The sequence below is a fragment of the Geotrypetes seraphini genome, chromosome 1, assembly GCF_902459505.1.
Source record: "Geotrypetes seraphini chromosome 1, aGeoSer1.1, whole genome shotgun sequence".
Classification (NCBI taxonomy): Eukaryota; Metazoa; Chordata; class Amphibia; order Gymnophiona; family Dermophiidae; genus Geotrypetes; species Geotrypetes seraphini.
This window is the reverse complement of record NC_047084.1, coordinates 270,853,021-270,915,877: the sequence shown is the minus strand read 5'-3', so window position 1 is coordinate 270,915,877 and position 62,857 is coordinate 270,853,021. Positions and strand designations below refer to the sequence as shown.

At 41.8% G+C, this 62,857-nt stretch overlaps 1 protein-coding gene across 1 annotated transcript; it reads right to left on the bottom strand.

The window, feature by feature from the left end:
- Nucleotides 1–16,751: 16,751 nt before the first annotated feature.
- NKX1-1 (NK1 homeobox 1) lies at nt 16,752–26,743 on the bottom strand. The gene is made up of 2 exons (XM_033932172.1): nt 26,311–26,743; nt 16,752–18,636 (listed from the first exon to the last, which is right to left on the bottom strand). Exons 1-2 carry the CDS (start codon nt 26,741–26,743, stop codon nt 17,858–17,860), a joined length of 1,212 nt encoding a protein of 403 aa, XP_033788063.1. The 3' UTR covers nt 16,752–17,857.
- Nucleotides 26,744–62,857: the final 36,114 nt, after the last annotated feature.

Genomic DNA, 62,857 nt, shown 5'->3' with positions numbered 1-62,857 from the left:
ACAAATCATAACAATAATAGTAATAAAAGGGGTTGCACAAATAGACTTTAGAGATTTTAAATTGAAGCCTAGGAAATAGCAATTGGAGTCATTTTTCATTTGTTCTCTACTTTAACAGTATTGTTAACATAGAATTTTACCCCCTCTTCTATTAAACTAGCAGTTTGTAGCGCAGAGAGCCGCGCTGCTCCCGACGCTCATAGGAACTCTATGAGCGTCGGGAGCAGCACGGGCTATTCAGCGCAGCTCAGTGCTAAAAACTGCTAGTGCACTTTAATAGAAGAGGGCCTTAATCTTGCATTGGTTTTTTTTGCTTATGTATTACGGTTGCTAAGTTGTGGTGGATGGGGCTGGACAGATTCGATATCTGAACCTTGTGCTGAATATATTTCAGTACAAATTACTTTCAACCAACATGCAAAGTCAAAAATTAGTGGCGCTTTGAGCAGCCACAGTTTGCACACCTAATTCAGAGCTCTATAAGATGGAGGACACACACAATCGTTCAAGAGGAAGAAATTTTTAAGCCTGCACTAAAAAGGAGAAACTTGATAGAGGTGTAATGCTCATATAATAGTTTGGAATCTTATACCTCAATTCCTAGTTATTATAGTAATGCTAGGTTTTGAAGAGATCTTCTGGAAGATAATCAATTAGATTTCCTGTTTGTAACGAAAACCTGGTTGTCGATATTAGAAGACCTAAAGGTGAGGGAATTATGCTCACAGGATATAGGGCTCCTTTTATGAAGGTGCGCTAAGTGTTTTAGCGCATGCACTGGATTAGCACGCGCTAGCTGAAAATCTACCGCCTGCTCTAAAAGAGGTGGTAGCGGCTAGCGCGAGAGGCAATATAGGGTGCGCTATTCCGCGCGTTAAGGCCCTAGCGCAGCTTTGTAAAAAGAACCCATAAAGTCCTACATTGATATTTATTTAATGTTTATGTTTATTTAAGATTTGATATACCGCTCCTGCATTTTACTGACCTAAATGGTTTACAATGTATCCAACTAAAATGAAATTAGATACTTGAGAAAAGCTACCCTATCTGTCCCTAAGGCTCACAATCTAGCTAAAGTACCTGATAGACTAAAAATATGTAATAACAACATATAATACATTTCCAAGATCAAAAATAAAAGAGATAGAAAATAGATATAATGAAAGACGATAAACAATTAAAAATAAAATAAAACAAATTTAAGAGATAGAAAAGTCTCTGAAGCAGTCTGATAGCAAACAGTCATATTTTAGTGCAGGTCTTAATACAACTCCTGGCATAGCACACTTCACAGATCAGTCACTGGCAGAGCTTGAGAGCATCAAAGAAATTAAAACATATCCGCTAAAACTGTTATATGAAATAAATAAACCCAAATCAACACAAATCAGTACAAATTAAGGCAGATTGCAGTCCCCATTCCATTATTCAGATTGGGAGAGCCATTTGGAAAAAATGTGCTTCTAAATGTCTTAAAATTTTGAAATGATTCTTAAAAGAACATAAGAATTGCCGCTGCTGGGTCAGACCAGTGGTCCATCGTGCCCAGCAGTCCGCTCACGTGGCGGCCCCCAGGTCAAAGACCAGTGCTCTAAATGAGTCCAGCCTCACCTGCGTACGTTCCAATTTAGCAGGAACTTGTCCAACTTTGTCTTGAATCCCTGGAGGGTGTTTTCCCCTATAACAGACTCCGAAAGAGCGTTCCAGTTTTCTACCACTCTCTGGGTGAAGAAGAACTTCCTTACGTTTGTATGGAATCTATCCCCTTTCAACTTTAGAGAGTGCTCTCTCGTTCTCCCTACCTTGGAGAGTATGAACAGTCTTTTATCTACTAAGTCTATTCCCTTCAGTATTTTGAATGTTTCGATCATGTCTCCTCTCAGTTTTCTCTTTTCAAGGGAGAAGAGGCCTAGTTTCTCCAATCTCTCACTGTACGGCAAGTCCTCCAGCCCCTTAACCATTTTAGTTGCTCTTCTTTGGACCCTTTCGAGTAATACCGTGTCCTTCTTCATGTATGGTGACCAGTGCTGGACACAGTACTTCAGGTGAAAGCGCACCATGGCCCAGTACAGTGGCATGATAACCTTCTCCGATCTGTTCGTGATCCCCTTCTTAATCATTCCTAGAATTCTGTTCGCCCTTTTTGCCGCCACCGCACATTGTGCGTATGGCTTCATCAGCTTGTCGATCAGAACTCCCAAGTCTGGGAGGTCTTTCCTGTATTCATGCATGAGATTTTTGTTACCGACATGCATCCTTAATTCTTCCTTAACTCTACTATATTGGAACCAAGTAGAAAAATGCACCATTTCTGGTTGAGGCAAGGTGAGCCTTTGAGATATGGGGAATAGCTACTCTATTGTCATTTAAAGATCTCGAGCAATTAGGTGTATGCATTTACCATGCATAAACAAAATGAGGTGGAAAATTTAGTAGTGGTACTACAAAGAATTTGGTAATGTCAGACTACTGGATTCAATTAGTCTTCCAAGCCTAAGGGCTCCTTTTACTAAGCTGCGATAGCGGTTTTAGCGCACGCTTATCATGCGCTGAATTGCTGCACATGCTAGACGCTAATGCCAGCTGTATAGTGCTGGTTTAGCACGCGCTAAAATTCTACGTGTGCTAAAAACGCTATCGCAGCTTAGTAAAAGGAGGCCTAAAAGTCATAGTTTGTGAGAACATTAAAACAATCTTTCAGAAAGAGAAACGAATGGCGTAAATACCCTGATTCGTATTGTATGTCTGAGTACAAAACATGCCTGCAGACTTATCAACAGGAAACGTTGAATGCTAAGAAACTTTATTTTGTGCATAAAATTTCTAAAGCTGCTGCTTCTCATGAATTGTTTTTTTATTTTTTAAGTTGTGATAAGCAGACTATGCCTGCTAGGAGTGTCCCTAGTACAGGTCCCAGTGCAAATCCAGACACTGCCCATAATCTGTCTTATTCCCCATTTTTTGCCTCTCAGACCGAATTTCCTTCTAGGGCCTGTAGAGGGAGTAAGAGAGCAGCAGTGCTAGGTTCCAATCCCCTCTGGATCACAAGGTGAATCACCGGAAATCCTTTTCACCTGAGGGTTGGGGGGCGGGGCTGCAAGCTGCTCTCCCTGAAGACTAGGCTCCTAGAAAATTAGAACAGGGAGGAACAGCAGCAGGGAAGGTCACAATGCTCAGGGATGAGAGCTCCTGATAGCAGTCAAGCTCCAGAGGACATGGAGTTTACAGAAGCTGGAGAAGAATCACCTTCCAGTCTGAATGAGGAACCATGTGACATGGAGTTGGAAACAAGCCTTGAAGCTAGGGTTGGGCTGACTCCTGAGAATGCTCCTATGGAGGTTTGCCTCATAAAAGCAAGTATTTGAATGTTGCTGAAGTTTATGGCAAGTTTGTTTTGGACTAACTTTTCTCAGACTGAATAATTCTAACTCATGTTAAAGAGTGGATTTTCACTATGCTGAATTAAGCAAGGACTTTTATTTTGAAGTTTGTTTTTCCATTTTTGAAAGCTTAATTGCGCTTTCCCTTTTGAATCAAGTGTACTATGGTATGCTAAGACAGTGGGGTTAGCCCCGTGTTACATGGTGGGATAGCGGGCCTAATTTCTGGCGATTCAAGACCACACGGTGCACACTGTCTTTCCAGCCTGCAGTCGCTGAAGAAGCCAGTGTTATTGCACTGACTTGTAGCTTTGTTTTGGTGGAAAAGTTTTCCTTTCCTTTGGTAATAAACTCCACCTGGACTATGATTTAAATGAGAACTCATCTCTAAGGAAGAGAGTTTTGTTGGAGTTTGGACTCTTTTTGGTTTCTCAACCAGAGACTGTTTATTGAACTTTGTGCTTACCTGGTATAGGAAGCCCGTTGGCTTTGCTATTTCAATCCTGACAAGCAAGTTATTGTTTTCTTCTGTTTGAACAATAAAAAAATTTTCTTTATTTTGACTCTGAACTTATTGTTTTGGAGGCTGTCCCTTTCACTAAGTACTGAAAGAACTTATCCTTGTGAGGCACGCAGCGACTCACAAGAGTTTAATTGTGGCCAGTATTCCCAGGCCCTCTGCCTGGAGCGTGCCGGCTACAAAGTTCAATAAATTTTATTAGAATTTTCAAATAACAATAGATGATGAATAAAATAAATACAATAGCAATTCTTAAAACAATATCATTTACAATAAAAACTTATGCTTATATTGTTGACTCTAAAACCAACCTATATTAACACAAGAAACTAACAGTATGGATGTACATTACCACTTAGAGAAATAATAATATTAATTTTAAATGGGATATGTCGCTATATTTTATGACAGGATACCAAATTTTTAAAAAAATATGCAAGCAACCCTTTTTTTTCTGCAAACACTCTTTCATATTTGGCAGTTAGACTTACTAGATTCCACCATTCTATGTATTCAATATTTGAAATGTCCTTCCAGTGAAAGAGAATTATTTTAATAGATAAGTTAAGTAGAATTCGTAATAATTTAGACTGTTCTTCTATAATTGACGCTTTGATGGAAAGACCACCCACGATGATGATATTTATGTTCAATGGCTTATGAATATTAATCAAAGAGCAAATGGAAAACCATACTTTTTGCCAATATAGTTGTAATAGATCACATTGATAAAGTAAGTGAACCAGCGTACCTGTCTCCTTATTGCAAGACCAGCATTTATCTGACTCATTAGATCTCAGTTTGTAAGGAGTCCATACTGCTTTATGTAGAATGAAATACTGTATATAGATTGAATTATGGTGGAAGATTTCAGAGTTTTATGTACAGACAACCAAACTTGTTCCCATTGTTTATCGGATATTTCCATCTTAAGTTCTCATGAATTGTTTAACTTCACTGCACTCTATGATATTGCCTTTTGGCATATCTTGTCAAGAATTTGCTAAATTTTTTGTAAGAAAGGTTGATGGCATTGTGAGATCTTTTGGTAATCTTGCTTTACCTTCTGAACAACGCAATCATTCTGAAATTACTTGGATGAATTTCTCAGAGGTACTGTACCTTAAGAGCAAGTGAAGCTTATAATGTCTAAAGTAAATGCTTCCCATTTCCCATTTAGACAACTGAACTCCTGAAATTATCAAGGGTATGAAGCATGATTTAGTTATAAATCTTTGACTGAGGGCAAAGTTCCTGATATCTTGAAAAAAGCAGCTATTCACCTTTTATTGAAGGGAGAGAATCTTGATCCTATGCAAGGGACAAATTAATTATCGACCCATTTCATCTTTGAAATTAGCAGCAAAGATCCTGAAAAAATAGTGTTAAATCAGTTACAAGTTTATCTTGAATTAAATGAACTAATTGATGTTTGTCGATTTGGTTATGGAACAAAACATTCCACTGAAATGTTGCTGATCTCTCTTATGGACTCTATTCATGCTGTCTTTTATCATGGTGAAGAATACCTGATTGTATCCATAGATGTAACATAGTAACATAGTAAATGACGGCAGATAAAGACCTGAACGGTTCATCCAGACTGCATATTAATTATACCCATTAAAAATAGATGATTAAATTAACTTGCCTCTTTGATATTTCTGGGTCATAGAATGTAAAGTCCACCTGGTATTGCCCTAGGTTCCAAATGCTGAAGTTGCCGTCCAAGCTCACTCCATCCTATCCAACCATCCTGGCCAGTAACATCATTATGTTCCAAGTTAGTTGAATTCCCATTGATGCCCTCCCCAGCCCAATCCTACACATAAATGTTTGACCCACCCATGTGACTCTCCCTGATCATGTCTCCTTACATTTACACGCTATGGCCCAGATTCCAGAAATGATACCATTAGAAAGGTATCTACACACAAATTATATTCATTCACATTCTTAATATCAGAGGTTATAAGCCACGTTTCTTAAAAAGTTTTTTAACCCGAGAAAAAGACCTCAGTATTTCTCAGCCTGAGGAACTTTCTATAGCAAATACTTCGTTGCCATAGAGAAATACATCCTTGGTCTTAAAAAACTCCGTTATATCTTATATCAATCACTATTGTATTACTTTGAAGTGATCACTGTTAAATCATTTATCATAGGTATTCAATATATTTCAAACAAATAAGAAAACGAGCACTTATCTCTTAGTCTTCTATTACAAAATCACTGCAGCTGAAGCCAAGTGCAAATCTACCGCACTCAAGAGGCTAGATTTCACGTATAGATTTCTTTTAGATATCCCGACAGGCCCTGTTTCATGCATCCGCTGCATCAGGGGATTATTCTAAAGTAAGAGCTACCGCTTCAATGATTCTCTTCTGAGGTCTTTTTCTCCAGTTACAAAACTTTTTAAGAAACGTGGCTTATAACCTCTGATATTAAGAATGTGGATGAATATCATTTGTGTGTAGATATATTTTTTGAAGATATTCAGCTTGTACTGAAATAATTTTACCATTAGAAAGGTGCCAGTAGGCGCTCTACTGGCACCTAAGTTAATTGCTTTAATTGGCAATTAATGGTGTGGTAATTGACCATACTAATAAAAAAAACTATTAAAAACAAATTAAAAGAAAAAAAAAAGTAGGTGCCATGAGATGCCTACAAAACACAGCACCGGAATTGCATCTATGCAGATGCCTAGTGCGCCAAATGTCAAAAGAGGCATGGTTATGGGCGGGGTTGACGTTCAGTGCCACTAAGCGTGATTCTACATTGAAGGTAAGTGCTGGAAATGTAGGCCTTTAAAACCCTGGCCTACATTTCTGACACTTACCTTTGACGCAGGCCATGATTTTGAAAATGGCGCTGTAATCTGAGTGACATGCAACTGGTGCCATTTTTCAAGTGCCTGCTGATTACAGCGCTGCATTTAGAAACCGGGCCTATGTGACTTGTGCACTCGTATACATTATAGAATACCACTGAGCACATCCAGCTAGCACTTATGCGAATGTTACATTCATGCATGTAAGCACTAGATGCTATAATCTTAGCTTCTAAATGGCACTTACCTTTAGGCACCAAGGATATAGAATGGTGAACATTTTGCATATTGTTTCTGCATACTGCATATATGTATGTGCATGCACGATGGGCAGTATTGGAAAAAAAAGTGTGAATTACAGTATGTGAAAATAGAGCACATTCTTTAAGAAAATTGCTCACTACATGACTATTCTAGAAAGGTTTGTCACAGTCACAAGAGCTCACCATATTCATGAATTGTCTCACACCCTTGCCACTTGTTTTGACACAAGTACCATATGGATACTGAACAGCCACCATAGACTCTTTACATAGGCAGGATTGCTAAAACACTGCCAGTGTCAAGTCCACTTGTTGATATCATGCTGTTCCTCAATAAAGTACGCTTTGGAATAACCCATCGCTGAGTGATTGACATCTTTTGCCTCGCGACTCCTCTTTTTTGGATTGCCGTCTTCATCCCCGAGACCTGTTCCAGTTCTTGTCCAAGCACCTATACTAGGGAATTCTACATAAGCTGCTTAGCATTATGCGCTATTTCTCAGTACAAAAAAGTGTTATAATAGAAGCAAGGTGCTGAAATGGCCCGTAAAAACATAAGAGTTGCAATATATGGACAAAATACATGTTCATCAAGCCCAGTATCTTGTTTCTAACAATGGCCAACCAATGTCACCAATACCTGGTAAAAACCCAAATAATAAAATAGATTTTATGCTGCTTATTCTAGGAATAAGCAGTGGATTTTCCCACACTTATCTTAATAATGGCTTATGGACTTTTCTTTTAGGAAATTATCTAAACCTTTTTAAAACTCTGCTAAGCTAACTACTTTCACTACATTCTCCAGCAACAAATTCCAGAATTTAATTACACATTACAGAGAAGAAAAATTTTACCAGTTTGTTTTAAAATTTACTTAGGGCTCCTTTTACTAAGGTGCGCTAAGCATTTTAGCGTGTGCTATATATTAGCAAGCGCTAACCATGCGCTAAATGCTAATGCGTGCATGTTAGTCTATGGACATGTTAGCTTTTAGCGCACATGTAGATTTAGCACGCGCTAAACACATGCTAAAATGCATAGCGCACCTTAGTAAAACAGGGGCTTAGTATCTTCATTGCATGTCCCCAAGTCCTAGTAATTTTGGAAAGAGTAAACAAGCGATTCATATCTAAATGGCATATTGGCATAGAACTACACTTACATGCCCTGTTATAAAATTGTGGCTAAGGGGCTCATAATTGAAATGGAAATACGTCTAAAAACCAGCTAAATCGATGATCAGTCGTCCAAGTGCCGATAATCAAACCGGGTTTTAGACATATCTAAAAATGACTTAGGCCTTTTCGTGCTGCTGTATGACCAGAGCTAAAAGGGGCAATTTAGGAGGAGTGGTGAGGGTGGGATTTGGGCGGGATGTGTGCTGATCTAAACTTAGTTGTACTGCAAGTATGACCAAAAGTTTAATGAGGCTGCCTGGACGGAACTTGTACATTGTGACTTAGGCCATGTAAAACCAGGTCTAAGTGCCAAAAAGTTATCCACAGTGACCAGATAAGCACTGCAGACCCCCACACATTGCACACACACAGTACAGACCCACACACATTGCCCCCCCCCCCCACAACAGCATAAAAATCGGAATAAAAACGTACATACCTGCCTCCAAAACATCAGAACCTGGCATAGCAAAGCCTAGTAGAACAGCACAGAGGTGGCTTAAGTAGTGTGGGGAGTGGGCTAGTTAACCATAGAGAGGAGGAGCCAGGCCCATAAGCCACTCTAACCACTGCATTTATGGTAGAATATGTACACTCCTCACCCCCCCATCCAAAAAAAACAAAAAACCACTACTGTACTGTCATAAAGGTGCCACCTGCAGCCGTGAGGACTATTGGGGTGGTAGACAGGTGGGTCTAGTAGGTTTTAGGGGGCTCACCATAATCTATAAGGGAGTTATGCTGAGATGTTTATGTGGCACCCTTTTTGTGAAGTTCGCAGCAGTGCCCTGTAAGGTGCCCCACTACTCTGTTGCCATGTCTAGGTGTCCAGTCCATTACTTTGCTGGCCCCTCCCATTCCCAAAAGGTCCTTTTCTAGGCGTTTTTGACTTGGACAAATTTTTGGACAAGAATAGGGTATAAAGATAGACGACATAGCGGTCTGGGCGATCAAAGAGCTGGACGTACAGTTAGACGACTCTCGAAAAACAAAATATTTTGGACGTATTTTTTGAGAATGTACTTTACACATTGCCGACTTTGGGCAACTAGCGACTTAGACCTAAAATGGACTTTGACATTTCTTTTGATTATGCCTCTATAAGGGCTCCTTTTACTAAGGCGCGCTAGTGGTTTTAGCACACACTTAGCACATGCTACAATATCGTATACGCTAAACGCTAATGCCTCCATAGAGCTTGCATTAGTGTTTTTCATTTAGCGCTAAAAATGCTAGCGCACCTTAGAAAAAGGAGCCCTAAGTGTTTCTGTGTGGATCTCAAAAGGGGGTGTAACAATGAGAAGAACATGAGCCCTTAAAATGTGCACATATTTATTTGGTTGGGGGATCTGCACTCAACTTGTGCACCAGGATTTTCACCTGGTTTCAGCTGATGTAAGTGTTTGTGCCCAAAATTGGGCATGGATTCTGGTTTTATGGACTATTCTATATAGGACACATATATCAGACTATACTTTTATAGAATACTGTTTAGTGTCAATGTGACATCATATACTGAATTCAGCCCCTAGTGTGCACTGTTCATGACATTCATTTTGAAATAAAAATTTTAAAAACCCAGAAAAAAACCACAAAAATGTTCTATGTTCTCTCAGGGTTTTTGCAGCTGGCATCATGCTTGTTGTAGGTTTCTGGGTCTCTGGCATCTTGTCAGGTAGAAACTGATGTTTCAGCCATCATGCTGTGGCTTTCTTCAAGGTATGCTGTGAGGTCTGCAGTTTGTCTTTATATAGTAGATCCTCAAACCTGATTGGTTGGAGCTTGAGGTGAATGAGGCAGGAAAGTCCATTGGTCACAAATTTGAATTTTGGTGTGAAAATCAGTTGGTCTCTTTCTTCCACAGAATGGAATCTGGTGGATTTAAAGATGTTCTTCCAATGAAGCTGGGTTATATGTTCTCTTAAGGTTTCCACAGCTGGCATTATGCTTGTTGCAGGTTTCCGGGTCTCACTGTGTCTTGTCAGGTAGAAACTGATATATAACCCAGCTTTAAGGGGAGAACATCTTTAAATCCACCAGAGACTTTTCCATTCTGTGGGAAAAAGAGACCAACTGATTTTCACACCAACATTCAAATTTGTGACCAATGGACTTTCCTGCTTCATTACTAATACTACTACTATTTAAGATTTCTATAGCACCGATAGGCATATGCAGAGCTGTACAACATAATATATAAGAGATGGGCCCTTCTCAGTAGAGCTTACATTCTAAATACCTCATGCCCCAATCAGATTTGAGGACCTGCTATCTAAAGACAAACTACCGACCTCATAGCATACCCTGAAGAAAGCCACAGCATGATGACTGAAATGTAATTTTCTACCTGACAAACCACAGTGAGACCTGGAAACCTGCAATAAAACGGTGCCGGCTGTGGAAATCCTGAGAGAACATATAACCCAGCTTCAAAAGGAGAATATCTTTAAACCCACATAAGACTTTTCCATTCTTTAGGAAAAAGAGAGCAACAGACTTTCCCGCCAAAATTCTAATTGGTGACCAACGGACTTTCCTGCCTCATTTGCCTCAAGCCCCAATCAATAGGGTTTGAGGACCTACTATATAAAACCAAACTTCAGACCTCATAGCCAAAGTATGATGGCTTAAATGTTGGCTTCTACCTGACAAGATGCAGCGAGTCCTGGATACCTGTAATAAGCCCATTCCTAATTAGTAGCTTATTAATATAGAATGTAATTTTATAATAGGGAAAAACCCCCATATAACCATAACTTACCCCCTTTATCAAGCTGTGCTGCCAAGCAGCACAAGCTAAATACTGAGCTTCCCATTCTAATCCTATGGGCAGCTTGGCAGTGCAGCTTGATAAAAGGGTAAGGTTAATTAATAAAGAGAATATCATTGGGATCTTAGACTAAGGGGCTTTCTTTCTTTCTGAGACATTTGGTGAGCACAGAATAATGAGAAAGCCAAGACTAACTGTTTACTGGTGGTTTGGTTTTCAGCTTTCAGGTCCTTCAGGATGGACCTTTACCCCGTTTTACAATTTAATTCTGTTAACCTCCTCATTGCTTCCGAATATGTGCACAGACTATCAAAGGAGGCTCTGTTAACTTACCCGCCTCAGAAATCAAGCTTGCTTGCCAGCAGTTAGTATCTGCCTCCTTTCTCCCACTTTATTGAAGGATTTCGTCTGCCTAACCCCATGCCTCTGACACTACTTTCTCCAAAGAATGACTGAAAAGAGCTATCAGAGAAACTGCCAGAATCTCTTTCGTCACCTTTGATATCCTAATATTGTCCAATCTGATTCTAAACTTGTCCGTTCAGTGTTGCTAGTTCTACAAGAGCACTCGCTCCTTCTACCATCTCTTTTCTTTGAATACTTGATATTTATCTGTGGTTCTTCTCAAATTCTTCTTTAGAAAAGACTGGGCAAAACTATTACCGTAGTAGCTCTGCTTTTTCCATGTCACCCTCCATACCTTCCTTTTTTCCCCCAGCTCTACGGGCCCTTATTAGTACATGGTGTTATCTCATATCTGTGGTAACATGACAGTACAGTTTGATAACTCACTTGCTAATTGCGTAATATAAAATGGGATGATTACGGGTGATCCAATCTTATTGCAGTTATTGCATGGTACTTTACTGCATGCTTTCACTGCTGCACATAGCTCAGCTGCAGTGCTGCCTCCTACACAGGAGTCGGAAAGTGCATCCACACTGTCTTTAAATACACTGACCATATGGTAAAGTATTTTGCTGGATGGTAACGGTTTAAGACTGTGTCTTGCAATCTCTCTTGAACCGAGGCACACTAAACCTAATATCCGAGGCTTGAGACTCCCGGAAGTGTGCAACATCACCGTGATGATGTCACACGCATGTGCAAAGGCTCTTCTAATGGGCCCTGCGCCGGCAGTGGGACATGCCAATAAGGAAAAGGGCCGAAGAGAAGGAGAGGCACTGCTGCCAGCTGATTGCTACGAGAGGCATGTCCTGTAGGCAGTCAGCCAGCACTGGCGCCTCTCCTCCTCCCCAGTGTGTCGTGGCACACCTGAAATCTCAAGAGGCACAAGGGTGTGCCATGGCACTCAGTTTGGGATACACTTGTCTAAGGTCATGCTGGGCACACTCGGCAGTTGTTATATAGGCTTATGGGGCTGATTACATAAGCAGCTCCTAACTCCTAGGCACCAATCGGCACAGTTGTCAATCAACCACTAAGCATCAAGGGGCAAATGTGGCAACCAAAAACAAAAACGCTGTGGAGAAGATGTCCAAGATGCAGGCTTTATTGAAGATACAGTCATAAAATCCACATAATAAAATGTTTAGGACCCATAAGATGGGAACTATGGACCCAACACGGTCCGTGTTTCGATGACCCTGTCTTCCTCAGGGGTCCCTAAGAGTCCTAAGTCAAACAATGTGGATCAAAGGATTGTTCTGATTCCCTAGGGCAGGGGTAGGCAATTCAGGTCCTCGAGAGCCAGAGAGTCAGATTTTCAGGATCTCCACCATGAATATGTATGAGATGGATTTTCATGCACTGCCTCCTTGAGATGCAAATCTATCTCATGCATATTTATTGTGGATATCTTGAAAACCTGACCTGGCTCCGGCTCTTGAGGACCGGAATTGCCTACCCCTGCCCTAGGGTACCATATGACTGGTTATGTGCACAGGAGACAGACCAGAAGAACACTATCAGGTAAACAGAGTAAATTGTACTGTAACTAAGGCAAATTGTAACCTGTATATTTTGAATTCTTATGCCCTACACTCCGTCTAGGACATTAAGATCAAATGAACATCGTCTTTTCTCCATTCCCTCCTTGAAAATCAGTAGTACAAGCGCACTTCCATTTTCTCAGTTACAACCCCCCCCAGCTCTGGAACGCCCTAACAGTCTACCTGAGAAAAAAACCCAGCACTGGATAGATTCAAAGGTTCCCTCAAAAGTTTCCTTTGTAGGGATGCCTTTGAAACCTAGACTCAAGGATCAAGCTATAATTTGCATTATTTAAATTTTTGGACAGCCTTTATTCACACTTCTATTTTTATTCTTTCCTCTCCTTGTTCTAACTCTATATGTTTTTCTTGCGCTATTACTATTATAGTTCTTCCCCTTTCCCATCTTGTACCAGTCCAGTATTGTATGTCTGTTTGTACCTGTCCATGGATGTGATTGTCTCCCCCCCCATTTTAGAATTGTAATTGCTTAGAAACACAGTAAACCCTCGCGAATTTGCGGTTTGCGAATCGCGGACTCAGTTTTTCGCAGTATTTTCTGACTGCCTCTTCCGGAAACTAAAGTCAGGTTACACCAATCAGGAGCTGCTTTGATGCGCCAGAAAGCGTGTCAAAGTAGCTCCTGATTGGTGTAGCCCAGTAGTCTCAAACTCGCAGCCTGGGGGCTACATGCGGCCCGCCAGGTACTATTTTGAGGCCCTCGGTATGTTTATCATAATCACAAAAGTAAAATAAAATGGTTTCTTGATCATATGTCTCTTTAGCTATAAATTACAATATTATTATTAAGACTTAGCCAAAAGGAAAGATTTATAAACTATAAAGAGTTTTACCTCATGCAAAATTGTCATTTCTTTAATAAGACATTAACTATTTTTTTCTGAAGCCCTCCAAGTACCTACAAATCCAAAATGTGGCCCTGCAAAGGGTTTGAGTCTGAGACCACTGGTGTAGCCTGACTTTAGTTCCCGGAAGAGGCGGCCGGAAAATATTATGATCCCACACCCCCAATTTTCATCACCCACTGCCGCCCCAGCAGCCCTCTCCTGCCTCTGATCCACTCCTACACCTTTTGTGGTTTTTCAAAATTTGCAGGTGCTCCTGGAACGTAACCCCCGTGAATTTCAGGGGAGTACTGTATTTGATAAGCGTGTGTATCAAATTTTAAATAAAACTTGAAACTTGAAAACTGCATAGAACTTAATGGCATTGCAGTATAGAAATAAACTGTTATGTTATGTTTAACCCGTTATGAGCTCTTTGTGGAGAATGGGATAGAAAATGAATTAAATAAATAAATAGGCATCAGAAAACCCTGGCCTAATTTACCAGCACCTAACACAGATGCCTAACGACACCTATGTTATACCATGCCTACCCTCCGTCCTTAACCATGCCTACTTTTCAGGTAGGTGTCGATAGATGTAGGTAGGCACCTTGACTTAGGTGGCGATAGGCGCCATGAGGAATTGCGCACCAAATCTTAATTTTTAAAAATTGGTTTTTAATGGTGTGGTCGATTACCATAACAATTAAACCAATTAAGAAAATTTAGATTGCATGAGGAAGTCAATTAGGTGTCGCTAGTCATCGACGATAAAGGTGTCTTGCAGCGTCTAATGTAGGTGCCATTTATAGGTTTCCTCCCACTGTGCATTCATTTTCCTCCTAAATATGCAGAAGGAATAAAGCACTATCATATTTTAATAAAAGGGCCCTTAAGTTTTTCTCCACCATTCCTACATTTCACCTTCAGGAAACTTTATTGGAATGATAATTTGTATGTGTTTACCAAAATACATAATGTGGTTCCATCTTTCAATAATACAGCTATAAAAAGTGGTCACCTTGCTTTATTAATCTGTGTAAAGGTGGACAATATATTTAATACAGGGCCTGATTTATTTTTTTAATGGTAATAATGTAAGTTCAGGCCTTTTTCATAAGCCTGTACTTACGTTCACAGTGTTCAACTCCCATGGATTACTGGCCGACTTCTTGGTCTTCTAGGATGCCCTCTGCTGGTTCTGTATAAATAGTAACTGAGGGTAGTGCAGAGGAGAAATAGCAGCACATCTCAGGCTTTCAAGCACAATATCCTCCCTCTCCTCCCCCCACATCCCCACCCATTTACATTTCAAGCCATCAGTGCCTGTGGAAAGATGTAATTCCTCTGTCAGAAATTATAATTTGCTCACGCTTCAAGTGTCAGCAGTCGCAGTAAAGGTTGTCAAAAATGTTCACTCAAGGAAGCAAACAAGAGGAAGGAGCTAATAGGATTAGAAAGATATCATTTAATACTGTCACACAGCGGCTTGAGGATGTTGAAGTATATGGCAAATTGTGCTCATAATATAGTCAGCTGAGCGCTACATCCAGGCAATCAAAACCCATTTTCTGGGAGCAGCATGTGATGTGGATTGCTTTATCTCAACTCAACCCTCCCCCCCAAAACCCCCCCCCCAAACAAACAACAAACAAAAGCCCTGAAATTAAAGCACTCCATCTTCTAATCAATATTAGGAGGGTGCAAATAAGACCCTAGGTCCCTCATTCCATAAGAAGCCACAAGCCTGCCACAATTGAAGGCTGAACAACCTGCTGACAAGCTTTGTAGTCCCCTTGCAAATTTCTGCCCCGGGTACCACCAACATGTATAACACCATCCCTAGGTGGGGGAGTTATAATATATATGCTTTAAATGAAAGCTATAGTACAGTTTGGGGTGGGATTTTGGGGGATTTTAATTTTTAAATTTTTTTTTTGACATTTGGTAGTATTTGTCATCCTTTTAAATGTTCTCCATCCACAAACAGATAAAAAAACCCCAGGTTGACAAGGTTCATACACGTTTCGCAGTGTTAGCAATGCACATTATTCAGTGTGAATAAGCAAAGCTTGATCTGACTAGGAATGTGTTTTTCTAACTAGTAATATGTCATGGAAGAAAAATATATATAAATGACAAAAAATGATATGGACAGAAAAATATATATAATCTTGAAAACATGAAGTTAGTGCACCTTGCAAAAAAATAAGCATAGAAAAATTTTAGAATTAGGAAAACTCACTTGGCATTTAAAATATACTAGAACCCATGGAAAGAGGCTTCAAATGCTGTGAGACATTTTTCAACATTTTATTGTGTGGACTTTAGGATAAACTGCAGATGCTTTTTTAATTACAAAAAAACATTCAGAGTTCTCCTCTTTTCCAGACATGCAAACTTGTTCCCTCAACCAAGGATTGCTGCAAGGCACCCACCAAAAACCTGAAACTTAGGGCTCCTTTTACGAAGCCGCGTTAGCGGTTTTAGCGCACGCTAAACCCACTCTACGCGGCTAGAACTAATGCCAGCTCAATGCTGGCATTAGCATCTAGCGCGGCCGGAAGTTTAGCGTGCGCTATTAGGCGCGTTAAACCACTAACGGGTTGTTGTAAAAAGAGCCCTTAATTGCACCAAATAAAAATGGAACCCATTAGCTGTTGTAAACAAGTTAGGAAAAGGGAAAAAAAAAAAGAGTGAAACCACTAGCTATACAGCCTCTGAAATCCGCAAGATAAAAATCACCCGTATCCATCCACTTGTAAAGAAACAAAAAACATTACAGACACTAAAAAGAGAAAATAAAAGCCAATAACAGACCTACCTTAGGGAGCCACAGTTTGCTTAAAGTTTATTCACTGTTTTTAAAGTGTTTAGCAAAGTGCTTTCATATCATTTGAACCAACACTTTCTGCTACCTGATGCAATAATTATAAATTTTAAACCTTATAACAACCAGAAATATACATAAATGATTTGATGTAAAAAAAAAAATAAAATATGGCAACTTAACATTTTGTCTTGGTGCGTCTTCGCCATGAAGGCGAGATTTGTGTCCCTCCATTCTACATTACTTTAATATTGTTATTAAGACTGAAATTTTAAATCGTGATATCACGAAATCAAATGCTCATTGTTTTCTAAACAATGTACAAGAAGTTGACAGTATAGAGTTTTCTGTTTCACCCTGAGAGTCAAATGGGTATATAATTATTAAACACATTATAGTTAGGGTTTTCTTTTAAATAAGTCAGTTTCAGACAAACAAGAACAGTGAAAAAATATGTGCAAGGATGATTTACATATAATTATTTACAATGGGAAATATTATTACAAGCCTTTCTAGAGTTATCTTAAGTTTTAAAAAAAGTCACATTGAAAAGTCACATTCTGCTGATCAGAGAAAGAAATGTGTTTGACTGTATTGCATTCATTGAAAGACAACTGCCTTTTCCTCCCTTCCATCTGACATAGTAAACTTCATGAAATACCACCTCTAGACATGTTTCTGATTTTTCTGATTTGGTATTAACTTTTTTTTTTTTGCATATAGTAACAGGAGTTACTTTGGCTGGATTTTTCCCTGTGAAGTGAAATTACACATCTGTAACTTTACAAGAAAGAATGCCCTTTGGAAGAAATCAGTTTGAAATGGGCAAACTTTTTTCTCTAGTTAGTACCAAGTAGAAATGAAAGGTTTTCCTCTTTCTGTAAGGACTACACAATTTTGGGAATACACAGTGTCTTTCACGTTATAGCCTCAATTTTACAAAGCAGCTCAAATCTCCCTGAATGCATAATCCAGCACTAGTCCTTAAAAACAGACTATAGACCAGTCTATAGTCTGCAGAGTCCAGCCTGATGGCTCACACCAGTTCAATCCTTATGAAGGATGTGCAGAAGGTCTGGTATATGCAAGTCAATGTGCTCCAGTGCTGGATCCTGCTCCAGGCCATCCTGGAAAGAGGGAAGGGTGCTTTGAGGGGTATTTGAGAGCTTTGGAGGATGGGGGAGGAGGTGTCACATGATCCCAGTCAACTCTGAGATGGGAAGATGGATGCGTCCAGTGCATGGGGGACAAGGAGGCAAGGAAGTGAGGGCTAGATGTCTTTCATAAGTGAGTGGTGTAAAAAGCTGGGGCCCCATAAGTCTGTGAGCCCAGCACAAAAGGTGAGAGGACGGCAGCAGGATTGGGAAGGAAGGGCAGCTGGGTGGCGCATACTAATCCCCCGGGACCATGGCCAGGGTAAGCAGGATGGCCATGCATTGTGAGTGGGGTGCCCATGGGTGGTGAGTGACTGAGTGGGCTGAGGCCTCCACCAGGCAGGTGGCCACCCCCGGGGCCCCCACCTCCCCCACCTCCTGTGGGGGCACTGGTGTCAGCTCCTGGGTTTTGCTTCTTCCATTTGGTGCGACGATTCTGGAACCAGATTTTGACTTGAGTCTCAGTGAGGCTGAGGGACAGCGCCAGGTTCAAGCGCTCACACACTGATAGGTACCGTGTGGACTTGAACTTGTTCTCCAGTGCTACTAGCTGCTCGTAAGTGAAGGCAGTGCGGGCTCGCCGGGGCTTGCCTGACTTGGAGTCGGAGCCAGTGCGCTTCCGCTTGGGTTTAGGTTGCTGGCTCTGCCCAGGGGAGGTGGCAGCTGCTGCCACTGCTACTGCCTGCTGCTGTTGCAGAACTGGGGTACTGCCTCCAATTGAATTCCCCGTCTCACCGCCCTCCTGCTCCTTCCCTCGAGCTCCTCCACCTGGCTGCTCCTCTCCACCATCCTCCTCCTCTTCCTCCTCCTCCTCCTCGCTTCCTCCAGTTGGGCTGGGGCTCCTCTGGCTCAGCTCTTCCTCCTCCTCATGCTCATCCTCTCCAGTCTTGTATAGCTGTCTTTCCCCTACAAAGATACAGAACAGAGAATTATAGAATCAAATATTGCTGATCAATGGCTTTTTGCTTCCTTGCTGAAAAGCAGGAGGACTCCCAACCCAAAGATCTTAATTTGGGAACAGGCATAGCCAGGGTCAGCCAAAGGGTATCTATAACACCCTAGACCAGTGGTCCGAACCCTGTCCTGGAAGACCACCAGCCATTTGGTTTTTTGGGATAGATCTAATAAATATGTATGCGAGAGATTTGCATATAATGGAGATGATAGGCATGCAAATCTGCCCATGCATATTCATCACAGCTATCCTGAAAACCTGACTGGTTGGTGGTCCTCCAGGCAGGGTTAGGAACCTACTGCCCTAGACAAACCTTCAGCCATGCACTCCTCATACCCCAAAAGTGGCTCAAGCTCCTACCCCCTTGTCCAGCACCTCCTCTTCTGCTCCCTACCATTGTTTCCTCTAAGCCAGGGGTTCTCAGCCTAGTCCTCTGGACATGCCACGCCAGCAGATTTTCAGGACACCCGCGATGAATATACTGTACATGAGATAAATTTGCATGCACTTTCTCCATTACTGGACACTAATACAGTATATCATGCATATTCATTGGGGATATCTTAAAAACCAGGCTTGGTGTGTCTCGAGGACTGCTCTACGTCAAGCAGGAGTCCTCCACCTAAAGTCCTGCCAATGTGTGTCGATGGTGGGGGGATGCCTTTTCATTATCATATTTTCAATAGTGAAAGACAGGCAAAAATACAGGAGTCCAGGGAACCTGCCTGTCCTTAGCGATTGAAAACACAGCATTGAAGCACCACCCTCTCATTGGAAGCAATGCAGTTGGAGGGCACCTGCTCAGCTTAAAGGGAAACAGTGCTCTGTACTCTCCCCTCCCCCATAGCCAGGATCTCACCTGGCCCTATCTTCTGTCAGGTCCAGCATCTCTCTTTCTTCTCCTCCAGTTAGGCGTTTATTTCCTCATTCCCTCTCTACTCCCTTTAAACACTGCTACTTATTTCTATAGCACTATTAGATGTACGCAGTGCTATACATGTAACATTTAAGAAACAATCCCTGCTCGGTAGAGCTTGCAGTCTAATCAGGTAGCTAGAATCTCCCCTCCATATCTTTTTTTTTTTTTTTCAGTTATAGCAGGGGTGTCAAACTCAGGCCCACAGGCCAAAAATGGCCTGCAGGGTAATTAGATTTGGCCCGCGATTTGGCAGGAGATTTGGCCCTCTGTTCCTTCCCTCCCTCCATCCCGGCTTTCCGGTCTCATCTTCTAAGCAGCCTGCAGAAGATCGCCGGTCGGCTGTAGCGAACCTAACAGGCTGCCGTCAACCTCTGCAGCACATTCCCTCTGCCATGGACCTGTACATCAGAGGAGGGACAGGACCGCAGCAGAGGGAATGTGCTGTGGAGGCCGACAGCATCCTGCTAGGTTTTCTACAGCACCGGTAATCCTCTGCAGGCTGCTTTGAAGGTGAGATCGGGAAGCCAGAGGACACTAGAAAGAAGGCGGGCCCTGGTGTAAAGAAAGGGGAAAACATGCAGGCCATCGGGGGAAGGGGTGGCGGCAGCAGGCCCTGGTGTAGAAGTACACAGAGGGAGGTAAGGACTGAGGGGGGGGGGAAGAGAAGAAATAATGGGTCTAAAAATAGAGGAGAGGGCAAGAGATGGTGGACAATGGGATGGAGGGAGAGAAGTTGGACACAAGGGATGGTGTGGAGGGGAGGATAGAGATACTGGAAAGGAGGATAGTTAGGAAGAGAAAGGGAGAGATGGTGGACCAGGGGTGGCGGGAAAGGAGGGAGAGATGCTGGATGAAAGGGTAGTTGAGAAAAGGAGAGATGGTGGATCTGTGGATGGCGGGGTCCATCGCTGCAACTACGAGGATGGAGATGAAAAAAGGAAAAAATGCCAGACTTCCGGGGGAGGGAAGGGAAATGGAAGGGGAGGACTGAGATGGAAGATGGATGGCTAGCACAGAGAAAGAAGAAAATGACAAATGGGCAGTAGACCCTGGCAAGCGAGTTATCAGAAGACAACCAGAGCCTGGGATCAACAAAAGGTAGAAAAAATAATTTTATTTTCTGTTTTGTGATTACAATATGTCAGATTTGAAATGTGTATCCTGTCAGAGCTGGTGTTAGATAGCAAGTGTGAACTAGGACCTAAAAGAGAGAGGAAAAGTCTTTTTTTAATTTATTTTGTTTACATCAGAGAGCCGGCGTGGGGTTGGAGAGGTTGTAACCCTATACTTCTACTAAGGGGTCCTTTTATTAAGGTGCGCTAAATTGGTTAGTGTACCTTAATAAAAGGACCCCTAAGTATCTTTAAAAATTCAGCCTGCGACCTAGCCTATGTTTTAGATTTTGGCCACTTATGCAATTGATTTTGACACCCCTGAGTTATAGCATCTTCTCTTCCTTATCACCTCAGCTCCTTTTCTGATCCCTACCCTTTCAATATTTCCTCTCCAGGTTTTTTCCTACCCCACCCCCTCATAGCCAGCATCTTCCCTTCCAATCCTCCTTTAGGTTTAGCATTTCATCCCTGCCCCTCCGTCTAGCCTTTCCCTCTCTATCCTCCAGCAGGTCCAGCATCTTCCCTCACCCGATACTGCATCTCATTTCTACTTCCTCTTCCAACATTTCCTCCTATCCTAGCTCTCCTCCTCCACTTCTCCTACCTATCTTCCCTCAGGTCCAACATCTCCTCTCCTCTTCCTTCCTTTGGTCCGTTGTCTGGCATGCTACTCCTGCTTTCACCTTTTCACCTTTTCCCTGCGTAGGGCCTCCATGTAGAGGCCATCCTCAAGCGTTGTCACCTCCTATCATACACCAGATTAAAGATTTCCAGTCAGAGGCAGGAGGCACAGCCTCTACAGCACGACCCCCTGCCAGGATGAGAGGCAAGAGCGGGCTGAGTGTAGCAACGCTGGATACAGGACCGGGGAAATGCAGGGGAGAATAGATACTGCTCCCTTACCACCCTAGGTGGATTCTGGCCCTGGGCATAGGTAGGGTGTGGAGTTGTGAAATTAGTTGAAAATAGGTTCAGTTCCACTGTGCAACACTAGCACTAAAGGCTATCCTTGTGGCAAATGAGGGTGAATGAGGCGAAATGAGCTTCACTCTTTGAGCGCAAGACAGTTGGACAGCATGATCAGTTTGTATTGAAGCTTTGATGATCGTTTGGGAACGATTTTTGTATGGAAAGTCCAGCTCTTACCCAGAGCAAAAACAAGTTTCTGGAAATACTTGAGAGACTCATTTTGAGAAAAGTGGCTTCTGTCGTGAGCCTGTTGAAAACGTGGATCCCCCTCCCTCCCAAAGAAAATAGATTATTATCTACCCCGTTACCCTTTAATTCTCATATATTTGGAAAGGACTTCGGGAGCTTGTGCTCTAGCAGTACAAGAAATACAGGCCCTCGGCTCCATTATATCCCCCCTCACTTTTGGTGCTGAATTCAATGAAATACGGAAAATTGGCGATTAGAATGGCATCTGCTAAAGTGGTCACCCCCATTAAAACAAACATTTTATTTTAGGGCCAGCAACCATGAGACGGCTTCAGATTACTTTCACGAATGGAAGGATCAGGGTTTTCATATGGATGATAATTGAGCCTACATAGGAAGCATTTCCCCTGTAGAGACAAAATGGAAGGGAGGGGGGAGGTTTAGTTAGTACATCTGGCCCAATAGGTTTCACTCTTCAGCTAGGTTAAGAACATAATAATAGCCTTACTGGGTCAAACCGATGGTCCACCTAGCCCGGTATTCCGTCTTCACGGAGGCCAATCCAAGTCACAAGTGCCCGACAAAAGACCTAAATAGTAGCAGGTTCACACAGTTTCAGCAAGCAGTCCTGTTTTATCCTGATGAGTCCTAAAACTGCAAGCTTGTCTTTCTAGGGATTTTACAGGTAGCTAGGAATTTACTTTTACCTGTAGCCCTTACTTTTCTAGGTAAAATATAGCACTTCCTTTAAAATAGTTCCCCTACTTTTACTTGTGAAAGAACTGGTACCTTTCCACACTGCAAAGTAAAACTAATTTCTGGACAACTGTACCCTAACACCCTGAAGTTTGGCCACATGAATGGACTAACAAACTTTAAGAGTTAAAACCTGTATACAGAGTTGTTATTATATGGATTGCTAAGCACTGATGTATTTTAGATAGGAATAAGAAAAGAATGAAATATGCATGTCAGAAACAACATGGGTTTTTAAAAAGAGATTTACATGCTATTAGTACATGTTTGTATTTTTTTTTTTTTACCTACTCCAAAAATGGAACAGATAGAAAGTATTTTCTATAAATACACATATAGATATAAATATATATCTTTTTTTTTGCATAAATTGGTTCGTTAGATTACTTTTTAATAGTAACTTTATTTAATGTAGTTCTTTTAATTTTTTTCCTATTAGTAGTTTAAAAATATTTTATTACATGCAATCAAATAATTCTTTGGATTGGGCAGATACTAACTTAGACTTGTTTAATAATGTTTAATAATAATCAGCTAGTTAATTGAAGCTATAGGTTCCAATTAACTAACAAGGCAATGTTCCCATATTTAAAACCTTTTGGAAACTTTACACGATCATAATTGTATTATAAAACTTTTTCAGATTAGAAAGCTCACTAGATGTAGTGGGATTTTTATAACACTGTGTACTTTATATTGTCGCAAATGTATTCTTTCCTTACCAAGTGTTTATTTTTTATTTCATACAGTTTGGAGCTTATAGGATCAGAAAAAAAATAATTCTAAAAGAGTGAATTAACATATACAATTATATATCCGGAGCATGAATTTATAGAATTGTAGCAGTAGAAGAATGAGGACTGATTTTAGTGTGTGTGAGCACCTGTGTGTTTAAATATGTGCATACATACATATGTGTGTTATTTTAGTTTATCAATGTCGATGCAAAATATGGTTTTGACGGGAAAATAAAAAATAAAGCCACGCGTGTTTATAAACACTGGAGCTGTACTTTTCTGATTACAGGATTATTTACATGTGTATGGCAGGTAAACACAGATTTATTTTATGAGCTAGATTAGAATTTGACAACAGGTGTCTCTTTTTCCCTGTTTGGTAACATTTTTAAAACGCCCAGGGAGGGCGTAATTTGTTTTCTTGACGGTTTGCAATGACTTTTTAAATTATTATACTTTAAAAAAAAAAGTTTGTTACTAAATTGAGTCAACCCGATACCCTTCTTCTGTTCTTACAAGAGCCAGAATAACTGCGATTTCAATTATTACAAATATGTTTCCCCTGTTTTTAACCGTAATGAAATCTAAGTAAATGATTAGATTGAGGGAAGGATCAATGCATGAGATACATAATCTAATACAGTGTACTGGAAAAGCGAATTTGACACGCGTCCTAATTTGCATGAATGCCACAGAAATATTAAAAAGCAGATTATCTGTTTGGAGGTTTTGTGTAGTGTAGAACTATGGAAGACGGACTCTTTTCTCTTCCCTATATGTCTGCCGTCTTTTTCGATGACAGAAGTTAACTGTGACAGAAGTGGCTGTAGTTTAGAAATAATATGGCTTTAGAGTCCCGCCACAAATTCTATGTGGTGTTCTGTTAATGTTAAATGTTGCTTTGGAGCTAGTGATTAGGTTAACAGACACATACTTTTCCTTAGGCTAAATAGATAAAAACTAAGGGGTCCTCTCTTAAATTGTCTGTGTCCCCCATCAACATGATTTGTTGATCTATTGCCTGTTTTGTTTTTCAGGACTTAATCCCTAATAAGGAAATACCATTTTATTAAAGAGACTGCCAACATTTTCGGAGTACTGTACTGTAGTTATTGTCTCAAAACTCGGAAGCCCCTTCATCTTTTAGATATTTTAAAGCGGTATTTCAACTCCTTTCCTGGAAGTGGCAAAAATCCTCCAGGCCCATAGGATTAGTAGCTAGAAAGTTGGAATATTTTGGATCAAATGAAAAAGCAATCTCCAGCTTTGGGTCGAATGCAATTCACGATCAATAGCGAGCCCTAATAAGTGTAATAGGTTTTAATCGAGTAATTATCCGAATTTTGACCCTATAATTTAGATGTTAGAAGAGAGTTTGCAAGCTGCCTGAAAGAGATATGCACAACTCGATAATAGGATATCGACCCGGTCAGTCCTACATGCCACTCTGGGGCGATTTTCCCCATTATCCAGCCTCTTTACGCTGCTAAGCACATTTTGCCTTAAATGTAATCGAAGGAATTTAATTGTTTTTGCAGAGATAACCAGCATTTTGTCACAATTAGTCTGATTTGTCCTAAAAAAGCCAAGGGGAGAGAGAAAATTGAATCTGTCGCCCAGAGCAACCTGCGGCTGCCAGGAGAGATGTCTTTGAGGACTGTCTTTTTTTTTTTTTTTTTTTTTTAAGAACATGCATAAAGTCATAAAACAGGCTTAAATCCGGGAAGATTCTCTCCAAGAGGAGGTTTATGGCTTAAGGGTGTCCTGGAAATCAGTGCTAATAAATGGGCCTCTTCTTTCACTGCTTCCGAATGGCCTGTGGCAATTTCTGCTTGCTACAGCTCCAATCCATTCATCACATTTGTTGGAAGACTGAGTATTATATAATCATACTGCTCGCTCTTTATAAAACAAACACCCCATGACGTTGAAAATACGCAATATTATTTATAACCTATAAAAATACTGTTCAACCAATGGTGTGTGTGCCTATGCGTACATTCTGTGGGCAATTCACTGAAAAATGCAGAAAAGTAAATTAATGATGTCAAAATATCATATTTCCAACTTTCAAGCTTCTCCTCTGTGTCTGATTGTAAACATGAAATGAACGTGTATGTTTTGCATCTATCTGTCTATAGGATGTGTGTGTATATGTATGTATACGTGCAATTTTAATGTCATAGTAATGTTTGCTTATTGTCAAAAATAATATCACTTGACATGTTTACTACTGATCTTGGCCTTGCGTGCAGAATGTTTTTTTAAACATTTTTTCCCCCCAGTAAAATGCATGGAATGGTTTAGTGTCGGGCCTAACTTCTAATAAGCAAGCAAGAAGTTAGGGAATGACGGTTTACTATTTCCAGACTAAAGAGCAGATCATTTGGGAATCTCTTATAAATGTTGCTCCCTTGCACAATAACTCTTTTAATTGTAATTATACAGCACTTATCCACATGCATATTAGTTCATGATTAAACTGACTTCGAATTAGTGAATCTACAAGGGAAATCTTTAATTAGGCCAGAAGTACCAAAGGGAATCTCCCCTCCCCACCTAATGTCAATGGGAAAATGCTCCAGTGCATTTGTCTATAAACAGCCAAACACAACTACACGCTCACACGGGGCAACCTCGTTCACTACATGTAGGAGAGAATTTTTTGTTGTTGTTTTTTTTTTTTTTTAAGATTATGTTCTCGATCACATTCGTATTCTTAGTGGCTGATGAAGCAGATGGTCAAATGCTGTGGCATCCAATATTTTCGTTAATGATTATTTGGGAAGAGAAGTTCTTCCATAGCTTGTTTTGCATTACAAAGATAGCTGACGGGAATCGCTCATGGTCTGTACAAGGTTAAGCGACTTCCTTTTCGAATGCCAATGCCCATCCGCCGGGCTATTCTCCGCCAACATCCCACCCCCAAAGCATACTTACTGATCACATCCGTGGACTTTTTGCACGCATCCAAATCTTCGATGATAGCCTTGGGATGCGCCAGCTCCGTCCTCGAGTCCTCGGGCTTCCCCTCGCTCCCTAGAAGGAAGTCGCCGGCCGCTTTGTACGCCATCGACGAGCGCCTCTTTCTGCTGTTGAATTTGTTGGGGTCCAGAATGTCCAGCACGGAGAACGAGGTGGTCCTGTGCACGGGCGCCGCCGCCGCCGCCCCCCCCTCCGGCCCGGGAGTGTTGCTCCGCTGGCTGTCCCCCGGCCGCTCTCGGTTGGCGGGGCAGGGGTAGGCGGGCAGCTCCCCGCGGCTCTCCATGCCCTCCCTGGGCATGGCGCACGACATCGGCTCCAGCAGGATCCCGGGCTGCGCTGCCGGGACCGAGCCGTCTCCCACCTGCACCTTGTCTCTGCTCGCGTTCATGACTCTTTAAATAGCCCTTTCCGATGACAGCTCCCCCCCTCCCCCCCCCCTCTTTCGCTCCCGCCAAACTTCCTTTTCTCCTCTCTTTTAACTTCAACTCCCGCGCCGCCGCATAGGGTCGCGTTCGGCGGCTCCGAGAGCTTTTACGTCCCCTCGCGCCAAAACGCCCAGGCGCTCCGAGCACGCGCCAGGAAGAAGAAGTCCCGCCGCGGTGCCGCTTCTCAGCGCGGAAGAAGCCGGCGCTTTTCCGACCCCTTTTCCTCCTCGCCGGGACTCCCTAGACGCCGATGTCCCCCCCCCCACTCGCATCCGCCCGCTCGGGTCTTATTTATGCATTCCTACTTAGCGGCGGATCGTAATTGGCTACAAATTAATTCCTCGGCCCCCTAATGGTTTGTAGTCTCCACAAGCGACGAGAGAGGGAGATGCTGCCGCCTGCGTGATATACTCGGCTGTCAGCTCTGTCTCAGCACACCTCCACTCATCTGGAAAGCATCTAAATAGCCTTATTTGGAGAAAGTGGGAGGTGATCACGGGCTCTTTTAAATAATTGCGGGATCGATAGGAAGAAGATAACGCAGCACAAGGGGAACTTTTGGAGGTGTCCTTTCCCCGAGGTGGAGAGAGGACGGGAAAGATGAAGAACTCGGTGGTTTTGCGGGTTTGGGAGGGGGGCTAGAGGTGGACGACTGCTGCTCTCAGCTGAGCCCACCGCAGCCCTATTTCGGCTGTTCCCCCTAAATTAATCATTAAGGGAAAGATTGAATGAAGAGGGGGGGGGGGGGCACCGAAACATCCCTAAAGAAAGGCCGATAATGCAAAGGGCAACTGCTTAATGGAGATATTGACAATGATCTGCAAATTCCACAAACTATCTCTTTCCCCCCCCCCCCCCGAAATAATGCCACAGACTCACTTCTTGCCATTAGAAATAACGATTAAAGACCGGTTTTCCGGCCTGAAGCCGTAGGGGGGGGGGGGGGGAGCAAGAATTGCATTTCTATTCCACCGAATCTCTTTAGTGACTTGGTCGAATTGCAAGTTCACGATGTGGAGATCCAGGCTTCTACTTAGAATTAGATGCCAAAAATGTCAGGAAATAAAGACACACCACCGAAGGAAAATTAGATTATTATTTTTTTTTTTTTTGTCGTCTTTGAGACTGGTGACACATACAAGGACGGGTCCTTTGCAATTACTGCGGGCAATGATCCTTTGGAAAGCAGAAATTAAAAGTTGAGGGGGAATAATGGGTCGAACAATCAGCTGTAATTTTGGTAGGGGTTGGACATGATTACCCATCAGAGGGCTGAGCCCAGGGGAGTTCCTTCCAGTCCAGCCCCGCCGGGAGCCCAGAGCAGCCGCTTTCTCGCATCTATTAGAGAGCAGCTCTTAGATTTTAATCACACAACAGTGTCCTTTTCCTTTATGACTTCAATATGCTTTATCTTTATATTATAAATCACTTCTGGGGGTGGGTGAATACATATTATCTCTGATAATGTGCAGATAATTACCTTTCTCCCTGAACTCTCCAAACAGGATTTTTCTCTCCTATGCGCACCCACTTCGCCCATATCACACACACTTTGATCTTCTTAATGACAGATTGCTTTTATTGCCTTTAACTCCCATATAAGAGCACTAAAATACCAAGTAAGGAAAATGCCAATGATTTCGATTTATCCGATTTCTTTTTTCTAGTCCAGGAGTCATCGTTTGTTTAGAAATAATTTGATCAGATTAAAAAAAATAATAATAAAGAGGAAAGTTTTGGGAGTGTGCTTCTCTCGCTCATACACAGTAGGACAGAGATGGAGAGATCACATACAGACAGACAGTGTCAGGCATCCAGAGCTTTGAAGCTCAGTCCCCAAAGCGGATCATTTTTTATAAGTAGTTACCCAAAAACCTTACGATCCTCTCTTTATTTCTGGTTAAAGAAATTAAAAAATACCGCGCGTTCATTCCCCAAATAATAAAGAGGCAGAGCTCGTTGGGTTACTTTGCCTGATTTTACTTGACTCTCTACACTGGGAAAGTTTCCTGAGCTCTGGAAGCGAACGATGTGGGAGAACATACAGCGATAACGCGTTTCATAAGACGCGGAAAGAAGGAACGTCGAGCAATCCCGAGGTTCTTTTTTCGCGGCCGAAAGGGGGGGGGGGGGAGGGAATGGTAATGGAGCCGGCACAGCAAATTTTTACAAGACAAATAAGCGAAAGGGTTACTTTTTGAAGCGAAGTGATATAAAGATGTTCCATTGCACCTAATCACAATTGATTGTCAATTAAATACTCATTTGTGTAATCTCAATCCATCTGCCATCTCTGGTTATCTGTTGCCTAGAAAGTTCGCGCTGATTATCTGCCCCTAGATGAGTTCTGACATGTAATATCTCTCTTAGCCCCGGCAGATGACCACTTCTCTTCGCGTAGATACCCATTTCCATTTACTCTGTACCTGCTAAATATACATTTTATTAGGGAGATATTGATTTGGTAGAACAGTTTTTTTTTTTTAAAGGATTTTTTTAGGCTGCTTGAAAAACATGCCCTTATAAAATATTTCCCTAAAGACAGTGATTGCCAATAATGCTGCTAGTTTGAGCGCTCCAATGTAAATTATTCGCCTCTCCTTGAAAATAAACCCACGGTTGGTACAAGTATTAGGATTGTAAGGCAATGGAGAGATGGTTATCTCTGTAGTAAGTCTGAAGAATAACTCCGGCAGGTGATAAGTCTCAGGGTTCTGTTCTTGTGCTCCCAGCACTGACAGAAATACGTTTCCTGCAAAACTGCATTTCCTTCATAATATTTTGTGTGCGTTGCTTTCTACATCCTTATATTTATTTCCCAGGCTTTATTTCCGCGCATTGAGCTGCGCACACAGCGCTGACTTTTGTTTGCTGTTCAGTTTAGTACGACTGTAATTACCTATTATAAAATCAAAGGGGAGCTTGGTCTCCTTACTGAGGTTCAAGCAAGCAAGAAATTCAGTCTGGTCTTTAGGTTTATTTATCCAAAGGAGAAGGGGGTGCTTATTAGCCTGGAAATGGGGGTGGTCCAGCAGAGCAAGTTTATTGACGTTTTAAGCTTTTGGGAAGTCGGGGCAGAATTGAGTCCTGCAGAATTTGCCTAAGTGTCTGATTTCCAGACTGATTCCTCACGTTTAATCTCTTCCAGTCAGCCATTCAGCGAGTCTCATTACATCAGATCATTAGGGACTTTTTGTTTTCGAAATTGTTTAGGTGATTGGGGGGAGGGGGAGGGGAGAGAGAGTTAGTATTGGTTAAGGAATTAATAATCTCTTTCAGCCTCCAAGTTTATTTTCAGTTACTAATTTCATATGCCCGCAAACCTCACTTGCTTTTAGATGCAGGGCTTTGATTTAGAGATGGAATTTTAATTTGGCATATTTCAAAAATATTTTTTTTCCAAGCACTATGGCACAACATGCAAAATCTGATTCTGTAAAACTATTTTGGGAAAACAACCAACCCAACCTGAAACAAAAGCAGATTAAAATGGGCATGGTAGAACTGTAGCACAAATCTGGTTACCCCTGTGCATTAAACCCGATCTTTCTCGAATTAAGAGCAAGGAAATTCTAGGAATGAGATGTTTCCAGGAACTCTAATGCATCCAATAATGGGGATTCGGAGTTCTGACGGGTACCTCGGTGGATCAAAATTTCCAGTAAAGAACAAAGATAAGTAGAATCGAAAAGGCCCCCTTGTTTAACGCACAGGGAAATGTTAGGCTCTGGTCTTTATAATCATCAGAGTTCTTCTAGAGAGCCAACCCCAAGTAGATTCACGGAGCGCCGCCACGACTTTTTATTTCCGGACGCAGTTTTTGGAAAATCGTTAGCTGCTGAAGCCGCCAAAATGCCTGACAGAGAACGGAAAAGATTTCATTTTTCACCTTAGCACTTTTGAATTTAGAGCTGCGGGCGTAACTTTTCCACTTTGGGCCCTGGCTCACACTATCTACGCCGTTGACAATAATCACATTGATATCGCCTAGTAGGGAATAGAGAGAGCGCAAACTGGGCGCATAACGTGCAGACAGGGACCCAGCTGCAGTGTAAGAGGAGGGCAGACTTTGACTACAGAGATATAAAAAGGGTACAGTGGAACGGGGTGGGGGAGGGGAATAGCAAAATTACAATCCTGAAATCAGAGTTTAGTACTTCTTGCTCCTACAACATAGACGCGCAATCTTGTTCGATTTCGATCAGTCTCTTCGCTACTTGGTGAAAAACACAAGTTGGTCATCATTCTAGCTTGTCTATCCTCTGAACCAAATTCAGAACATTTTAATTACTGCAGAACCCCTGGAATAAAGTGCACACAGTATCTGACTAATCTCAGAGCAACTCCTGACTTTTACAGTTGGGTATGTTTTCCTACCTGGCTCAATACCTTTCTCTCTGTTGAAGAATTAATTGGCAACTAAAAATGCATGTTTCAGTACTGGTCTGATAGCCGAGGAAATCAGATTCAAATCCCTTACTGCTCCTTGTTATTTTGGGCAAGTCACTTAACCCTTCATTGTCCCAGGTACAAATTTAAAGTGTAAATACGGACTGTGAACCCTCTGGGGACAGGAAAATACCTGAATTAAACTCCCTTCTAATTTCAACTGAAAAAGGTGTGAGATATTTATAAGTTCAATTAATTAACCAGGTAGCAAGAAGGATGAGAAGACTATATATCAGGGGTCCCCCAAAGTCCCTCCTTGAGGGCCGAATCCAGTCGGGTTTTCAGGATTTCCCCAATGAATATGCATTGAAAGCAGTGCATGCACATAGATCTCATGCATATTCATTGGGGAAATCCTGAAAACCCGACTGGATTCGGTCCTCAAGGAGGGACTTTGGGGACCCCTGCTATATATAGTACAGGTCCTGATCACATCCCTAGACCTTTTGATATTTTAGAGGCCTGGTAATCAGCCTTAAGGTATGACACAGTTGCCAGGTCAGGATAAAACCCCTTTTTTCTGTAATAAGCAGTTATGGCTGCCCAGGAGTTTAGCAAGCCATCCAATGCAGAGATTAAAAATCAATATTCTTATTAATCATATTTTGCAAACCAGTTTAAAATTGTTGTGTCGACGTATTTTATGATTTTTATTTTTATAACTATAAGAATTCACTTTGTTAAAAAAAAAAAAAAATTGAATTCACTGACCTTGGAAACAATCAGACGACATTACAGGTTGTTTGTTTTTTTTAAATATTTTCTCTTCCACCCACTCACCCATCAAGTTTTGCTCTCAATGATTTTATGTTGCTATTGATTTTTTCTTTTTAACGAAGTGGGTGGGGGAAGAGGGGGGCTGTCAAAACCTGTTTCCTACATTTTTTTTTTAAGTTTTAACGTGCAATGTCAAAAGTTCAGAAACATTTTCTCAAAAGTTTAATTCTCCATATAATACTAACATCTCATATATAAAATATGTTTCTGATATTAATTTTAGTAAACAGTATTGTTTGTAATGAGCAATCTAGTTAAACGTCATTGCTTTTGTAGTAGGGAAGTCGGTAATTACTTCAACTGCTGTACCGCAAAAGCCGAGGTTTTCTTAAGCTTGACCTAGATGAACTCAAACTCAAATAATTAATTACCGCTGCGAAAAGAGAAAAATCATAAGATTATGAAACCGATCTTGCCCCCTATCAATAGAATGTCAGACTATCATAGTGGAAGATTTAAAAGCCCCGGGGATCCCAGGTTAGGCTGGTAATGAGCTTAATTGAGGTTAATGCTTCCTGCACAACCCCTTGATTATTAAATTAATATTATCACACACATGAATCATAATTAGAAGTTTAAATAATGCTCCAGGGGAATTCTCGGAGGATCTATTAAAACTGCAAAATTACTCCTCTCTGATTCTCTGGAATTGTAAACCAGAACTTTGAACCGCATCCTTTAAGACACATATATTCTCATACACATGCATGTATATGTAGTCTTACGAAAGAGTAATTAGTGTGTGTGTAGTTTTAATTTATAACATTTTATTGAAGGAAATAATTAAATATAATATAATACAAATAGATTTCATTTCAAATAGATTCACAATTATGATGTTTTCATACATATTTCTATCATTCCTCCTAAATATATTTCCACAAGACTCATATCAGCCCCCCTACCACCCCCTACCTCCCTTCCCCCACTTCCCCCTCCCCTTCCCCACTTCCCCCCTCCTAGTCACATTGTATTGAAGTAATTAATGAAATTATAATAAAATATGAAATTTATCATTCCTTCAATATGTGTGTAGTTTTAAAATAGAGCAATCCTTAGGTGAACTTGCGTGGCTATCTTTTACAAAATGCATATATTCCATTTTGAAAATATCACAAAAACAGGCTGCTTTCATCAAGCTCTAGCCTAGATTTTAATGCAAAATGGCGAGATTTTGGTATTATTTCACTGGTAGTTTTGATTCATATTCTCTGTGAATAAAATCATTTTTCAAAAGAGGATTTGACACAAATACATATCTATATCTATCTAGCTATATGATATGAGAGAGAGACACGCATACTGTTCTTTTTATTTTTAAACAAACAAATTGCAGCTGCATGTGCTTTTCTGGCGAGTGGAAATCCTGAATGGTTTGGGGGAACTTTTCTATATGTCTGAACCTGCTTCCTATAGATCCCACCCTCGTCAGCTTGGCTCGCACCTTTTCGCAAGGAGAGCTCGGCCGGCTCCCCCCCGGCCCCGAGAGCAGCCGGCTCCGGGATGCAGGCTCGGAAAGGCGAGCTTGAAACATCCCCCGGCGCAGCTACACCAGCAAATCCCACACCGCCCATCTCCAACCCCGCCGCCGACATCGAACAGGGAGACCTATGCAGATGTAAAGCCCACAAACCCCTAAACGAAGAGCAAGAATTTTAATCAACAAAGCCATTTCGTTCCGGATGAATCTTGAATCCATTAAAAAAAAAAAAGATCCTTAATCCGTGTACACTGCAAAATCTGCAATTGAAAGAAAGAAAGACAAAAAAAAAAAAAAAATCAGACACCTTTCTGCTCAGACTGTTTTTTCTCTTTCCTTTTCTCCTATATATATATTTTTTTCTGTTGCTGAAACATATTGAGGGGGCAGAAAAAAAAGGAAACATTAAGAACGACTGTGAGCTCTGCCGACGGTTTAACGATTTCAAATGAGCCTCTGACTCTGGCGAAAATCTGACAATTACCCATCAGGATGGCAGCTGATGGCTAAAATTACCAGAAATCAATATTCTCACCGGGTGTCCCGGCCTGATAAGACCGACCAAGACAATGTTGACTATTAAAGTCGACAGGTTGAGATATTACACTATTAGTTATGCTATTTTTAATAATCTATAATATTTGGGCTATAATTAATTAATTATACGGGTCAGATAATATCTGGGACTGGAATGAGGTCTGAAGGGTCTATTAAGGTTGGTAATGAGAAAGGAGAAATCTAATCTAAGGACGAGGAGCCGTGAAGGAACAAATATACAAGTCACTTCAGATAGAGAGAGCCAGGCAGCAGCCCCAGTGTAGGGACCGCCGCAGCCCTTCTTGCTTGCACAACCACGTTTTCCCCCAGTCCACGATTCCTCTTTCCCGCTTCCTCTATTTTCTGCAAGTTCTGGGAGCCTTCAGAAGATGATTTCACCTGTAAAGCACCTCTTTAATTCGTTCACCAAATGTTACCTCGTCTGGGAGTTAGTTTGCTGTGACAGAAATTATTGTATGTTAAACCTCCTCCTTCTCACTCATATTCCATCCACTCATAAGGACGAACATCCCTTTCTTTACAAAACCTCTTTTGAGGGAGCCTCTGGATGTTGATTGGAGACACATTTCAGGTTAGGGTGATGGTTCTCGATTTGGCAAACGGGATTGATCCAGTTCTTGGTTTTACTTACAGCAACTGTACCAAGGCCCTAGGGATATGTCATGTAGAGCCATGTTCAAATACAACTTTACTGATTATTAGACAAAATGTTTTTTGCATACAGTAACCATTTACATTTTAAAATTCTTTTCAGTAAATGGTAATGGGAGTAGGCAAAGGCCTCAGAAAAATTCCTTGGTCTGAAAACCTCCTACAATATTCTTAAATTGATCTCCATCAATATCTCAACATATTCCTACACATAAGCACACTCAAAGCAATTAATATTCTCAAACACATGCATGCAGGAATCTCTCTGATCTCCACCATAGTGCAGAAATATGTCTATGGATTCAAACTGGTATGCTTTTCTCACAAGTCAGGAATACTGATACACTTCTTGTTCTTATCTGTGCATTAGTGATAAGGCACTTGGATTATTGGAATGCAGTTGATCAAAAACTGAAAAGTACACAGGGGTGTTTACAAGTGCTACAAGATTCTAGTCAGATGACTCACAGGCGCTAAGACAACCGAGGGTGGTTTAAAAAGTTTGGCAAAAAAAGCAAATCTTCATGGTCCAGCAAATTTCCACTTTTTAGGTGTTATAGGAAAATAGCTTACGAAAAACCTGGAAACTCGTTTAACTTGCTTTTTTTTTTAACCAAACTTTTCAAACCATCCTTGTGCAATTACACTGCCTTCTTCTTCATTAACTGTGTGTATCTTTTTGGATTCATTAAAAAAATGTCCTCAGGATTCACCAGATTTTTTTTTTTTTTAAATTCCAGTTTGCCTCTCTTTTTTGGCTAACCTCCTTTTCCCCCTACGTGCCATTGTGCTCCCTTCTTAACAAAACTTTCTATTTGTCCCTTCCCATCTTAAATGCCCCTTTTATCACAACAGCCCCCTCTTTATGGAATGAGCTGCCCTTGGACTTAAACCTGCTTTTTTCAAATGGGTGTTCAATGCATTATCACTATCATTATGTTAACAGCTGTTAGACTGGGGACCCAGCGCCCAGGGAAGAATAATGGATCTCCAGCCTTTTGTTACCCGTGTTTGTCGTCTCCTTAGACTCTACGAGTGATTCACGGGTTGTTAACCTGTCCTTTATTCTATTTCTTTTTCCCATTGTTTGTTAGGTATACAATATGATGTCCATCTACTGATTGCTTGTTTTAATGCTGTAATTTGCTTTTACAATTGAAGCCTCACTGTTGGATTGCTGTTTGATTGGCAATATGTTGGACAAATTTGGCTGGCTCTAGGTTCCCAGGACATTTTTGGGAAGCCTAGCACTAAAATGTTTGTAAAGGGTTTGAAATTGTTTCGATTAGAGCAATGCTTCTTAATCCTCTTCTGGAGGTATACCTAGCCATTTGGGTTTTGAAGTTAGCCCAAGAGCGAGTCTCGATGGGCGCCTAGTAACACGGGGCTAGAAGGCTCTCGTGGCGGCCCATCGGGATTGGCTCTGGGAGGGCAAGTAGGAGGGACAGGCGAGTGTTAGCTGTGAGGATTGGGGTAGGTGCCGTCCCTCCAGGTTTGGGAGTCGGGGATTGGTGGGGAATAGGATGCGGGGCGGAGTTAGTTAATTGTAATATAGCAGCAGCTGCGGAGGTCGGAGTTTGTCGGGTTTGCGGCGGCGGTTTTTCCCGCCCTCCCTCCCTTTGTTGGGTTTTGGTTGGTTCCCGGGTTGGGAGCTCACGAGTTGCAGGCGGAGTTTGAGCTACAAAAAACCGGGGCTCATCTGGAGATGAGTGGCAGAAGGGCAGCTGGTTCGGAAGCGGGTCCCAGGTGGGCTGGTGACCCGGCCGAAGGGACAGGGCGGCACCTTCCACCCCCATGACCCTTGCTGACAGGGGCGGGGTCATGGGGCCAAAAAGCTGTTTTTTTTGGTTACTGTGTGGTAGCTTGATGGTTGTATAATTGGTTATTTATTATTCTAATAAACAGAGCTGCGACTCGTTTTTTCCAAACTGTTGTTGTGTGATTTATTTGAGGGATATATGTGTGTGTGGTGGGGGTCTGGGGAGGGGTGTGCAGAGTGGGGGTGGGGGGAGATCGATGGGCCTTTCCAGATCCAGCTGTTAAGATAGATTTACATTCAATAGGTGCCCAAAATATGCAGATTTATCTGCATAATCCAGGGTTTGTATGCCCCTTTATTTGACAAATTCCATGCGGTGTTTTGGTATGGATCTAAATGACTACCATTGAGCAGGACTGAAAGTCAAGTTAAAATATTTAGCAGACTGCTTTTTTAATTTAGGAAGAATTGAACATTTATTGAAATTGATCATATTTTAAATAGTACATATACTGAGTAACATTTTTTCACTTGGCACTGAAACCAGGAGACTTATACTGCCAGATCCTGCATAGATTCGTCAAAGTTGGGCATGCAGTTTTTGGTGCAGATCACAGCTTTGTCCATGAACTAATTAGGCATGAACATTCGACATTAACAAGCACTTATTTAGCAATAATTAGGAGTTAGGCACAGATAACTTGTGTGCCTAAATTTCATAGCGTGCAACTCCAAAAAGGGGGGGGGGGGCGTGTTTATGGGAGAGCATGCACGGGTCAGGGGAATTCCCAGAAATTAGGTGCAATGTCGTAGAATACCTGCTTTTGCTGTACAGATTTCATATTTGGTTACTGCCTTCTTTTATTTGTAACTTCTCACTGAAAATAATAAGAAAAAAAGAACTAATAATTTGTAAGGAAGCACGGCTATTCATATGCAGAGTGGATGTGGATGCATGAGCTCAAGCACTGGGAGAGGATAAAATAGAGGAGACAAGAGAAAAGTCACTCATCTCCCCTCTCTGACAACCAGTCTGCTACAGCTGTATAGACACATGCCATAGTTTCTATAAGATAATATATTTATAGCTGTTTCCTGGGTTGGAACATCCACATATATTCCCGATGGCCACTTCTGTCATTCTACTTCTATCCAGTGCTGGCTGTCAATATGTCTGCTCTTTTGGGACAGTGTACATTTTGAAAGTTTCCATCTTCTATCCTTTCTCCTCCATTCAAGATGTTTTAAGCACATTTCGATCCTTTAAAATTTCATATAAAATCTATCACTATTTTATAGTCCAGAAAAATCATGGGTATATGCAAAGGCAACATGGTGAAGAGGTATAAAACTCTACGGGCTCAATATTAAACTGCGGTCATCGTCGATCCTGGATATTCAATGCTGGGGTCGCCAGCATTGAATATCCAGGGCAAAGGTTGGTGGCATGCACTTTGCTGGCCAAGCCGATTCTCATCATCTGGCTGACTAAGGCTAATGACCAAAGAAAGACTTACCTTTTAGGCGGGTCTGTATGTCCGCGTACCTTAGTTGGCCAGCCAATGAAAATCAGCGCTGACTGGCTATGTCATGCAACGTAGCAAGTCACTGGGCTGGCCGCCAAGCCAGATATTAAGCGAGAGGTAGCTGGCTATCTCCCACTGAATACCAAACGGCTATCCATTGATATTCCGTTGAATAGCGGGGGGTATGAGCCTTGTTTATTATACACATTAGAAGGAGTTAAAAATTCTGTGGCTAAACAAATCGGAGCTAAGTGTGATTCTATAAAGGTTGCACACAGTGACGAAGCACGGGTAGGAGGCGTCCGGGGTGGAGGCACTCCCCTGTGCCCTCCTCTCTGCCACCCACACCTTCCCTGCCCCCTCACTCCTTTCCCGCTCTCCACACCACACTTGCACCCTCCGTACCTCTTTAAATCTTCGCCAGTGCGAGCAGCTTCTCCAGCCTGCTGCTCATGCCAACATTGGCTTTCCCTCTGACGTTACTTCTGGCCCTGCAACCTGTAAGTGATTTCAGAGGGAAGCCAGGCTGGAAAAGTTGCTTGTGCTGGCGAAGATTTAAAGAGGTGGGGGTGGAGAAGGTAGGGCCCGAGTGTGGCGGGGGTGGAGAAATGCCGGCGCCCCCACCAAGATGGCACCCAGGGCGGTCTGACCCCACCCCACCCCCTTACTACGCCACTGGGTGCGCATACTTTATAGGATCACACTTAGGTGTGGCTTTGGGCCTAACTGTTGGGCTTGGGACTTATGCCTGCTACAAGCAAGTGTAAATGCTGTTGCTTAATGTAGGTCAAAATCCAAACTGACAAAACAGATTTATAACTCTACGATAATTCTGATAACATATATCTCTGTGCTCCCAGTTATCTCAACCGACTGGCAAGCACTCCTCTGTAGATCTTAAATGTTTAGATCCAGATCCTCAGAAAACACCACCAGAGGCTCAAAAATTCATTGCCTCAGGCCTTATGTGTTGTCTCGTCACCGGATCGATTGTCTTCAAAATACTTAAATGTGATATTTTAAATACTTAAATAAGTGCAATGGCACTATAAAGTGAAATCAAGACTATTACTTAGCTTTTAGTGATGTGGTCCTGCCACTAGGGTGTCTCACTGACATGTTTCGCTAGATAGCTTTATCAAGGTGTAACCCTACAAAAAGTTAAAAGGAATATCATTACACTCTGTTTGTATTAACCATACTATATTCAAATTAGAACATAAGAACATAAGAAATGCCTCTGCTGGGTCAGACCCGAGGTCCACCGTGCCCATCAGTCCGCTCACGCGGTGGCCCAACAGGTCCAGGACCTGTGCAGTAATCCTCTATCTATACCCCTCTATCCCCTTTTCCAGTAGGAAATTGTCCAATCCCTTCTTAAACCCCAGTACCGTACTCCACATTGTTCATTTCACTTCTCGACATGTTAAAAAATATCATACACCTTACCTAGTTCATTTTTGTTCGCCCCTCTCCTGACCACTTTTCATTCAAGATGGTGAACACGCTTAAACTTAGAATATTTAAAGCGGAGTCCAAACAGCTGGGAACTACGTGATGGCTTCACCCCAGCGTGAAAAGGCCCCGCCCCCTATCTCTCTATTCGTCTGATAATCACAAAACTCCTCCCTCCCATCACAGTAAGGACGCCCATTCCAACTCCTCATTTAAACCGTGAGGAGACACTGTATTTAAGTTGTGTATCCAACTCCTCCCCTTTCAAATACATTCTATATAAGTTGCTCAAGGTACAGAGCTTAGATCAGGGGTGGGCATCTCCAGTCCTCGAGGGCCGGAATCCAGTTGGGTTTTCAGGATTTCTCCAATGACTATGCATTGAAAGCAGTGCATGCAAATAGATCTCATGCATAGTCATTGGGGAAATCCTGTAAACCCGACTGGATTCCTGCCCTCGAGGACTAGAGTTGCCCATCCCTGGCTTAGATTGTGAGCCCATTAGGGATAGAAAGAAAGTGCATATAGAATATACAAGCGTATACCGCTTCGGTTATCCCCCACAGAAAGATGGTATATGAAATCCCTTACCCTGATAGAATAGCAGGCAGCAGGATGTGTGTGCAATTGCCAATCAAAGCAAATTGAGTTCAATAATTGGTTGCTAATTAAAGGTATATGAGCTTATCGTGCCACTGGTGCTTGCGTGCATCTGAGAAGCTGAATGCTATGCCATCCGTAGTTTTACGACCAGCAGGGCCTTCCCAGGGCGGACAGGTTTCAGCAGAGACGTCTGACTAAGGATGTACCACCCATCTGGGCAGCAGCAGATGGGCAGTGTTGGAGGAGGAGGATCACGTTTGATGCGACAACAGAGACAGCATTGAATTTATACTGCGCAGAAGAAAGGTCCAGCAATCTACTTTTGTATTCTGTCACGAAAACTTGATGATGTTCATCCAGTTGCTAGGACTTGAGGAATGATTCAATGGCACCTAACAGTTTAGGGCATATTAATCAATTCAGTTACATGCACATCATGGGCACATGCTCAAAATTTGCTGTGGAAGTTTCAATGTGATATTTAGAATACAGCGGACAGTGTATCTTCTCCCAGTCTTTTTTAGAGATGTCTAGGAGGTAATTCTCAAAAGGTTGCGTAAAGTTAGTTGCCGAGATGATGCATGTTGAGCATGAATTCCATATTGGCAACTATGATAGCTCAATGGCTGGTTTAAATTCTTGCGCTTAACAGCTGGTATTCTATAACACGTATGTATAAATGTTTGGCATGCTCTTGTTCCACCCATGCCCATCCCAGGTCAACATCTCCTTGCAGTTACACGCAATGGATTTTGCGCCACTGAACTTCTAGAATCTCCTCTAAGAACGATTACTCGTGTAGTGCTATTTAATGCCAAGTAGCACTAATTAACACCAATTATAGCCAGTAATTGGTTGTTAATTCCAATTAGCATCTAATTAGTAAAGTTATATGCATAATTGACACTATTTTATAACTTGTGCATGCAACTTTGTGAGCTATGCTTACAATGTCACATACAAGTTTATAGAATTAGGACATTAGAGAGTAATTCTATAGGTGCTGGTTATGGTGATTGTTTTAAGCCTATTTTCTAAAGAGAAGCAGGCACCTTTTTTTTTTAAATATATAATCCTAGTACACATGGCTGATAATTTGTATACATTAAAGCCCTATAGCTTGTGTAAATGCCTTCACCTAGATGTCAGCAGTTCAAATCAACATAGTATCATATCCTTTAAGTATAGCAAGAACCTCAGAAGTGCCAGTACCAGCCAAGTGTTTTCAATGGCTATGGTACTTTCGGCACTGGCCTCTTCATTGGACCTGCTGTAAACTCTTTTTATCATTTTTAAAGTGCTTTTCTATAAAGTGCTTAATGCCACAAAGTGCTTATTGAATTAAAGTGCTTAGTCAATAATTTAATCAATTGTTGAGCAATTTTTAAGCTCAATAAGTTACAAACTTATCTTTTTTGTTTCATTGTTCATATCGGGAAGGGACCTGTCATTCGACATGTTTCACCGATAGGCTGTATCAAGAACCGCCCTCCCTTCCCCCATACCTCTTTAAATCTTTGCCAGCACGAGCAGCTTCTTCAGCCTGCTGCTTGTGCCGGCATTAGCTTTCACTCTGACTTCACTTCCTGGCCCCGTGACCTGGAAGTGATTTCAGAAGGGAGCCAGACTAGTGAGAGCAGCAGGGCAGATAAGTTGCTCACATTGACGAAGATTTAAAGAGGTGGGGGTGGAGAAGGGAGGGTGCAAGCGTGGCATGGAATATGGAGAGATGCCAGTGCCTCTACCAAGATGGTGCCCAGGGTGGTCCACTCCCCAGCCCCCTTACTACACCACAGCTCACTATTTTGGGCTCATTTTGGTGTCTAAATGGTGGTGACTTATACTGAATTGCCCCCATAGTGCCAGCGCTGATGCCCAGATTCTCTAACCGTGTCTGAAGTTGGCAGCCACCTTAAAAGTGGGCACTGATTGCACGTCAATCACATGGTGGTGCCTGTTAGAGAATCACACCTCAAAAATCTAAATAGTCCAGGTCTTGCTATGGCTTCGGGGAGTCCTGCTGGCTGAGCTGATTGGGGATTCCCCTGCTGCAATCAGCTGAACCAGCAGGGAGATCTCCATTTCCTTGCCCGCTTTCTCCCACAAACCTATCCCCCCAGCCCCCTGCCAATGAGAGCCCCTTCCTGCTGTGGCAGACACTCCAGACACCCCGAGCATCCTTTTGACATCCCCAAGGCAGATTTTGGACATAGATACCAGTAGGTGCCTATCGTAGGTGAGCCAAGAAAACCTTCGCCTAAATCAGCGTGTCACAAACTTTTAAAGCTGCGGCACACTAATCTCGGGGCTGTGGCTGGAGGGCACCCGGAAATGCACGGATGCTGACAAGATGACGCCATGCGCATGCATGATGTTACCATATTGATATTTGTGCATGCGCAGATGTCCTCCACCCCCAGCCCTGAGCCTCCTATTACCGCAGGTGGGGGTGCTGCAGAAGGAGAGGTGAGGAGAAGGAGCAGAGGAGCTAGCGAGAAGGAGCGGCACAGGCACCGGCTGACTACACAACATGACTCTTGCCATGAGAGGCACGTCCTGTAAGCAGTCAGCCAGTGCTGGCGCCTCTCCTCCTTGCCGGCATCTCAAGGTACACCTGGAATCTGCTGCAGCACACAGCTTGCAATACACTGACCTATATGATAGTGCATCAAAGGATTCAACACCTACCAGAGCTTAAAACCACTTAGGTATAGCTAGGTGCAATTCTATAAATGGTGCCTCGATGAACGGTGCCTATGAGTTAGATGTCATTTATAGAATCAGGGCCATCATTCCTTATATAACAGCACTATATAACACAATTATATAGTAAGGTCTTTTTTGTTCTTAGGCAGTAATTCCCTAATTGTTCATTCTTAAAAATATAGAAAATGTCTGTTATTTCTGTAAAAACTGCTTTTGTGACCAGGATAGTCAATTTTTGCAATTTACCTATTTAAAACGTGAAAAAGCCAAATTTTCATTTTTATTTTTTTATTGCTTATAAACCCCCCTCCCCCCCCTTTTACAAAAGTGCGGAAGAGGTTTTTAGCGCCATCTGGTGTGCTGAATGTTCTGTGCTGCTCTGACGGTTGTAGAGTTCCAATGAGCGTTAGAGCAGTGCAGAGAATTCAACACGCAGACTGGTGCTACAAACTTTTGTAAAAGGGGTGGATGGGGGGGGGAGGAGTCATAAAAAGAAACCTATGAATTACAATGAACATGTATTTATATCGAAGTTATACAAAGGTGACCACGGAAGATTTAGATGTGGGTAGTTTTTCGAGATTTGTGATTAACACGGCCCTCAGACTGATCTACTCACTAAGCAAATATGATCCCATCACTCCAGCATACCTAGACACGCACTGGCTTCCAATGCAAGCACGGATATTATTCAAATTCTACTGCCCCCATCTACCTGAATGATCGCCTTATCTGGAACAGCTCAACCAGACCAAGGAGAACACAGACTCCATTTATCCAGCCCCCAATCAAAGGCACGCAGCGCAAGAGGTTCTACGATGGATTACTAGTGACTCAGGCAGCGAAACTAGACCACCATCTCACCTAACATCGCCCGACTACAAAACTCTCCGAAAGGAAATAAAGACCCCGCTGTTTAAGAACTTTGTAAAGACAAGTTAATGCCGTACCAAGTATCTCATATCTCGGACAATGTCATTGTCGTGTAACAAGTACCTGAACCTGTAACTCTCATGGAACAGCTCACCTCTTTTGTAATCCGCATAGATCTGCAAGGTTAAGGCGGAATAAAAGTCACTAATGTAATGTAATTATATTGTAAGTCACTTTCATGAATCAGCTCCCAGATGTAGCCTCCCATTGTGTTCTCATTATATTGTCTCTGGTAGTGGCGTTCGAAGTCTCCTATATCCTGATGGAAGTGGTCACTTTGCTCCTCTGAGTTTGCTCCTCTGAGTATGCTCCCATGTTCTCCTTGAATGTCTCAAAATGAGCATCAAGGACATGGACTTTGAGAGATGTCCTATAGCCTATTTTGCTATAATTCTTCACAGATTCTAAACTAATTCTACATAGTTTTCGGCCTTGTGATTGCCAAGCAAGTCTCAAACCACTCTGACAAAGCTGTTCCAAGCCACTTTCTCCTTCCTAGTTAGCTCTTTGGGAAATTCCTTGCACGCCAGGATCTTCTTTATCTGTGGTCTAAGAAAGATACCAGCTTTGACCTTTGCCTCAGACAGATCAGGGAAGAAAGTACTTGAGGGCTGCCGATTCCTTATTTAGAGCTCTGACCAATTGTTTCAGTAGGCCCAATTTGATGAGAAGTGGTGGCATCAGCAACTTCTGGAAGTACACCAGTGGGTCCTATTTGATGCTGTTTTTCATCACAGAGAATTTGGTTCTCTGTGGCCAGTCCTGCCTTTGGTAGTGTGCCTTTGTGCCCCTGCTGTCCTAAAGGCAGAGGTAGCAAGGAAATTTGGTAAAACCATTTGGAGATCTATTAGGGATGCCACCATTTGAAGTTTCCAATGACCTCTCAGCCATACTTATCATATTTCAAGGTTCCTGGTAAGGTCTTGATGCTGTTGTAATCCTCTTTTAGGTGCACTGAGTGAGCCAGTGGAAGAGACAAATACTTGTTCCCAGTATGGAGCAGCATGGCTTTGATGTCCTGGATGAGCTGTCAATGAAGAGATGCCTCTCTTTCGGGTTACAGGTGATTACAATTGCCTCAAACAGACTGGTCACATTGAGACAGAGGCAGAGCCCATCTGGATGGATGAAGGGTAGAAAAAGCTTGGTGATGCTTCCTCTAATCTGTGAATTGTACACTTTCATTCAACAATTCCACTGCTATTGTAAACTGGATCTACAATGCCTCCCGCATTCTCTGACTTGCTGCTCTCTTCTGAAGACAGTTGTTCTCTTTCTGGGGGAGTGGGTATGGGGAGCTCAGGGCAATGTGACACCAAGGCGATGGATGAAAGAATGTCTGGATATGTGATTGCAGACGCATTCTTGCCAGTTTGACGTTTGGGAGAGTCCACCATGCAGAAGTAGCATTGCTAAGTTCTTGGGATAGCAAACTTCATGGCTCTCTTTTCCCCTCTGTAGAAGAGTAGAATGAAATTGTTGTTATGAAAACAATACATTTATTTCACCTATAATTCTGTATGAGATTCTCACAACATATTTCATATATGATATATTTTCAAATAACATTGACAATTTTAAAATTTAAGGACCCTTTTATCAAGCTACGGTAGAGTGTTTTAGGGCAGGCCGGAGGGTAAATGCTTCGATGCTCATAGAAATTGAATGAATTTTGGAGCATATAACACTTGACCGTGGCTTGATAAAAGGGGCCCTAAATATTTAAAAAAATTAAAACATTCTAAGAAATTTTATAGCAGATCATTCTACCATCCTAGTGAGAAACAAAATTGTCTTATCTTCAAGAGTATTTTGGCAGTGCTCGCATGTGCAGTGAGGTATCCAAGATTTGTCTCAATCCCCAACAGGCATGCCAAAATAAGAAAGGGTGTTGAAAAGTTCTCAGCCCAACCACCCAACCAACTTCCTAAATTCTGAGCATTATTTTGCCACTGTAGCTGAAAAAAGAGTTACCTTATTTCATTAAGTACCAATTTGCAGAAACGAAATTCTATATTTTGACGTTATTTCAGATCATTGATTGAATCATCCATGTCATTCTCTTCTTGGTTGGGCTGAGAACTTTCCAGCATCCCCTCGTATGCCTTGTAGGCATTATACATCTTAGCAGATGCTTCTATGGAATACTTTTTTTTATTACTCTTGTCTTGATAAATTAGCTACATGCATCTGCTGGATGTTTACGCCTTAGTAAAAGGGCCCCTAAACTTAGCTTGGAATCAATCTGGAATGTTCTGCATAAAAGGTAAATTTCAAAATATCAATGTCCTGGTTATAAAATCACAGTTTGAAGTGAATGATGGCCATTTCCTGTGCTTTTGTGATATAGGCAATTAAGAAAGAACAATTATTACCCAGGAACAAAAATTAAATAAAATTGTGTTACATAATGCAATCTAACAGCTCTGTTTTGAATGATTTGTAAACAATGAATAGAGTTCATTAACAGACCATTATAGAAAGCAATACAATAATCTAATGTGCTTATGATTAACACATGAATGAACGCTTTTGCTACTCTGGAGTCCAGAAATCCTCTTATTGCACGAATCTAAAGCAGGATATTTTACAAAGCTGAGCTAGTGGCTGCTGCTGTGGTAACTTCCCCAAAACCCATAGGGATTTAAAGGGCTTCAGGGCTATTGCCACATGGCACTTGCTAGCACGGCTTTGTAAAAAGGCGGGGAATTTGAGCTAGTTTAGCATGGGTCCATTTTATGCAAAACATCCTAGTTACTAATAACTTGGGTTAACTGTAAAATAATACTTTTTAAAAGTAGCCCATGTTGATAACTTTCCCACTTAATTTAAGCCTATTGTTTGTCAATCACTCACTGACAGGAAGCTATTAATAAATATCCTGTAGTCTTAGCTGTAAAAGAAAAGAGCCACATTGTTTTATCAACCAGGAAGAACAAGGATCCAAAGTACAACTACACTTCCCCCTCCCCATTCGCGGTTTCGGCAATCGCGATTTCACATAGTCGTGATTTTTTGGGGAGGGAAAAAAAGAACCCCCCCCCCCCACAGTTTAGCCTTCCCCCAGGCATCCCGGCCTTACCTGGTGGTCTAGCGGGCTTTTGGGGCTGAGCGATCTTCCTACACTCCTGCCCCGTGTAGATCGCCAATAGGAAATGGCTGTGGGGAGTTCCCGTCGTAGTCTCGAGAGACTACGGGAACTCACGGTAGCTATTTCCTAATGGCAATCTACACGGGGCAGGAGTGTAGGAAGATCGCTCCTGCCCCGAAAGCCCGCTAGACCACCGGTAAGGCTGGGATGCCGGGGGGAAGGCAGGAGGGAGGCTGAGGTGGGTCAGAGCCGGACCAGAAGATATTCGCGGTATTTCACCATTCGCGGTCCGGCTCTGCCCCTATCCCCCGTGAATCCGGAGGGAGAAGTGTAATAGCTTTTGTATTAATTGAGGCCTTTTTCAGCTAATCCGTGATTAATGAAAATGACAGAGGTTCCGGTTCCGCCTCTTGACTTTCGTCATGTATCCAAAATGCTGTCCGTGTGAGATCTATGGATATGGTTCAATCAATGATCTGAAACAATGCCAAAACATAGAATTTCATTTCTGCAAATTGGCACTTAACGAAATAAGATAACACTCTTTTCAGCTTCAAAATAACGCTCAGAATTTAGGAAGCTGGTGGTTGGGCTGAGAACTTTTCAGCATCCCCTTGTAAATGAGCAGAAAAATGAAAATTAGGCCACACATATTTAACTGTTGTATCAATTCACACAATAAAAATGTTGCCAATGAAACACTTTCATTCTCATATTACATTACATTACATTAGTGATTTCTATTCTGCCATTACCTTGCGGTTCAAGGCGGATTACATAAGAATTGCCATGAAGTTACAAGATATATAGGTGGATTACATAAGAATTGTCGAGACATTAAGGTAATATGTGTTGGGTAATTAGAACATTTTAGATTTGATAGGAGTAGACAGTGTGGTAGGTGGAGCTTGGGAAGGAACTGGTCGTGTTAGATAGGTTTTATGTATTTTTTGAAGAGTAGAGTTTTTGTTTCTTTTTTTGAAGGTTTTGTAGTCTGTGGTCGAAGACAGCAGATTGGTGATTTGTCTGTCTAGTTTTGCTGCTCTGGTGGCCATTAGGTTGTCACATAGTTTTCTTCGTTTGACATTTTTGGTTGGCAGGTGTGTGAATAGTGAGGTGGCTTGAATTAGTCGGTTGTTCCAGTAGGCTGGGCTATCTCCGTTAATAGCTTTGAATAGTAGGCAATAGAATTTGAAGTGTACTCTTGCTTGTATTGGTAGCCAGTGTAAGTCGTGGTATGCCTCTGTGATGTGGTCATATTTTTCCAATGAGTAGATGAGTCTTAGGGCTGTATTTTGTATTGTTTGTATTGATGGCCAGTGTGTGTGTATGCCTACATGTTGACTACTGCCCCCCCATGGCTGTATGCACAGTGAGGAGTCCGCCCTGTGACATTTCAAGGCAGTGTATAGGAGTGGTTTGTCATTGCCTTCTTATGTGCAATATATGGCTCCACTATTCCCCACTGGTATTCCCCAGTGGTTCCTCATCCAGGTACTAGCCAGGCCTGACCTTACTTAGCTTCTGATAGCAAGAGCAGGCCTACCCAGGGCAGCCAGGCCGAAGGTGATGGCCTGTGGGATGACATATAAACATGTGATGAGTCATGATTTAGCTCCACATAGACATACTATTGAGGGGGCTGTTTATAGTATTAATTCTTAAAAGCAAAAGAATTTGACATCAAGTCTGAGTATTAAGTCTACTCAAAATCACGATACAAAAGTTTTCTCCATTATGATACTTAGGACTAGATTTAATAAATGGCGCCAAATATTGGGCGCTGGGATGATCTGCACTGAGGGTGCTCTGCTTAGCTCACATTTGGGGGGAATTCTATAAATGGCACCTAACCCCCCCCTTTTTGTGAAGCAGAATTAGGCATTTCTATTACTGACCACAGCAATAAAATTCTATGAGCGGCGGAGTTTTTATCACTGTGGCTGGTGAAAAATAGCCTAACGTGGCTTCATATAAAAGGGGGAGGGGGAGGTAAGTTAGGCACTGCCTAGCCAAAATCTGTGTGCAACTTTTTAGTTTAATTGGCGTGGTAATTGACCACACCATTAAAAAATAATGATAACATTTTAAAAAATTATTAATTAAAGAGTATTTATTGTTAGTATTTATATATCACATCTAGCCTAAATGGTGGGCTCACACTCTACCTAATGTACCTGAGGCATTGGGGGATTAAATAATTGCCAAGTCAAAAGGATCAGTATGGGATTTGAACCCAAAACCTCAGGGTGCTGAGGCTGTAGTTCTAACCACATGGTGCCTAGCAATGCCTAAGTTACTGGCACCTAACAACACCTACCTAAAATGAAGGCATGATTAGGGGTGGAGAATAGGTGTGGTATGACTTAGGAGTCGTTAGGCATCTGTGGTAGAAGCCGATAAATTAGGCCAGGAAAACCCTGGCCTAATATACTGACACCTACCACCAGTGCACCTGGCGATGGCTAAGCCTGCTTAAGCGCCGCAAGGTGTGATTCTGTAAATGGTGCCTAGCAGTTGATTGACAACAATGCCAAGCAACACTTAGGAGTTAAGGGCTGTTAGACAGTGGCGTAGTAAGGAGGGGGGGGGGGAAGCACCTGTCCTCCTTTCCGTTCCCCCCGCTCCTTCCCTGCCCTCCCCATTACTGTGCATCCCTTCCCTTCCCACATACTTCTTTAATATTTCTGGTGTGAGCAACAACCCCAACCTGCTTCTCGCACCAGTGTCGGCTCTTTCTCTGATGTTACTTCCTGGACCTGCGCCTAGGAAGTGACAGAGGAAAAGCTTGTGCTGGGAACATTAAAGAGGTATGGGGAAGGGAAGGGGATCCCGTGCATGGCAAGAGGGGGCAAGGAAGGAGCAGATGGGGTGGGGGTGTAGAAGAGGGCGGGGGAAGGGGAATCCCCTCCCCGGGCACCTCTCACCCTCGCTATGCCACTGCTGTTAGGCACTGTTTATAGAATCAGCCCCTTTGCGCTTAACTTTGGGTGTGAACATAACATAACATTGAACTCATATACCTGCCAAAGGCTGGTATAAATGCTGGCACCCAACTGATGGCAATTAGGCACATATATCACAGTATTCTGTAATCACCATTGCTCCAGGTACTCCAGTTAGATGGTGAGCCTCCTAGGACAAATAGGGAAAATGCTTAAGAGCACCCTATCACTGTTCAATATATTGTACACTGCTTTGGGTGAATCTCTTCATGAAAAGGCGGTAAATGAACAAATTAATTCATTTTTCTATCCCATTCTCCCAAGGGAGCTCAGAACGGTTTACATGAATTTATTCAAGTACTCATGCATTTTCCCCTGTCTGTCCCGGCAGGCTCACAATCTCCCTAATGTACCTGCAGCAATGGAGGGATTAAGTGACTTGCCCAGGGTCACAAGGAGCAGCGTGGGTTTGAACCCACAACTCCAGGGTGCTGAGGCTGTAGCTTTAACCACTGTGCCACCCTCTGCGCCTAAGTAGCCCTGACCTGTCCATTCTCTTCCCATGGCCACGCCTCATCTGGAATTGCACACTATGAAATTTAGGTAGACCTGCACTTAACTCCCAATTACTGTCAATTACAATATAACACAGTGCCTTATATACCGCAGTTCTCTGCAAGGAATCTATGCGGTTTACAATCAGAATTAGATCAGGTTATGGAAGTTACATTATTAGAGTGGGGGTGGTTATTGGGAGGAAGGGGTGAAGATAAGAGAGTGGTTATAGGGGGAAGAGGTATGTCTTTAGCTTTTTTCCTGAAGTCAAGGCATGTGGTGTCTTAGTTGTATTGGTAGTTTGTTCCAGATGTGGGGAGCCTCAAACTCCAATAACTGATTGTTCACTCCTAATTGACTAATTAATTTAAGCACAGACCTAAGATTTGCACCCAATTTTGTGCAACCTATAGAGAATCTGGACTTTAGTGGTTAGTGTTATATGCATAGTCACTTTGGTCATCATTAGGCTTACTTTTTCCATAGAGAGGGGCGATGAGAGGCAGGTGATCTGCGATGATTCAGGTTTAGAACAAAGAGCAGGCCAAATACAGTATGTGACATTAAATTTCTTTTTGCTCCATATACTCGTTTCGTCTGTTCTTTGGTCTACATCTTACTCTTTCTATAGGCCATTAATGTCCCAGCATCTTTGTATAGGCTCAACCATTGCCTGGAAAGAAGTGAAGTTTATTTAGCTAACATAACATGGGCTTATTACAAAGAGCAAAGTTTTACAATAAGTTATTTTACTTTCTCATAAATATTTCCACTCGGTTGTGAAGCAAGAGAAATAATAGAGAGGAGGAGAGAGAGCAAAAGAAAGAATTGAATGAAAAAGTTCAATAAACAGGCGCTTTATTGCTTTTACCAGAAATAAAGTAAAGGTAAGGGAATCGGCCACTCTTTTATTGGTGCAGTGAATTCTCTTTTTTCATTTAAGTGTCTGTCACATTAGTAGAAAAATACAATCTCTTCTATACTGTGAACACTGGAAATGAATGAACTCATTTTTCATGTTAACAAACGGTCAGCTATTTTTGCTCAGAATCTCAGCTTGTTGAATATAGTCAGGGTGTGTGTTCTTCTACACTAGTTGCTGCAGTGACTCTATACTCTATGAGATCATAAAGCGGGTATTCCAATGTTCACATTTGGGGCAAATTTGTACATTGGAGCATCTGGGACAATATTTATAACTCCCCAATGTCTGATGCTTGCTGTTACTCATCAGTGAACCCACTATTTACAAAGACAAACTGCAGACGTCACAGCATACCCTGAAGAAAGCCACATCAAAGTGGCTGAAATGACGGTTTCTACCTGACAAGACACAGCAAGACCTGGAAACCTGCTACAAGCATAATGCCAGCTGCGGAAACCCTGAGAAAACTTGTTCAAAGTTGTTAAATCACAAGAGGGTTGTGAAAAATTGCAAGAGGACCTTGTGAGACTTGGAGACTGGGCGTCCAAATGGCAGATTACATTTATCCCCTCTTCTATTAAACTGCGCAGGCGTTGTGTAGGAAAATGAGTCTCTTGGCTAGAAAATGTATACTTCAATATTGGACGATCCCTGATCCTCCGAGGTTTTGGCATTGGCGGAACCAATTACATCAGTTGGCCATTTGGGAAGCTAGAGATGCTGGAATTATAAGAAAAGGGATTGAGCCATCCTCTTCCAACCATTATAATGAGTCCATTCAAGCAAAAATCAAAACTGTCAATTAGACTAATTCAGTAGGTCCCAAAGACAAGACAGTTAAGTGATAACTTATTAAGGGATATCAGAATGACCTTTCAAGCATATGTTTAAGCTTGTCAGGTCTGTCACTCCTCATGCATCCCTTGTTATCTTAATTTTCTAGTTTTTATTTTGATTGCATATATCTTATTTTTTTAGATGTTTTCCTTTATCATTATATATAAATATAAATATTTTAAAGTCACTTAGCTTATAATAGTGCTAATTCATGCTTCCAGCACTTTTCCATCGCATTTAGCGAATACTCCCCAATCACCAACGCGTTTCGCCATTCTTTGTCAAGGCTGGGGATACTATAAAGTAAACATGAAAAAAATTGCATCAATATTATATTTTAAAAATCCTTATATTAATTATAAAAAGATTTTTTACCTGAGTCTTTTTACCTGAATACATTTGCATTACTGTCTACCGTGCCTGTGGCTCGCAAAGATGGCCGCTGCGTTCTTGCTCCCTACTAAAATATCCTATTCCCCTGACGTCACCTCCGGAGCAAAAGGTCACTAACAACCCCACAGGGGACTACTAACCACCTCCCCCAAGGATTAAACTACAACCATAGAGTTTATTTATAAATCAACATGGGCTAGCCAGTCTGTCATTTCGTTAAGCCCCTCTGGAACCATGGAATTTAATGTAAACATCCATCATAGCTCATTCAAATTAAGAATTCTCTCCACATTGCCTCCCTCCCACCCTACTGTAACCATATCCAATACTCTCCATTTGAGGTCGCCTAATGTGTGCCCACATAACTTCCAGTGGCGTACCAACGGAGAGGTTTCATTATGAGTGTGAACTCGAGATTTATGCTCCGTTAAACGAGTTTTTATTAATCTCAAAGTGCGACCCACATACAGTTTCGGGCATGGGCATTGGATAAGGTATATTACCTTACTAGAATCACAAGTAGTTATAGCTCTAGACCGATATACATCTCCTGTTCTGGGATTAGTCCAACTATCCCCTGACATAGTGAAGGCGCACCACTGACAGTGCCCACAGGGTAAGTGACAACCTGCAACTCTGGGATTTGATTCTCTCAGAGTACTGTGATTAATGTATTCCCCTATATTTTTCTTTCTTTTATAGGAGAAAATTGGATGTTCTTCCAGGGTGGGATTGGCTAACTTGGCAATATGCCAATGCTTTTCAATAATTCATGTAATATTAGGAGCTAAGATAGAATGATATTGAATTAAAGCAATCCCCTCATTAGGCGTAGAGTTCTTATTCCTCTCTTGTAATAGCCATTCTCGGTGGGCATATTTTTCCCGGATATATGCTCTTTTCACCACCTCATAAGGATATCCACGTTGGTAAAATTTGATCTTCATCTTTTTTGCCTGTATTCGGAATTCCTCTAGAGAGTGGCAAATTCTGCGTAAGCGTAGAAATTGGCTTATAGGGAGGTTACGTCTAAGGCCAATCGGGTGAAAGCTGTGGTAACGAAGCAGACTATTCCTGTCTGTCTTTTTTTGGTAGATAGTTGTCAGTAGTTTCCCCTGATTTTTCATAATTTTTATATCCAGGAAAGCTATTTCATGATACTCTATAGTTGCTGTGAATTGGATATTCGTATCTATCTGGTTCAAATCGATTTAAGTCAGCTTCAGTTGATGTCCAAATGCAAAATATATCATCAAGATATCTTTTCCACATAATCATATGGCTATATAGGGTCAATGTGTATATCTTTTCCTCCTCCATGGCAGCCATAAATAGAGTGGCCAGAGATGGAGCCAGGGAGGCACCCATAGCTATGCCATGGCATTGCTGATAAAATTATTCGTGAAACCAGAAATAGCTATGAGTAAGTACTAGAGTAGCCATTTCCATTAAGGTCTCAGTTGACATATGTGGTCTCACAGTTTGCTTGCTGAAGATTTTCTGCAGCAAATTCAAGGCGCGGTCCACCGGAATCATAGTATACAGAGCTGTAACATCGAGAGTAACCAATAACCAATGATCTTGTACCTCCTGAATCTCAGCAAGTAACCGCAACATATGAGTAGTATCGTTTATATATGACTTTACATACTGGATTTCTTGTTGAAGAAAGATGTCTAAAAATTTTGATAAAGGCTCCAGTGGAGAATTCCTCATCGATACAATTGGATGACCAGGGGGATTAGTTGAATCCTTATGTATTTTTGGAAGAAAGTAGATTTTAGGGGTAACATGCCACTTAGGGCTTAGGGCTTAGGGTTGAGAAATGTGGCCTCCCGTGTGGTGATCATTCTGGCCTTGTGGGCTTTAGATATTAAAGTAGATATAATCACTTTAAGATCAAACACAGGATCCTCCCTCAATTTCACATAAAATTGAGTCTGGTTTAGTTGACGATGAGCTTCACATAAATATTTGTCCTTAGGGAGGATAACAATTGCTCCTCCCTTGTCTGCTCGAGAGATAATCAAGGAGGTATTGTTTTTCAGCTCCTGAAGAGCCTGCCATTCATTATAAGACAAATTATAGTCCATAGAACGTTGACTGTGCTGACGTTCCATCTCCTCCACATCCGTAAGAACCAGATCTCTAAATGTCATTAAGTGAGGGTGAAGAGGAGCAGCCGGACACCACCCGGATTTGTTAGCTGTCAAAGTGCCATCATTGATAACCACGTGTTCTAAAAAGAACATCTTCAAATGTAATTTTCGAAGTAAACTGTAAACCGCTATTCGCGTTTCGAAGGCATCATAGCGAGTTGTAGGGACAAATCCTAAGCCCAAATTTAATACCGCTGCTTGGGCAGAGGACAACTGAATGGAGGATAAGTTTACTATGGGGGATTGGTCCACTGCTGAGACCGTGTTTGTGGACCTGGACCAAACCCCTGTTGTTGCTGAAAACCCACCCTTCTTGTTCCACGGGTTTTTTTGTCTGCGTGTTGACCTCTCTGTTGAAAACCCCCTTGGCCCTGTTGGCCCGCAGTGGTATAAGATCTACCCCCACTACGACTACTTGAGGAGCTCGAATCTGTGGATAGATGATCTTCATCAAACGATTGCTTATTGGGCACCACATTCCCTTTATACAACCATAGATATACTTGATTAGTCATATAATCTCGCTCGTCTCTCCTATACTTTTTTAATTTCGTTTGTTTTATAGACTCTTTATAGCTATCCATTTTCTGATTCTGATCATTCACGAGGGTGGTGAACTCATTGTCGTTCTTACATGCTTGTTTTATCCCCGCTTTCAATTCTTCAATATTGTGCTTTAATTCCTGCTCTAGCATCGTGATTTGCTAATAATTAATAGCATGAGATCCATACTACATTTGTTTAATATAGCGCACCACTTATCTTTGAATTGTTGGTTTTGTGCAAACAGTGTGGGTCCCTTTTGAATACGTAAGCCTCGCGGAATCATTCCAGAGGCTATGTATTGAGCTAAGGTATTACCATGCAGCTCAGCTCTAATAAGTTTCATTTGTTGATTCTCCAAGTCAAGCCATGATAGCGATCCTGTTGTGGTAACTCCTCCTTCACACAAAGTAGGTCTATTTATCAACTCTGTTCTTCTTTCCTCCGAAAAACTGAATAATTCCTTATTAACAAAAGATTGAGCCATCCTCTTCCAACCGTTATAATGAGTCAATTCAAGCAAAAATCAAAACTGTCAATTAGATAAAGTGGGGGTTTATTGAAAGTGTAATTTGTCTTTTATTATGTATAGTATATTATTATAGTTGATGCATTATTGATGTACTTTGATGTTGTATTTGTTGTATTTGATGATGTTTGCATCAATAAAAACTGTTTGAATCTAAACTGCGCTAGCAGTTTCTAGCGCAGAGAGCGTCGGGAGCAGCGTGGGCCATTCAGCACGGCTCTCTGTGTTATAAACTGCTAGCGCAGTTTTGTAGAAGAGGGGGTTAATGTGAGCAACTGCAAAGTGATGCATGTGGGAAAGAAGAACCTGAACTATAGCTACGTGATGCTGGATTCTATGTTAGGAGCCACTGCCCAGGAAAAGGATCTAGGTGTCATTATTGAGGATATGTTGAAACCCTCAGTGTGGTAGCAGCTAAGAAAGCAAATAGAATGTTAGGAATTATCAGGAAAGGAATGGAAAACATAGATGAAAATTTTATAATGCCCTTGCATCACTCTAGAGCAGTGTTTTTCAACCTTTTTTGGGCAAAGGCACACTTGTTTCATGAAAAAAATCACGAGGCACACCACCATTAGAAAATGTTAAAAAATTTAACTCTCTGCCTATATTGACTATATATAAAGTAATTCTCTTGAATAGGAATCAAATAAACACAAAGAAAGTATTTTATAATTACTTTATTATGAAATAAAAATTATAAAAATTATAAAATACTTTATTCAGTGCGAAACCTGTCCAGTGCTGAATGTCCAGCGCTGCTCTTGACGCTCATAGGCTCCCTGCGCTAAAAACCACTATTGCAGTTTAGTAAAAGGTGACCATATTGTAAAATATAGACAGCAGATATAAATTCAGAACTGTGCATAGTAAGTGAAGGGAAGTTTTCATCTCTGGGAATTTACCCAGTTAACTATTAAGTTATTTGGGCAAATTCCTTTGAAAACTGTGGTAATACTGCCTCCACTTTGCTAAATTTAAAATAAAATCATTTTTCCTACCTTGTCTGGTGATTTCTGGTTGCACTTTCTTCTTCTGACTGTGCATCCAATCTTTCTTCCCTTCTATCAGCCTGTATGCTTTGTCAATAGTCATATGTATATTTGTCAATAGTCATATGTAGTCATTCCCTCCCCCAACTTTTTCTTCCTCTCTCCCTGACCTTTCTTTTTTTTTTTCTGTTTCTCTTCTTTCCTTCTGTTTCCCTGCCTGTCCCCTTTCTTTCTTTCTCCCTGCCGTTCCCCAAGCCACTGCCACTGCCGCTGCCATCGGGGAACAAGACCCACCAATGGATAACAGGCCCCAAAGCCGACGCCGACGCATGCTCTCCCTGACGTCAATTCTACAATCGGAGAGGAAGTTCCGCCCAGCCAGGCAGCGATTGGCTGGCCCGAACTTCCTCTCCGACTGCAGAATTGACGTCGGGGAGAAGAAGACTTATCGGCTCTTTAGATTTTAGATCGCCAAGACAAAGTGAGTCCTGGGTGATCGACTCACTTTGCCTTGGCGAGCTACTGGCGCCCCTGCCTCGGGCCCCCTGTCAGCTCCGGGCCCGGCGGCCCTGCGGCACACCAGGCAACATCTCGCGGCACACTAGTGTGCCGCGGAACAGCGGTTGAAAAACACTGCTCTAGAGTATGGTTGCACCTTGAATACTGTGTGCAGTTCTGGTCACCATATCTGAAAAAAAAGATATAGCGGAATTGGAAAAGGTACAGAGAAGGGCAACAAAATTATAAAAGAGATGGAACAACTTTCCTATGAGGAAAGACTAAAGTAGCTAGGTCTCCTCAGCTTGGAGAAGAGACGGCTCAGGGTGAATATGACAGAGGTCTATAAAATAATGAGTGGAGTGGAAAAGGTAGATGTAAATCACTTGTTCACTCTTTGCAAAAATACTGATGGCTCTTTTTACTAAGCTGCGCTAGTGGTTTTAGCGCACGCTAGACTCTAACGCCTCCATTGAGTTGGCGTTAGTTTTTCCACATAGCACGGGGGTTAGCGCGCACTAATCTGCAGCGTGCGCTAAAAACGCTACCGCAGCTTAGTGAAAGGAGCCCTAAACTAGGGGACATGTGACGAAGTTACCAAGGGGTCCTTTTACAAAGGCGCGGTTGCAGTTTAACGCGTGGAATATCGCATGTTAAACCACCTGCCACGCTAGTACCTAACACCTCCATTGATGAGGCATTAGGATTTTAGGCTGCCGCGGGGGTTAGCGCATGATGAAATGTCCAACGCGCTAACCCCCGTAGCGCGCCTTGATAAAAGGAGCCCTAAGTAGTAGATTTAAAACAAACCAGAGAAAATATATGTATTTTATATTGATTTAACATATAATTACAAGTCACATCACTTGTTTAAGAAACACAAAGCTTTAGGAGAAACAAGAAGCAAAAGAAAAAAAAAAAAAAAATTAATGAAATGTTAGCTCTTCCTCAGATTACTATTAAAGGCGGGGTGGAGAAAAAGAAAAACAAAAGAGATATTATACAAAAAATCATTAGAAAGAAAAAAAAAAAAGCTTAAAGAGAAATATCCCAGCTTAATTCCAATAATTAAACTTCATGGCAGTTCTTGAGAGAGTCCAAAGGAGGGCAACGAAACTGGTAAGAGGGCTGGAAAACTGCCCATATGCTGAGAGGCTGGATAAACTGGGGCTCTTCTCTCTGGAAAAGAGGAGGCTCAGGGGGGATATGATAGAGACCTTCAAAATACTTAGGGGCATAGAGAGGGTGGACAGGGACAGGTTCTTCAGACTAAAAGGGACGACAGGTACGAGGGGGCACTCAGAGAAACTGAAGGGAGATAGGTTCAAATCAAATGCAAGGAAGTTTTTCTTCACCCAAAGGGTCGTGGACAAATGGAATGCGCTCCCGGAGGAAGTGATCCGGCAGAGTACAGTACAGGGATTCAAACAGGGATTGGACAGATTCCTGAGGGAAAAGGGGATCGTGGGGTACTGAGGGAGGTGCTGGGGTGTTGCATAAGTATAGACAGCTCGCCAGGTCGTGCAGGTGCAAGGCCGGAGGGTTAGGACATTGATGGGAAGATAGGACTTCGATGAGAAACCTAGGGGGCAAGGGGGCCCCTTCTGGTGATTAAGGCAGGTCATGACCTGTTGGGCCGCCGCGGGGGCGGACTGCTGGGCGGGATGGACCTCTGGTCTGACCCGGCAGAGGCACTGCTTATGTTCTTATGTTCTTATGTACCACCAATAGTTAGCTTCTTAAGAGCTAAAAAAAGACCTAAGATATTCTGGCAGGAAAAAACATATCACAAACCTAAATATTTCACCACACAATTGCATTGCTATGCCAGCAAAAAGGTGATTTCCATTTTCCTTGTTTTGCCTCTCATAATTAAAAATTCTTTCCTGAATGGCTTGCGCTGCTCCAAACACTCATAGGATCTCTATGAGTGTCGGGAGCAGTGTGGGCCATTCAGCGCAGCTCACTGTGCTAAAAACTGCTAGCGCAGTTTTGTAGAAGAGGGGGTTAGTCATATCTGGATATAACCAGATTCCCTGACCACAGAAAAGAGTTCCACTGTTTTTAAAGTATATCTTCATAATAGAACTTAAAATCTTGTTCAAAAACAAAACTAACAAAGAGAGTTGCATGATCCATTCAGAAAGAGAGTCTTCAAGAATTGCAGTTATATCATGTAGACCTTTCTCTTGTTGTTGCATATTTGTAATAGTCCCAGAATAATTTATAGGTTGGTCCCCTGTTTCAATCTTTTTTCCTTATAAACTGACAAGTAGTAATCCTTATTAATAGGTGGAATATTTTCAAGAGGAAATTTCAGATTTTCAGAGAAAACATTTTTTTCATACAATGTGTTATTAAACTCTGGAATTTGTTGCCAGAGAATGTGGTGAAATCAGCTTAGCAGGGTTTAAAAAAGGTTTGGATAATTTCCTAAAAGAGAAGTCCATAGGCCATTATTAAGATGGCTTGGGGAAAATCCACTGCTTATTCCTAAGATAAGCAGCATAAAATCTGTTTTACTACTTGGGATCTAGCTAGGTACTTGGGACCTGGTGTTGGTCACTGTTGGAAACAGGATACTGGGTTTGATTGGCCTTCATTCTGTCCCAGTATGGCAATTCTTATGTTCTTAATACAGTTAGATCAGTGCAGTTATTGATACAGTTAAGTCATAGTTACAAGTTCAAGTAGGTCATTTGTTGGCTCATTGTTATGTCCCAGGAGTTGCATTAGACAGTTTAGAAATGGGCTTTTACAATTACAATGTCAGTTACTTCAGGGCTGGCTCCCTTTCTTGGTACAGAAACGCTTTTCAAAGTTTTCTGATCCTGAGGTAGTGGTCATAAGATCGTAGTGTAAGAGGTAGTTGTTTCCGGCATTTTGCTAACTGAAGTTGGATGGATAAGGTAATTTGCTTGGTAGACTTTATATTGTTGAATGCTGGGAATTTTAAGTGGAAAAGATTTCTGGTGAAATCTTTGTTGGAGGCACCCTTGAGTAGGGTGGCCAACTCTGTTAGGTAGTCAGGGGTATTGCCAATCAGGATCTTACAGATAGTGATGCCTAATTTAAACTTGATCCTGGTGGTTATGGGTAGTTTCATATAGTAAGGCTATAGGCGTTCCAATTTCCATAGTCTGTATATGAATCTTACTGCTGCATTTTGACCTAGTTGTAGATGCGATAGCAACATTTTAGAGCAAAGAACTAGTATTACATTACAGCAGTCTAGTTGAGATAGGTTCTTAGCCCAACCAATTGACTTCCTAAATTCTGAGCATTATTTTGCTACCGTACCTGAAAAGAGTGTTATCTTATTTCGTTAAATGCCAATTTGCAGAAGCGAAATCCTATATTTTTGATATTGTTTCAGATCAGATTGAATCATATCCATGTTATTCTCTTTTTTGGCTGGGATGAGGATGTTTCAGCACCTCTCATAGTAAAAGAGACTCAAAAAATGACATTTCTCTCATAAGATAGCTAGTTAATTAACCCCCTCCCTTTTACAAAACTGTAGTGCCGGTTTTTAGCGCCGTCCGTGGCGGTAACAGCTCTGATGCTCATAACTGTTACCGTCGCGTCTGGCACTAAAAGTGGGGGGGGGGGGGGGAGGAGAGGGGGAGGGGGAGGGGTTAAACAATTTGAAACAAATATTTACAATAATTCTATTTTAGACACCAAAGAATTATTAGTTACTTGACTTTAACACACCTTCTGCAGATGCTTTGGCAATACATTTTAAAGATAAAGTTCAAAACATCCATCAAAATATGTTAAAAATATCTCCCAAAGACTTGGTAATATACTCTTACATTGAAGATTAATTGATTCCAGTGGACAGATTATGGATAAAGTTTGAACCTTGTTCTACTGAATTTATTGTAAAAATGTTTTAAAAAGATAAAGCTGCTTATCATCAGTTAGACTCATGTCTATCTCAGCTTATAGCCTCAGCACCACCTTTTTGCTTGGCTGTCTTGCCCCTGTGGATCAAACACAAAAAGGAAACTGCGGAGCAAATGTACATGATGCAGAGGAGCTGTTTATATTAAGGAATTATGTAATCATTATAACGGCTGTTTTATTTGTTGTCAATGCTTCAGGATTGTCTGAATCCGTTAATGGATGTAATCTGCACTGAACTATACAGGGTTGTTGGGGAATACAAGAGTATATCAGTATCAGAATCAGCCTGCTATATTCCCTCGAGTTGGCAGTAAAAGGCACTTTCTAAAGAAACAAGGATTCAAGGACAAAGGGGCAAGTAATGTTTGCTGGCTTGCTTAGTGGGGAGGTATGGGGAACCTTCCCACTCCTGTGTAGTCTAGGGAAAAGGAGAGAGGATCCAATCAGAGTAGCTGCTGTGATATCCAGGTATCCTGCAAACTCTAACCATAGTAAGCAGAAGGAGAAAAGAACTGTTCATCTTCACTGCAGAGCCACAATGTCTATCATCTAGATCCCAGGAAGCCTATGTAAACTTTGATAACAGCTAACATCTGCTTATCATAAGTCTCTCATCTACTGTATCTGGTGAGTTGGCTTGAGTATCAAGGAGAATAAGGAGTATCTGAGTCTGTAAATGATGCCTAAGTTAGGCACTGCTAGGCATCTAGATTGATTAATGACCTTAATTGGTGTGGTATTTGACCATGCCATTAAAAAAATTATAAAATTATTAACTGTTCCGTGTGGAACTCAGAGTAGCGCCTACCCATACCTACTTGCAAAGTAGGCTTGGTTGGGGCAGAGAATAGGCATGGTATAACTCAGGTGTCACTAGGTGTCTATGTTAGGTACCTAAATTTTGGTGCCTACCTTTGCCAGAAGCACAGTTCTGTACCTGGCACCAGCGCGTGATTGACACGCGATCGGCAGCTGCCTTTAAGATGGCCACCAACAACGGCGCCTGTTAAAGAATCTGGCCCTTAGTAAACAGGACCTTAGCGACTTTGTCATACCATTTGTTGGTTTAGCAGGTTCCTTAGTGACTTGTCACCAAGAAAGAAGACTGTGTATAACAGTAGCTCCCCAAAATAACAAAACTTATCAAGAATAAAATTAAGGTTGTGTAGCAAAGCAGAATAAAAGGCTATTCATAGATACTTCTGATGCTAAGAAAATCAGTTATTTTAAAGTTATGGGAAATAAGATTAATTAAATGGAAAAAGTAAGGAATATTTTTTTTCTCCATTAGAATGTTTGCAATAAATCCAAGACTGTGTGGCTTCAAGACTTAAATTTAATACAGTAATTCTGCTTTGAATCAAGTGGAAACCTTGTAGTCGTTGGAGGTGTGCGTAGTTATTACTATAGCTGTTTAATTTACTGCAGCCTCTTCTCAGCAGTCAAGTACTGTATTTTCATGCATATAACGCAAGCGTTATACACGATTTTACAAACCGTGCATAGCCTTGCGCGTTATACACGTGAGCGCGTTGTACAAAATTTGTTTTACATAGTTCCCCCCGATGTCCGATTCAACCCCCCCGCAGGCCCGCTTGCACCCCCACCCCGAAGGACCGCTCGCATGCACCCGCACGCACGCACCCGCACCCCCACCCTGAAGGACCGATGGGGCAAGAGGGAGCTCAAGCCCTCATGCCCCCCCGACTCCCCAACACGATCGGGGCAAAAGGGAGCTCAAGCCCTCTTGCCCCCCTGACTCCCCGACACGATCGGGGCAAAAGGGAGCCCAAGCCCTCTT

Bases quoted from the DNA above. Each gene is read 5' to 3' on its own strand.
- NKX1-1 (XM_033932172.1), bottom strand. From the start codon at position 26,743: ATGAACGCGAGCAGAGACAAGGTGCAGGTGGGAGACGGCTCGGTCCCG. The intron at 18,637-26,310 runs GTAAGTATGCTT...GTATCTTTGTAG, and splicing joins AAAGTCCACGGATGTGATCA to GGGAAAGACAGCTATACAAG.